At 40.7% G+C, this 57,724-nt stretch overlaps 4 protein-coding genes across 6 annotated transcripts; 1 reads left to right on the top strand and 3 right to left on the bottom strand.

Moving 5' to 3' along the window:
* Positions 1–1,354: 1,354 nt before the first annotated feature.
* lhfpl5a (LHFPL tetraspan subfamily member 5a) lies at positions 1,355–6,406 on the top strand. Its single transcript, XM_068720316.1, has 3 exons — positions 1,355–1,842; positions 5,140–5,376; positions 5,970–6,406. Exons 1-3 carry the CDS (start codon positions 1,440–1,442, stop codon positions 5,978–5,980), a joined length of 651 nt encoding a protein of 216 aa, XP_068576417.1. The 5' UTR covers positions 1,355–1,439; the 3' UTR covers positions 5,981–6,406.
* A 184-nt stretch (positions 6,407–6,590) lies between these two features.
* Positions 6,591–24,831, bottom strand: srpk1b (SRSF protein kinase 1b). 2 transcript variants are annotated; one of them, XM_068720137.1, is made up of 16 exons: positions 24,770–24,831; positions 24,019–24,073; positions 15,676–15,803; positions 15,308–15,416; positions 12,834–12,921; positions 12,654–12,741; positions 11,780–11,886; positions 11,362–11,527; positions 10,885–10,910; positions 10,558–10,780; positions 10,053–10,469; positions 9,625–9,719; positions 9,345–9,452; positions 8,666–8,735; positions 8,351–8,443; positions 6,591–8,027 (listed from the first exon to the last, which is right to left on the bottom strand). In XM_068720137.1, the coding sequence occupies exons 1-16, from the start codon at positions 24,780–24,782 to the stop codon at positions 7,843–7,845; spliced, it is 1,971 nt and encodes a 656-aa protein (XP_068576238.1). In that variant the 5' UTR covers positions 24,783–24,831; the 3' UTR covers positions 6,591–7,842. The 2 variants fall into 2 exon arrangements, with proteins under 2 accessions (XP_068576238.1, XP_068576239.1); XM_068720138.1 differs by lacking the exons at positions 24,019–24,073; positions 24,770–24,831 and adding an exon at positions 19,479–19,794.
* A 4,834-nt stretch (positions 24,832–29,665) lies between these two features.
* On the bottom strand, positions 29,666–49,351 carry mapk14b (mitogen-activated protein kinase 14b). 2 transcript variants are annotated; one of them, XM_068720415.1, is made up of 12 exons: positions 48,900–49,351; positions 42,023–42,152; positions 38,947–39,005; positions 37,790–37,901; positions 37,022–37,051; positions 36,740–36,787; positions 36,530–36,644; positions 35,678–35,749; positions 33,851–33,930; positions 32,388–32,466; positions 31,984–32,157; positions 29,666–31,845 (listed from the first exon to the last, which is right to left on the bottom strand). In XM_068720415.1, the coding sequence occupies exons 1-12, from the start codon at positions 49,016–49,018 to the stop codon at positions 31,778–31,780; spliced, it is 1,086 nt and encodes a 361-aa protein (XP_068576516.1). In that variant the 5' UTR covers positions 49,019–49,351; the 3' UTR covers positions 29,666–31,777. The 2 variants fall into 2 exon arrangements, with proteins under 2 accessions (XP_068576516.1, XP_068576515.1); XM_068720414.1 differs by lacking the exon at positions 33,851–33,930 and adding an exon at positions 33,290–33,369 and having other exon boundaries at positions 48,900–49,350.
* Positions 49,352–51,137: 1,786 nt separating this feature from the next.
* On the bottom strand, positions 51,138–54,576 carry tmem167b (transmembrane protein 167B). The gene is made up of 3 exons (XM_068720417.1): positions 54,451–54,576; positions 53,352–53,483; positions 51,138–52,860 (listed from the first exon to the last, which is right to left on the bottom strand). The coding sequence occupies exons 1-3, from the start codon at positions 54,458–54,460 to the stop codon at positions 52,778–52,780; spliced, it is 225 nt and encodes a 74-aa protein (XP_068576518.1). The 5' UTR covers positions 54,461–54,576; the 3' UTR covers positions 51,138–52,777.
* Positions 54,577–57,724: the final 3,148 nt, after the last annotated feature.

Genomic DNA, 57,724 nt, shown 5'->3' with positions numbered 1-57,724 from the left:
TCACGTGTTGTCACAGCGCAGCAGTTTGTGGGCCAACACTGAAAAAAATGGACAAAAACACTGTGACAATGGGATGTGTTACATTACAGCTATAGCAACACAACTTCACTTTAGTTGTGTGTGAAATGCATTGTAGAAATATCTGCGTCTCACTGTAACAAAGCAACACAAACATGTCTTTACACATTGCTTTATCTGACATAATAATTTAATGTTACTGGAATAAATGCAGCAGATGTGGGATATCATTTTGAACAGGTCACCACACACATGCAAACAATAGGTGACACACCATCAGGAGAAGAGTAAGAAAATATGACTTCCTCTTACACCAGTTTATGGGTTTATAGGCCACTCAATTTCAGACGATCAGCAATAATAGTAATCCAGTAATTTATTATATATACGTTGTACATACAGAATATATGCAGTTTGAAAAACCTAATTTGTAGGCTACTTTTACTTTTGGCATTAACTTTCACTGATTCATTATTTTCTCTTAACTACATTTTTCATCCAGGATGTTGTAGGCTAATTTGTTTATGGTTTGGTATTGCAATTTAACATACAGATGGAAAAAATGATGTTATTTCCATCACTGAACTACTGACATTTGACAAGCTCAACACCACCACCACCACCACCACTCAATCAAAATTCCTGTGGTGTTTAACACGTCTGGCCTGTTAAATAAAGATACAAAGTTCAAATCCTGTCAATTTCCTTTGGAGTTTGGAACATGTGGTTACACTGAAGTTCTGTAGCTCCATCTGGTGTTAGACTGTAGTACATTCAAGTTTTTCAGACCTTCACAGGCTCTATCACTGGCTCAGTCTTTACTTTTGACAGAAAGATATAGGCTCTATGGGCCCCTCAGTGGTCCTTCAGTCAGAGGATCGTCGATGTGTTCTTGGGCAAGACACTTGACCCCAAATTACAAAAGGCTGTGCCTGCGGTGTATGAACAGGTATGTTAGATAGTCCTGATGTACAAGTGGCACTTTGCATGGTAAACCCCTGTGAATGGCTGGTATTTGAATCCATTTAAGGACCATTGCAAAGGTTTGTCTAGGTCCTTAAAGCCATTGATTCTGTGGATCTTATAACCATTAATCATTCATTAGGCTACCTGACGACCGCAGCCCCAGAGGAAATACTGTGCCAGCTGATACCCAATGGAGAAACAACCATCCACACATTAAACACACTGGAGAAAGTCCTTGCTGCTACTGCAAGTCGGTTTATGGAGACTTACTACTTCTACTTACTTACTACAAAGACAGATTTTTGACCATCTAACGTCATATTTGATCCAGGAAACTAAAGGACATTTCCTGTTCACTCTTTAAGCCATTTACAGAAGAAGGAAAATCCAAGAAAAGGAGTTTCGCTCTTTTTCAGACCATCTTAAGAGACATTTGAGAAGCCCTCCCTGTCGCCATGCTCCCGGCTCAAGAGGCCGCCAAAATCTACCACACCAACTACGTGCGTAACGCCCGGGCCGTGGGCGTGCTGTGGACGGTTTTCACCATCACCTTCTCCATCATCACCGTGGTGGTGTTCATCCAGCCCTACTGGATCGGGGACAGTGTCAATACGCCACAGGCCGGATACTTCGGCCTCTTCCACTACTGCATCGGGAACGCGCTCACCTCGGAGCTCACCTGCAAAGGGAGCGCGCTGGACTTCGGCTCCATCCCGTCCGGCGCCTTTAAGACGGCCATGTTCTTCGTGGGGATCTCCATGCTGCTGGTGGTTGGCAGCATCGTGTGCTTCAGCCTCTTCTTCTTCTGCAACGCGGGGAGCGTCTACAAGATCTGCGCCTGGATGCAGTTGGCCTCCAGTGAGCACCAGGTTTTCACCCAAAGTTTGTAGCTGATTAGAGAAGTTTACAAAAAAGGGCCTGACAGTTTATATGATTCAAATAAAAATATGTAAACTCGAATATAGCCTCTTAAATTGCATTATGAAAAGACAATCAGCATTTTAATCCCATATATTTTGTAACTATTCAAAACAAAATGCAGTTAAAAAACGATACAAAAATACATGCACTTTGTATTGTTTCAATGTAGTCTTTCAAAGTATGGGTTGCATCTGTGACTTGGTATCTCTTTGTTTCTTTTCATGCCTACACACCCAGCATACTTCTATTACCACACTAGTGAGGACCTTCTCATGTCACATTAGTTTACTGAACACTTAACCTTTGCCATTGTGCCTAATTTTACCCCCAAAGCAAGGACCTACACATATTTAAGTTTCTGAATTTAACATTAATTATTTATTCAGCTCTTTATCATTCAAACAAGTCTTGAATTACTTCACTAACACATAAAGAAATAGACAGGAAACCCCTACTTGGGCTAACTAATAAATAAGCAAGCAATGGATGTGCAGGGCAGACTGTCAGACCCTGTTTCAGTAAAAAAAAAAATGTAAGGAACTAATTTTGTCCACAGAGACAACCAAAATCAACCCAAAATAAAAGTTCCTCATAGTAGCTTTAAGTAGTTATTCCTTAACAATGTCATTTTAAAACTCATAGGTTTAAAATTCCCATCCGAAAAGTAAAATGTAATTTGAGCTGCCAGTTAATGTTGTGTCGTAGAAAGTACAATATTTGACTTTGGAATGTGGTGGAGTATAAAGCAGCATGAAATAGAAGTACTTGTGTCGTTGTACTTAGTTACTTTCCAGCCCAAAGGCACAACATTCAACAAAACCAAATCTCAGAACACCTGCCACCACTAACTGTAGGCCCTTTGGTTAAACAGAAAAAAACGATGAGTAGGTTCAGGCATAGAAAAAAAAGAAAACTCTGAAAGAAATTGAAATTGTAAGACTATTTCCAGTTACATTCCAGTAGTTCTCTTTAACAGTCACAGAAGGGAAACATGATCCTGTGTTTGAAACATGAAGCAGCTTGTGAACAGATGTAGCTGCGAGTGAAAGGACGAGCCTGTAATGAAACTAATGAGATTAACCTGGAGGCGTGCAGTTACACTTTCTCCTCTCCCTCTTCATGCCTCTCACACCTGCCGCTCAGTGTGCATGAGTGCGCTCCAATAAATGCCAGACTTTTTATGTCTGTATATTACACACACATGCATAATATGCCTATCTTTAGTAATCTATTCAAGCCTTTAATTAAACATGTTTGTTTATTGCACACACAGAATGCATCCTAGCATCTTAGTTAGTCTGAAAAGTTTACTTTGGGGTTGGATTGCTGAACTTTAGTAAATTTATTTGTTTTTAAAGATACTATGGCTCAGAAAAAATCTAAACGTCCCATATTTTTTTGTTGTATTTTGTAAAGGGAACTTCATCTCCTTTCATAATGTGTTGAAAGGTAAACAGTCAATTTAAATTAAAAGTAAATCTTGAGGTATGCGCTTAATAAAATATGTTAATTAGCTTAAGTGAAAGGATATTTCTCAATAGTACTCAGTGGCCAGCTCGGTGGGTCCAGAGGCATGCTCTCCCCAGTGAAAAATGATCACCCGAAAAGCCCAAATTTGGCCTCTATTCCACACTGATATTAATTATTTCATATTTAATGAGTTTGCCTGTACCGGATAGTAAACATGTAGTGAATCATTGTAATGAAGAATTAGGCTTCTTGTGGCTTTTAGCCCACACACTTTGTAAATAGCTATTAATAATTTTGGGTAGCATCTTTCCTCTCCCTTCTTCTTCTTTATTGATACACACCTAACCACTCTCTCCCAGTCGCATCACTGGTCTCATAGCTCTGAAACAGCAGTGCCAATCACAGTTAATCATGATAATGGCAGCTCAACAAGAAAAGCGATGTCATCGCTGTCAGATCCCTACAAATCTGCAGACAAAGACAGATGGAATATAATTTTCCATCAGATAATTACTGATAGAAAAATAAAGATATTAATATGGTATGATTATATCGGAATATTCGGACCGACACTATTTGACATTAATTCTAATATATCTCACCACATACTGTACGTGGTCACACAGTTTAGTGAATCCTAAAGTTTCCGAAATGTTTGCGGGGCTTTTTTTTCCCTAACGTTCAAGTTTGATCATGCATGTACATAAGGTAATACAATAATTGAGTCCTAATTGTTTCAGGTGGTGTCAACATTTAACTTGATGTGTTACTAGCTGATGAAAATTTGCAGTTTAATGATTATCGATATTGAAATTAGGGAAGGGACTTGAGAAAGTGAGCACGAGAGCTTTGAGAGGGTGAAAGCGTGTGTGAGACTCAGCAAGTGAAAGTGTGTTCTAACGTTTCACCTTGTCACCAGATAGTTCACATGGCTCCTCGTGCTTAGGTGGGACGGCACCAGGGCGAGAGTTAATAATGGATGAAGAAGTTCATCTTTCTGGAGTTGAGATACTCTGGAGTTGCTAGGCAACTCAACTGTGTGTGTGTGTGTGTGTGTGTGTGTGTGTGTGTGTGTGTGTGTGTGTGTGTGTGTGTGTGTGTGTGTGTGTACCTGTGTACCTGAATAAGTGGAGTGTATATTTAATTTCTCCGGCGGCTTCTCTGTCTTGTTTGTTGTTTCAGCGTTGGAGGTGGAGACGGTGGTTGTGGTAACAGCAGCAAGATGCGTTTTTACCAGTTAGCATGTACAGTATCTAAAAGTCAAACACTATCAGTTGAGGAGGAAGTATTGAGATCCTTTACTCAAGTACAATTATTAATACCACCCTGAGAAATTACCCCATTACAAATCCTGGGTTGAAAATATTACTGAAGTAAATGTATTACTATCATTATGATTCATTATGTATTGATGTGTAAGCAGTAAGTTGGTGGAGGAGAAGCTGGCTTTTAACTATTTTATATACTGCAACTAATGACTATTTCTCTTATCTGCTGTTTATTTTATCTGTTATTTGGTTTGTAAAAATGAAAAACTAGTGACAAAAGTCCATCACAATTACCCAGAGCCTAAAGTGATGCCAACAAACAGTACCAACCTCAAAATTATTAAAAATACAAATAAATATTTAAAGGAAGAGCAGTAAATTCCACCAAAATCCTTTAAAGTTTGAGCATTTGAATACATGCACAAACTTTCAACAGCTAAGAGTGAGTGCTGATGTCGAAGTACCCGATTTTAAACCAAAATTCCCTCTTTCTCAGGCACCTGCATGGTGATTGGCTGTATGATCTACCCCGACGGCTGGGACTCAGAAGAGGTGAAGCGCATGTGTGGCCAGCGGACCGACAAATACACCCTGGGCAACTGCACGGTGCGCTGGGCCTACATCCTGGCCATCATCAGCATCATGGACTCGCTCATCCTCTCCTTCCTGGCCTTCAGCCTGGGCAGTCGGCAGGACAAGCTGCTGCCAGAGGACTTCCAGGTGGAGGGGAAAGGTATCCGAGTGAAGGGGGGGTAAAATAGTGGGGTGATAGAGGAAGACAAAGGCTGGATGAGGATATTTAGCTGGAGAGAAGAAAATGTAAGAGGAAGAAAAAGGCTGGAGGACAGGGAGTTAGCAAGAAGAACGTGAAAGCTCTCAGAGGGTTTGGTGTAAGGGCTAAGTCCTGGAGGGACAATGGAAAGAGGTGAAGCAGAGGCTCTCTCTATAAATGATCACTCATTGCCATCCATATTTACCAGATGATTAACTATGATACTTCAGATCCCCTGAACTTTCATCTAGGACCATCAGCTCAAAATTATCATTTGTCCAACACTGTCAGCCTCAGCTGTACTTTGTATTAGTGCTATTAAGCAAATGTTAGCATGCCACCATGCTAAACTAAGATGGTAAACATCATACCTGCTAAACATCAACATGCTAGATGTATCATTGTGAGCATGCTGATGTGAGCATCAGCTCAAAGCTGCTTGAGAACAGCCTCACAGAGCCACTAGCAGGGCTGTAGACTCTTGGTGGTTTAAATTCAGCTGAGCTACTGACACAAATCTGTCTGTGTTTGTAATGTTTTTCTCCCAATTACAGATAATGCCTAGGCCCTGTGTGGACAACGGAGGGAAGAGATGGACAAGGCTTTATGAGGAGCACAACCGACTCGAGGGATTCAAATGTATTCATGGACTTCAGGACAGTTAATTACAATCTAAAAATAACTTAAATGAAGTTCATCCTTACTTTGAAAACATAGGAAGAGTCACTGTCCACCTCCAGCTCAGACCATACACCGTTGGATCAGTGGAGTGCTCCAGCATTTTGCACTAAAACAAGTGAATTTGCTTGGACTTGGTTGACCGGAGCAGATCCTCGTTACTACGGAGAGAATTGTCATAAATACTGAGCAGGCGCTTCTACATGTCAGCATTAAAATGTAAGTTCATCAGTTGACAGGAACTAATAATTGTCATGTGTTCAAGGAGCATTTCGTAGTGATTTTGGTTCGACATCCTAATAAAATATGCTCCAAACAATTCTCAAAATAAATGTGGATCATGGATGGGTTAGTACTCAGTGAAAAAAAAATGTGACTGTCTGCCCTCTGGATGTCCTGATGATGCATTATGTTAATAACAGAAACTTTGGGGATTTATATCCCTGCATATTTATGTGCGTCAGGATGGAAACACTGCAATGGCAAATATGATCTAGTTAAATTTTGAAAAATGTTTATTTTTATTACCTACAGATTAAGAGCGGAGACATGGACAGAGGGAGAAGAGACTTTGTAGAAAAAAACAAAACAAGCAAAATGGTTTTAAGAAGAGTCAAAGAATGATTACAGCATTTGTTTTTAGTACAATCTATTTCCAAATCCAACACTTCCGTGTAAAGTGGAAACACTCGACACAGCTTCAGTTTCACTGGATATCACCTGAACATTCCTCAAGGCATTGCCAAAAAGTGTTTAAAAAAATGCCCAAACCTTGTGCCTTCAACATATAGAGCAGAGAGGGAGGCCAACTCTTTGGTGCACACTGGACGTGGATCCACATGAAGTTTGATTTGACTGTTAATGTGGGATACGTTATATGATCCTGGTATGAAACATCGGAATCTTTTTCACATAATTTTCTGTATTTAAGTGCTTTTTAAAAGAACACATAAGGTGATGCTGAAACTAGCAGTAACACTAGAAAATGAGATTACAGTTTGGTTTTCCTGAAAAAATAGTGTGCGATTCATGACCTTAACATTTATGCTTTCCAATCGTGTAGTTCTGCCAGTATACAAATGTACAAAAGCTTTTGAGGATAAAGCTAACTTAATAGAGCTAAGAATGTTACTAGTCTCTCATCAGGGCTGTTAGCGTTACACACTTATTATTGAGCACTTTGCACACATGACAGTCAAAGGCATAAAAAGCTGGCACGGCTAACAAGACGACTGGCAAACAATGACAGATTTGGCTTATTAATAACCTTAAATGATAACAGTATGTAGTTTTGATGTTTGTTATAATCCTGCCCTTTTCTGCATTTGTAGACAAGTGCAACCTCCTTTTAAATCTGACCATCAGTCCATTATCTATAGCTAAAAATACAGAAAAAAATGTGCTGCACAGAAAGAGCTCAGAAAAAAAAAAAGAAAAAAAAGAAAAGAGGGCAACGTCAATAAGTCCTATACAGCCAGAAAAAAAGAGCCATAAATATAGGAAGTCACCAGTGTAATCCAAAACAGGGCCGAGACTCGGCAGCAGTCTCTTTTTACTGTGAAAGTGTGTATGTGTGTGTGTGTGTGTGGGAAGCCTCCGAGAGCCACGACGGGAGGATGCAGGCACGATGCAGTCACAGGGTCTTGCAGACATGAACGTGTTTGTTTACTTGGATGTTTTCAAGCCCAGGATCTTCAAACCTAACTTATCCCTTTACAAGATGAGGGCGGAGGTGTGCACGGCCGGCCTCTAGGATGTGAGCCATGGGTGGGAGAGGCACTGGGCCGCGGTGGCCCTCCTTTCGGGCACCAAGTCCAGCATGGGCAGCAGGAAGGTGCTGAAGGTGTGCGCCTCGTCTTTGGACCACTCGTACTTTTCTACCAACACGTCGAATAAACCCCACGGTTTCAGCTTGGTGATGTGACGCAGATCGCCTGAGAGAAAACGTTACATTTCAATGATTACAATGCTCAATGTTAGCGTATTACCTATTTAAGATGCAAAAATATAGTGATGTATTAATAAAGAGTGTTTTGGTTAGCGTAAACCCACTGCACCCCCTCTATGAACTGGAAACAGCTGCACTATATTTCATTTGGAAGTCCTGCCCTCATAACTGAGCAGATGGCTGTTCCCTTGAGCCTTCTTGGTGCGCCGCCTGCAAAAGTAACTTTTGCACCAAATACCTGAGCGTCTTTTAAAGGATGAACTGGATCTAGCTGCAGCAGACAGCTGCTGGTAGGGCGGGTGTGTTTACCTTTCTTGGTGAAAAACTCCTTGGAGTATTTGCCTGCCAGGATCAGCTTCCGGGGAACTTTACCTAGCAGCTCGATGATTAGCGCTATGTGATCTACAAGGAGGCAGAGAGACGAGCAAACACAGCTGATGAAGCACCGAGGGAAACACAACGCTTTCAAATGAAGGTCTGAAGAAGTGGAGTCTGTAGAATTTACATCACAAAGTCTACGACTCCCCATGTTAACCGGGCATTCACACTCATGTCAGCGTATCTTGGTTATTGGAATAACTCTCGAGTTAAAAAAAGGATGTCTCAGGGGAAGCAGACACTGACCTTCATCTCTGGAGTAGTCTTCTCCAGAGTGGGGTTCAAACAGATAATCTCCGGTGGCGAGCTCGAAGGCCTGAGGATTAAAAAACATACACGCATGAACTTAATAACCGTCAGATGTATAGGTTTAATCAAATAAGTGCATTAGTGTGGTCAATGAGGTCAAGATGTGGATTCCCTGACTTCTGTATATCTTAAAGCAAGCTAGTTTGTGTCGACGTGGTCCCAACCCTTCACATTTTGAGGTTTGGGATGTATTCTGAGTTTCAGAAACCTTCTCCTGTGTTCACTGATACTGGCTTATCTTACAATACGTGTGTATACATGCACACAGCCATGTGTGTGGGCGCACAAGTGTAAGCTGTCCTGTTAAGAAAAGGGTTACAGGAGCTTTTGACTAATATTGTGATGATCAGAATCCCAGACTGTCTGTATCTTATATCCTAATGTCCTATGGGCTCATGCATATGCACACGATACACATTTCAGCCGAGAATACACGCAATGTGTTTTGATGACAAATGAACTTAACAAAACTGAGCTTGGTATTGATAGAAACTCCACAGGCTCAAAGCTTTTAAATAACTTTACAGTTGATCTTTCCGATCAGCGTTAAAGATTTCATTTAGTGGTAATTCCTTCGTAGTTGTGCAGGTGCGCTGGGTGTTTGTGACTGTGCTACCATGCAGGCTGTGCTCCAGATGTCTGCCGGTGTGCTGTAGCCGGTTCCTGTCAGCACCTCAAGAGAACGATACTGCCGCGTCTGGATGTCATCTGTGAAATGTTTGTTCTGCAGGAAGAAGAGCAAGAAATCCTGACTGCTGAGGCACAAAGAAATAACTGAGCAGGTGTTTACGAAAGATTAAAAGCTCAGGTAATCTTCACTGTCAATAAATCTTTCAAGGGCGCAACGAGAGCGATTCATTGAAAAATTAAAAGTGCTAATGTAAATTTGCACTCACCACCCAGCAGGCGTTGCCGAGGTCAGCGATCTTAACCTGCAGCTTGTCAGCGTTAAAAGGCTCCAGGGGGTTCACTAACATATTGCCTGATGCTCCTGTTAAAGAGAGTAGAGGGAGACAGGGACAGAGAAGGGTGAGATGGAGAAGCAGGCAAAAAATGGCCAACAAATATAGAAACACGGGAGTCGACCGAGAAAGTCTAAACTGGCAGAATGCTCATAAGTACACTGGGTCATTCCAACAATTAGGAATAAAAATCCAAGGATTATATTTAAATTTTTACAAGCAAATGTCTGGGATGGCATTGTGTAGACGCCAACCTCTTTTCTGATGCAGTGTGTTCACCCCCAGCTCTTACTAAAAACTGTCCAGGCCACTCTTACATCATAGAGTATATACTGTATCACCCTACATTTGGTTTAACTAACCCTCTTGGCTGTCTTCTTCTTCTTCCTCTCCTCTTTTGGTCTCCCCTTGAGTGTCCATCTCCTCCCCCTTCTTGTCCTCCTCGTCTCCCTCCTTCAGCTCTACAGTGACAGAGTCTGGGCTGAGCGAGGCCGGGAGCTGCTGCAGGTCGGCGTCCCCGGGTGTACCGTTACAGATCTGATGCTCTTCTTTGTTACTTAACGTGTCCTGGGTCTCTGTGTTACTGTCTGGCTGGTTTGCGTTCTGTTGGTCTTCCTGCTCCTCTGTCGACTGCTTGGTCCCTTGTACCTCTAGACTGGTGTCGTCCTCTGGTGTGGAAGCGTGACCGTTGCATTTCACCTCCGTCCCGTTCTCGGCCGCATTCTCTGTCCGTTCACTGACCTCTGGTGTCTGCTGGGGCTGCTCATCGGGAGTCGGGTCTGTGGTAAAATACAGAGCTTTTAGAACGATAAATTAATACAAACATTTGGACTTTAACAGTTATGCGCTGTCCTCCATCTCATTCACCTGTGACAGTATGGTTAGCGATGTCCTGCAGCGTGGCAGACATAGAGAGGGTGGCTGATGAAGTCGTATCTTCGGTGGCCTCTGTTGTCGTCTCCTCGTCATCCTCCTCTTCTCCTTCATTAGCTTCTCCCTCCATCTCCTGGATCCTCTTCTCCAGCATCTCTGCCTGCTTCTTCTGCTTCTTCTTCATCTTCTTCTTTTTGTTCTTTGACATTTTGGCCATCTTGGAAAAGAGAATCAAGTGGAGAGGAAAAACATCTCAGCTTGTGTTCTGACTTAACTTGTATTCAAGTCACTCGAATAAGTAAAAAACTAAACATAACTTACTGGTTTGGGTGCTGGGGCTGTACTCACTGTAGGAGACAGAAAACAAATCAAAAGGGATTACATTTATGAGCAACATATGTGGCAAATCCTTTGCCTCTCTATAATTAGTATTCTGTTCGGGTGGCTGGGATGATTCACACTGAGCTGTAGTAATAGACCGTCTCTGCAGCGGCACCCGGCTCAGCAGGAGTGACACAGTCCAGTGGTGACTCATACTGATAGACAGCTAAGCGTCATTCTTTTATTAGAAACTTCCACATGCTTTAAAGTGTCTCAAAGCTTACATCTCACACACACAAGACACTATGATTATAGTTGTGTTAATGGCAATACTTGAGGATAATTGCTCATAATTATTGTAAGTAAAATGTCAGTCAAACAGTGAAAAGCATTGGACCTGCTGACAGCAAACCTCTTCGATGTCAGCAACATGCCGATCAAACCACAAAAGCTGCTGAGGAGGAGAAAGGTTGTAACCTGCAGAACCCGAGGGAGGCGCAGCACCAGTCTTCTGCCACTGAGTAGCTTCAGCGGCCATTTTCTTGATGTAGGGCTCGTTGACGGTCAGCAGAATGTTCTCTGGCTTGATGTCTGTGTGGATGATCTTACACTTGGTGTGGAGGTAGTCTAAACCCTGCAGAACCTGCAATGCAGAAAGGTCAGGAGTGTCAAAACGACGGATGTTTCGGAGTTCAATACATACATTTTCAACCCATCAAGTTTTCTGTGATCTTACACCTGAATGAACCAAATATTTCTGATGCGTCTACTGCTTCATGAAAAAGCTCACAAAAGAGACAGTTTATGAATAATGCAATCCAGAGTCCAAAAAAAGAAATGACAATTTTTTCCTAAGTGATATTTTATAGATAGTTTGGGTGCAGCTGTACAGTACCTGTTGTATGATGCTTTTAACACAGGGGAGGGGCAGGCCTTGATAATTCGACTTGATGATCCACTTCAGTAGGTGGTAGCCCAGCACCTCAAATACCATGCACACATCTGAAGAAATGCACGGTCAAGGAATAATACAATGCCACTCCTCATAGATTTCTACAGTGGTTGAGTTATGTCTGGGCGAGTTGCCTGAGACGGGGATGGAGCGAGTGTTGATATATCGGGGGACTGGGACACTTAAAGACGTGCCAAGGCACACAGCTAGCCGAACGTCAGATGAACATCTGTGAACCACTAACAGCCGGGCGGAGCGTGAATCTGTCATAAAAACGCAGGAGAGTATAGACTGCAAATGACTGGCACTCAAATGGTAATTCTGGCAGAACTCTCGCTCAGATATGCTTACCTTTTAAAAGTAATACAGACAAATGTGGCCCTCAAGCACAATATCAAGGATGAGCTAAATGAATGCCTGGCCTGAGGAGATGCAGTCGTACCCTTGGATTGTTCAACATTAAACTGGCTATTTGGCCTGGAATGAGTGTAATCAGTACGTCCAAACCATCACATGTAAGTTCCTGTTGTTGCACTGTTCCCTTCCTTTGCAGAATGACAGCCCCCAGAAAACCCTCTACAATGTTAACTATTGGTTGACAAAGCCAGAAAATAATTAGTATGCGCCATTTCAAAAAGGACACAGTTCAGCTTATCAAGAAGAAATTGCTTGATAAAACGTGACATTAAAAGTGGACAATAATATTGAATGTATCGCTGTATCAATCATTCACACTCTAATTAGATGTGTGAGCATATAAAAGGAATTGAAAAGGGAATTTCTGGATTTTAGGATCACATGAACAGCACAAGGATACGAGTGCCATTCATTCCAGAGATTTTGAAGTCGTCTAGAAGCTGCACCACTTTCTCTCTGCTGGGGTCACTAGGATCTGTGTTTCTCACCTGGAAAACACGCAGAGGGTTGTGAAAGTAGTGGACACTGGAATCACTGGACTGTGTGAAAACATTCATGTTGTGGTGAATGTGTGCCTTACAGATTTGAGCAGCTTGATCTCATCCAGAGCCGTCTCTGTGTAATGCTCAGCACTTTTCACAACCTTCATGGCCACAAAGCGCTTCTCCCTAAAAAAAAACACAAGGATTTAACTCAACCACATGGACTTGTTGTAATTGTAACATGATACTCAATACATACAGTTGTGGTCAAAAGTTTACATACACTTGTAAAGAACATAATGTCATGGCTCTCTTGAGTTTCCCCGTTATTTCTACAACTCTGATTTTTCTCTGATAGAGTGATTGGAACAGATACTTCTTTGTCACAAAAAAACATTCATGAAGTTTGGTTCTTTCATGACTTTATTATGGGTTAACAGAAAAAGTGATCAAATCTGCTGGGTCAAAAATATACATACAGCAGTGCTAATATTTGATTACATGTCCCTTGGCCATTTTCACTTCAATTAGGCGCTTTTGGTAGCCATCCACAAGCTTCTCGTTGAATCTTTGACCACTCCTCTTGACAGAATTGGTGCAGTTCAGTTAAATTTGATGGCTTTCTGACATGGACTTGTTTCTTCAGCATTGTCCACATGTTCTCAATGGGATTTTAAGTCAGGACTTTGGGAAGGCCATTCTAAAACCCTAATTCTAACCTGATTTAGCCATTCCATTACCACTTTTGATGCGTGTTTGGGGTCATTGTCCTGTTGGAACACCCAACTGCGCCCAAGACCCAACCTTCGGGCTGATGATTTTAGGTTATCTTGAAGAATTTGAAGGTAATCCTCCTTCTTCATTATCCCATTTACTCTCTGTAAAGCACCAGTTCCATTGGCAGCAAAACAGCCCCACAGCATAATACTACCACCACCGTGCTTGACGGTAGGCATGGTGTTCTTGGGGTTAAAGGCCTCACCTTTTCTCCTCCAAACATATTGCTGGGCATTGTGGCCAAACAGCTCGATTTTTGTTTCGTCTGACCACAGAACTTTCCTCCAGAAGGTCTTATCTTTGTCCATGTGATCAGCAGCAAACTTCAGTCGAGCCTTAAGGTGCCGCTTTTGGAGCAAGGGCTTCCTTCTTGCACGGCAGCCTCTCAGTCCATGGAGATGCAAAACACGCTTGACTGTGGACACTGACACCTGTGTTCCAGCAGCTTCTAATTCTTGGCAGATCTGCTTTTTGGTGGTTCTCGGTTGACTCTTCACCCTCCTGACCAATTTTCTCTCAGCAGCAGGTGATAGCTTGCGTTTTCTTCCTGATCGTGGCAGTGACAAAACAGTGCCATGCACTTTATACTTACAAACAATTGTTTGCACTGTTGCTCTTGGGACCTGCAGCTGCTTTGAAATGGCTCCAAGTGACTTTCCTGACTTGTTGAAGTCAATGATTCGCTTTTTCAGATCCATGCTGAGCTCCTTTGACTTTCCCATTGTAGCGTTTGTGGGCATTTGTATCCAATGAGCCCTATTTAAATGGCCTCAGAGAAGTCACCAGCTGTAGTCACTCATAATCACTCACAAGAAGTTAAGAGGCCATGCTATGAAGCTCATTTCATTGACACAACTTTCTAAGTCACCAAAATTGCTAATTCATGTTGCTGTATGTATATTTTTGACCCAGCAGATTTTGTCACTTTTTCTGTTAAAACCCATAATAAAGTCATGAAAGAACCAAACTTCATGAATGTTTTTTGTGACAAAGAAGTATCTGTTCCAATCACTCTATCAGAGAAAAATCAGAGTTGTAGAAATAACTGGAAACTCAAGAGAGCCATGACATTATGTTCTTTACAAGTGTATGTAAACTTTTGACCACAACTGTACTATTCAGGTTTAGATAATTCTAGAGCAGGGGTCTTCAATGTTTTTCAGGCCAAGGACCCCCAAACTGATAGAGAGATGGAGCAGGGACCCCCTACTATATATATTGTATAAAATAGTGTTTTGTATTAAACTGGGTCTAGTGCCATGTATAAACATACCTTGTTATTGTGCATTCAATACTAAGCTATTCAAATAATACACAGGTTCATATATTCATGTTATTATTTTAAACATGTGCAAGGTACAGTGAGTAGGGTGGCCGTGCCATTGCCATTTAGAAACATACCTTGTATGATAATCATGCATACAAGCTATTCAAATTGACGTTTATATTTTAAATATAAATGTGGAAACGAATATGAGTGATGGCCTATTAGTGCCACTGCTATGCATAAACATACCCGTTATCTTGCATACAATACTGAACTATTAAAATAATGGACAGATTCATGTTTGGAGAGGAAAAAAAAAATGTAAAAATTTGTCTAATCAACCAAATATTTTGCAAACCCCCTGTAGTACCTCCGCGGACCCCCTAGGGGTGGCGGACCCCATGTTGAAGACCTCTGTACTAGAGTGTATAATCTTTAAATATCTCATTTATAGGCAGCATAGCTAAAATCCGTGGCCCTTCTTATATATCACCGTCTAAATTTCACAAGTTTAGCAGCCAAACTTACTGGATGTCCCAGGCCAGCCACACAGTGGAGAAGTGCCCCCAGCCCAGCTTTCGGATCACATGGTACCTCCCGTGGAACAGATCTCCAATCTTCACATGGTGATATCCACCTGACCCAAGAACAATGCAGATACATTCAAACAACGCTGTTTCATTATTGTATGTTGAGTGTTTGCATACGACAGTGTGTGTATTAACATGAATCAAAGTGGATTTGAGAGAAAATTGTTTTTACACATATTAACATGCCCACAAAAAAACACACATTTAGTTTGTCTTCAAATGAGATATATAGTCATACTTTATCCACAGTAATGTATAAAATCGCTAAAATATATGACAATACTAGGATATATACACAACTCCTACCCCTGCAGTAATCGTTGGGGTCCTCCTGCTCATCGTCATCAGAGCCCAGGATCTCCTCGTCCTGCTCTGGGAGCGGAGAGTCTGCTTGGCCCGGCTGAGAGCGTTCCCCACGACCATGAGGCTCTGGTCTGAGTGGGGAATACAGGGAGAGGGGCGGTAATGGAGAGAAGAAATCAAAAAGACAAGACAGGAACATAAAATGACAGCGAGGAAGGATGGAAGTGCAAAAGGGAGGGAGGGTGACAGCTGGGGGGAAAGGGTGAAAGACGACCGATTGCCTCAGAGAATAACAGAAATCATACGACACAGAGGAAAGAGGAACTGTTGTTTCAGAGGCAAAGAGTTCTATGAAAGAAAACTTACAGAATGGTAGCGATATAGTGGATGGATGAATAAATTGGTGTATCAACAAAAGTACAAGCAAGCAAAAGTCAAGAGCCTGCCTATTTCGGTAATAACAGCCACGTAAGCACGAAGAGACAGGAGAAAGTGAGAACAAAAACGACTTTTTTCCAAGATGGTCAAACAGAAAAGATGCTTTTAATGCGACGGGGAGTGACACCTGAGATCAGGGCACCAAGCTATTAAAACTGAAGATCAATAAAGTGTCTTTCACTGATATAGGACTATATACCAGCACTTAATAACACCTTATTCATTAGTACTTTGTTCATTGTTGTGTCATCATGTTTAGACATTTGAAGCAACTTCAAGAACATAACTACAGAAAACCTTTAAACAATTTAAAATACCAGAAAATGTCAGTCCCTATATTTTCTCTTTGAAGCCTGGTACAAAAACACTGGTCACCCGTGAAAGTTCACTGAAACACGGAGTTTTAATTCACTGAAAAACAGAGTGGATGAGAAAAACTTCTGCTTTAAAGCTCATGAATCGGTGTCAGTCGGCTACACAATGAGCACCAATGGATGGGTAGGAAGTACGTAGTTTGGTTTTTTCAAAACCAAACTAGGAAAGCTGCAGCATCATCACAGAACTAAATGGTATTGAACAATAAGCCTCGTTCAAATGAGACCTAATACCATTAAACATTAACGGTATTGTTGAATAACTGATGGTGATTGCACGGTGTTTAAGCGAGCATGTCGCGTTGTGTGAATCTGAACAAAGTGGAATTCATTATTTAGTTACAGGACAAGCTCATTGGAGAGCAACAGAGACCGTGTTTGTTTCTATAAAAGAAAGGACACACAGGATTCAAGCTACAAATCAAACAAGTAAAACAAGAGGCTCCTGCAGCATGTAACTACAACCAGATTCTCCTGAGGAGAGAATCCAGCCAGCAGATACTATGAACTAGGATCACTACATAAGCTACCCGAGTCAGTTATTAAGTCTAATTATTGTCATAGATCATCATCTGGTCCTAAGTAAATGACTTGTTTCTGGACAAACTGAATAGCTTAAGGTTTGTTATACCAACTATCTTCTTGGTGCTGTCCATGGTGCTGAAAGAAGTCACCGTCTCTCCCACTGATCCAAACCACAATCAGTTACAATCATCATATATCACCAATTAATAAACTGTATGACACCCTTCAACCAATCAGTAACAGCCAAAGAAACTCGTCAGCGTCCCCTGTAAGCCAATCAATGTTTACTTCACTATATTGCGGTCTTGCATGCAAAATCTCTTATTTTCCTAATGGGATTCATTTACGGTGCACATCAGGCCTGTGTGCTACATTTGGACTTGGTGTTTGGGTTTAAAATACCAAGTCAAACAGTAAACACCGCACGGTGCTGTGGAGGATTTGGAGCTAATTAAAGCAAGTCACATTATCTCTTAAGCTATGAGAGGGTCTGAGCAGCTGACATACCCTCAGAAGAAAACAGTTCACTCGGAAATGGGTTTATTGCCATTTCTTCTAAAATGTGACACTGGAAATAGAAAAAAGAAATCAGTTTGATTGCTTTGGCTAATGGTACTTTGTTGGGATGTGCTTGCAAACAGAGTTAAATGTCATTAGGATTAGCATGTCTAGTTAATCAGTTCATCGGCTTACGTCTAAGCAACAGAAGACGAAGGAACATTTTTGGATGAATCCCTTCCTGCTTACAATGCTGTGTCACGTTCAGAACTGCAGAACTCAGCGGTTTGTTACCGTTCCTCAGGAACAAGGTTAGTATTTTACAGATTTGACAAGAAAGGGCTCAGAGTTCAAGTAAGTCAAATTAAGGATTTAGAGTTGTTAACGCTGACACCAATATCAACATTACAGAATAAATATGTATAAAATACAGCAAACAAAACATGTACTGCAACCTCTGTTTGGATATCTGCCAACATGAATTTATAAGCTGTAAGTGGTATGTCTGCAATAATACAGATACCAACCAATCATACTGGCCTGCTGATATATCTGACTGTGTAGGAGGAATCTTCCTCGGAGAAAAAGCTGAGACAAGAAAGATTAAAATTATTCATTCTGTGATTATGCTTCTACATATTCACCCATCTGCTGTGAGATTTTTCTCTCAAAAGAAAAAGGTGTGACTGCAGTGTGCACACATTGGGTTTTATATTTGCTCAGAATGTTTTCAACTAAAAATAATGTTTGGGGCTCCGTGTGTTTCGACAGCACCATTGTAGAGACGAGACACAAAAACTGCTTCAGTGATTTTAGGTTTTGTGTTCTCATTAACTAATATTACTTAAAGACACGTGTGTGGCCTCCAGTCTTTCTCTGGGCCTCATTGAGATTGTGGCTGAAGCAATTTCAGCAAGAACTTTGTCAGCCCACACACGGTGTGGGAAAAGTGAAAACAATAACTACATTTATTCATTTACTCGCATGCACAGTGTGCAAACATATCAGAACACTGTGAGGTCAGTCTCCTGACTGACTGAATTGTTATTGATACAAAACATATGAAATAAAAGTGATAAGATAACCATTGACATGTATTGAAAAAGCATTTTTACAAAGAATCAGGTTGATCTAGGTCATTGAATGTTGGTCATTGAAAACCTCTCTGCAGCACCTGCTGCATTGAAGGAACAGACTAGATACTGAATATATATTGTAGATTTTTGTGGTCCGGCTAATGTCAGGTGATGATGGCTATGAAAAGGTTCAAATACTTTGTCTTGAATAAAACAAGACCAAACTGTTCACAATGTTTACATTTGACTCATATATTGAGGAACAAAAGACTCAAATCTAAAGTGTTTTCCTAAACTCTAAAAAAATGTTTATGGTTGTTGATAACTATACACCAAAATGTTACATTTTTGTTGGCTAAAATCTCTTAAAAAATATAAAGGATTAAGCTTAAAAAGTGACAAATTTGATCCCAGGACAACTACTACTATTTTTAGTAATTAGAGAGCAAAAAATAGATGGAGGGACAGAATGGTGGAGGTTAGGGATGTTGATAAGATTAAAAAAAAAAGGAAAAATACTGACATGACTTTTACAAACTACAAATTGAAACAAACATGAGCATTCTCACATTTAATGCCAAAAGACAGCAGGGCCCTTCAAGATTGTGCATTCAAGTTTTTTCCTCACTGCGGTACATCGACAGTCAGACGGTTCAATGCCCTCTGATGGCCAGACAACGTGAACTTGAGCAAAAAGCCGGACAATTCACGGACTTCTTCAACACTCTGAACACCCGGAGCCTTAAAACAAACCTCTAACTGATTGTGATGCCTGCCTAAACTCTCTCTCACACACACACACACACACACACACACACACACACACACACACACACACACACACACACACACACACACACACACACACACACACACACACACACCCTGTTCCTACCTGGCAGATGCACGGATGCCCATGGGACGTGATGGAGATGGAGAGCAGGACAGGAGAGAGTGGAGATGTCAAAAAACCTTCTCACTCCATCCGCCGGGACAGAGAAAAAAAAAAAAAAAAAAAGGACCAAAAGAAGGTAAAGGAGGATGGGAGGTGAAAAGTAGAGTGGAGGAGGAGAGCACAATCAGTGCTGACAAGTGAAAAGCAGAGATTTGCAGAGGAAAGGGGGAGCAGACAGAATGAGAAGAGGCGAAAGAGGGTGGAAAAGAGTGGTGGGAAGACTGGTGCAGAGAGGAGAGGAAGAAGAGGAGGAATGTGGGGGCTCTGCTGCAGGCTGAACACTGAGACGGAGTCCTGGAGCTCTCTCTCTCTCTCTCTCTCTCTCTCTCTCTCTCTCTCTCTCTCTCTCTCTCTCTCTCTCTCTCTCTCTCTCTCTCTCTCTCTCTCTCTCTCTCTCTGACCGAGAACTCTCCTTGGCTGTCGTCAGCCATTGGGCCGGCCCCCTTCACTGACAGCTGGGACATGATTGGCTGATGCAGCCCAGCACTGCATTGCAGGTGAGGGACGACATCAGCCCCCTCCCTTCCTCCTCGTCTGACCAAAACAACACCATTCCTGCTTGTTGTACACGCGTTACGTTGCTCCTCATGTTATCACAACCAAGACGATCTGTACCACTAGATGTAGGAGAGGAATCAGAAGGGAATCCATAATATAAATCCATGCTTGAGGCAATGAAACATACGGTTTGTTTTTGTTTTTCAATTGGTACACAAGCCCCCGCTGCACAGAGGACAACCCCCCTACAACCAGAGGCATGTCCCAAATGTATGACCACCCTCTCAAAGGAATCACTGTCATGGCTCCATTTCAATTTTCAATAGTGAATATTAAATTCATACTTATGTTTGTGCTTTAAAAAGGTTGGTGAAGAGCTGCAGATTTGAATAAACGCTTCATTCAGAGTCAATGTTAAGGCCCACCAAGTGCTTCATTATGTGGATCAAGTACCAATCTGTTGGTGTTAGTCATTCATGCTTTTGTCAGTAATAATAGTGTAATGGACCACTGTTGATCAGTCATCGGTACGGATCCCCTCTCGTAGATTAATTACACAGTGTAACGTTAACCAGCACAGTGTGAAACTAAGTTTTACTGATATTATGTAAAATATGCGATCAGGACATCTGCATTTATGGTTTTCTGGTCCCCGATCTCTGATAATGTTACATTGTAAACAACCAGTCTGTGTTTAAATCAGCAGGAGAGAGAAGGTTCAGGCTCTGTTCAGTGAAAATTATAATTATTATAACGTTATTATGATGTGCTCACGTGTAATCTCGGAAAATGTAGTGTTGGTGAGAAACTTGAATAAATCCAGATGTTTGAAGGAGATGTTTTCACAACAGCATAGATATTAAAAAGGGAATTATAACCACATTATAATACCTCTAGCAGTTTATAATGCATTATTAAAACTACTAATGACCAGATGTGTTTTAATCCATAACAATGCAATCTTTTATTTCCTTATCATTTGAATGGTGTGCTATTACAAGGAAAAACAAACTAACGGGTGACTATAACAAAGTATAACATTTAAAATGTTTGATGGTTTACAGACTTCAGAGCGGTTGAAAGTTTTTTTTTTTAAAAGAATAGTCTAAAGCACTTGTAGACCGGCTGCGATAATCAAACAACAATATGGATCAGCAATCGAGGTCTCCTTCTCTCCAAAATAAACGGACCAGGTGAATAAAACCGGTAAAAAGCAGTTTCACAATAAAACTTAACCGAAGCTGTTCGGTGGACATTCTGGAGAGGCTGCAAGCTGAGCTGCCGCTTGTGTTCCATTTGGACTGTTGCATATTATACCTTAAACAGAATGTAGATTAGTTACACCTGTGCTTTTCTTCATATTACACATAAAAGTGTATTTTAGAAGCTGGAAGGGAGCCCCCCCCCTCCCCCTCAGCGGACTGTTAGCACTGAGAACAATTTCTATAGTAACACAATGTTCCATGACACTTACAAAAAGGAGAGACCTTTTTCAAAAAGATTAACTACAGCCTCACTTAGTCCAACAACAACAACAATCCCACTGCATATCTTGTCAAACTTTTACATCTCTTTAAACCACTCTTCATAAGCTGATGCTGACACTGTCTTTCACACAAAGGGCCTATTAAATGGTCCGTTTAACTGCAGCCTGGGCCAATGAAGGCTGAAAGGTAATACAGAGCCACAACCACTTGACATCTCCATCACTGCAGTGCACACATCTGACATGACAGTGTGTGTCAGTGTCTCCTGGCTGTATTGTTTCCACCCATCCAGCCCCATCACATCTCTGGAGCAAAACAAACAAGGGCACAGAGGAGGAAAGAGCTCTTGGGGGATGGAATGTGGCCAAAAAGTTAACGTCCTCCTCCTCCCCTCCCTCCAGATAAAATCAATGACAAGTGCCTGAGCAGCAGAATGAAACGGCAGCACGAGGTAACTGTACTGAGGGTGCAATGCACACAAAGTGAAAGCGAGTGTGCTGCAGCACCTTCGCTTCAGCAACTGCATGGTGAGGACGACGGGCAAGAGAGAGAAGTGGAGGGACACAGAGCTTTAGTGGGCCACAGATGATAAAAGATTTGATGGGTTATGTAATGAACTGCGGCTATGGAGGGAAAGATAAAAGCACAAAACAATTGAGTGCAACTGCGCTGGTAAATACTCTACAGTGCTGGCTATTCCTGTTCAGTCTCCTGAGTGCACATGTGATCCAAAAACTACATCTGAGGCAGAGAAAGTTAGTGGAAAAAAAACAAGTGGTTTCATGTCTGAAGTGATGCATACAAATATATTGTAATGCAGAAATAAAAGTGAAAAAATAGTTAAGCTCTTTCAAAAGCTGGCAGCACAAATCCACCGGGGACATCAGTCCTCACACACTGAGCAAAACACATGAGCGGGTAGTCAGGTACCTCACAGAGCAGCAACTGCTCCTTAATGAAAAATGGATCAGCCAATCAAGTCAGTCAAACTCTCTCTAAACTGACATCTGCATGGGACACTTTGTCTTCCTTCAATCTCGCTTCCACTCTCTCATACACTAAACATGAGACTTATTATTACACTACTTACTTGCACGTGAGACCGCTGGCTAACTTCACCACAGCTGTATTGATGGAGAAGATCCAGTCCAGGAGCCACATGACACGGAGGACACTTAGCTGAAGCTATTCTTACACAAGTCTGTACTAAACAAAAAAGTGAAAGCGAGTGGCGCTTTAAAGCTTGGTGCGGTTGTGGGACCGGGTCTGCTCTCCTCTTCCCTGGGTCTATTCAAGTGAGCGGTGGCTGCTGCGTCCTAAAGCAGCCACAACAAAGCGACCAACACGAGAGCGAGGGAGGGAAGGAGCGTAATCGGCGCAAGGGAAAGAGAGAAAGAGAGAGAGAGAGAGAGAGAGAGAGAGAGAGAGAGAGAGAGAGAGAGAGAGAGAGAGAGAGAGAGAGAGAGAGAGAGAGAGAGAGAGAGAGGGGGGGGGGGGGGGATGCTCGCCTCTTGCTTGATGGTTATTGACAGAAATGATGCATTTCAGCTAGGGACAATGATACAGGTGCATGCTGGTGTCCTAAACACAACAGGAAGTCAGTGATGGTAGTTTGGCCTGATTATGAGTCAATTTTATCAACACCATCAGAAGTCAGAGCAACAGCAGTGGCACACAGCACATGGAGGCAATTAAGGCATTTTAAAACCCTAAGCTAAATGTTCATAGATAAACTTAAAAGTTCTAGAAAACAGATGCTCCTTGAAACTCCAGAACATGCCTGTCAAACATCACATATTTGTGTTTTATAGGTGTCAAAGTAATCCAGTGACAGTCGTCTGTACCTCCATTGTTAGGGAGTTGATGACAGACTTTGAAAAAACCCCGGCTCTAAGTCAACCCTGGAATTAACTTCAAATGACTTTATCACAACAAGTACGAGAAAACTGTAGCTTACTAACAGCTGGAAAGATTAGTCCTCCAGCTTCGACTATACATTTAGGATACGATGAAACTGCTGCATCAAGACATGCAGTTATTCAAAAACAAAAGAAAGAAAGAAAAGGATGACAATCTTTGGCTAAGAGATTAATTATGTGATCCCTTAAATTAAAGTGTCGAGATTGTTGAGGAACTTGAAAAAAAGAGGTAGTAGGGCTGGCGTGAAGGTAGTGAGATGGTTGAGACTGATGAGAGGGATCAAAGCATGGGGGTGTGTATGTATGTGTATATATATATATATATATATATATATATATACACACACACTTATGTATGTGTGTGTATATACACACGCATACATAAGTGTGTGTGTGTGTGTGTGTGTGTGTGTGTGTGTGTGTCTTGCTCCTGAAGCACAGACAGGTGGAGGTTTAGTCTCATTAGAGGAGTTATTGAGTGAGTCATGTAAGAAAATGCAGCTGAGCAGCTCATGAGTGAACCTTCTACTTTGAGAGTGTCACCTGTGATATAACAAGGATGTTTTTCCAACTTACTTCTTTCCAGGTTTCCTTGGCCTTGTCCTCTTCTTCCTTGCTTGCATTGCGAGTACTAAAATAATAGGGGGAAAAAACAGTTATAACGCAAATACTCATATCTAAAACTCACTGTTTTTTATCCTCTTAACACGACACTCTTTGTTTCTCAAAGCTATTAGTTAACGGGGTATTTCGTGATTTTAGAGAGAATAGTACCCGGTGTGTTCGAGGCTGCAGGTGTATGGAACTCGTAGTTATCGGTTACATTAGTAACACTGCGTAGAGCTAGCAGGTTACTTAGCTTTGAGTCAACGCCTCTCCAGAAGCTAACGTTAAGTGAACCGGCCTTGGCGGTGTTTGAAGAGGTGCTTTAAGTTAGCTGCTAACAGTAACGTGGTGCGTTTCAGCGTGTATATCGAACATGCTTTTGTCCATTATCAGGCCGGGTCCTGGTATACGTGTTAATGGGGGACACTGTGGCTTATTATTTTACTCTAACCCGGGTGGACGTTTTGACGCATACTTGTCCACGATCAGATGCTAACGTTAGTCTGATAGCTACAGCTAGCATGCTGTTAACACACATACACACACAGCAGAGCGCATGGTCCACTTTTACTTTTCATCGAGCTGTTACGCTGTTTGTTACAGCGGTTGAACCCGTTATGAGAATAAATCGCCAGCGAATTGTCTTGAAGAAACGTGTGTGTGTGTTTCAAGTACTAGCTATGTGTGAAACGCATTTAGGAGTAAGTTACAACAACGTTACCTTTTCTTTCCATGGTGCTAACTAAGCAGGAGATAAGCTGCGTTCAAGGACCGTTGGAAATGTCGGAACTCTAAAGTGCGCGAAAAGGAACGACCCAACAGAGTTGAGCTGTAGGGGGCGGAGTGTGAAGAAACTGTCAACAGCTAATAATAACAAAAACTGTGCTTTACAATAAAAACATGATTTAAAAAAATAAATAAAGATCAAGATAAAATCATTTAAATAGATACAACAATTTACCACCAGTTACAAAAAATTCATTAGATAAAAGCAAGTATGAAGAAGAGATTTAGAGTAAGATACTAAGTTTACCTGCCTGAGATCCACATGAATTTTGCATTTGTGATGTTTACCGTATCTTTTAACGAATAAATTATGAAATGTAAACAAGCACAGCAAATACCTGAGGCATTCTCTTTCTAAAAAGGAGTCCAGGGATTGCCATATGCAGATTTACCTGTCAAGGGGCCCCAGGGCAAAATAAATACTGTTGGGAGTTTACTGACCCTCCTTCCATCGCAGTCTGTGAAGGATGTATGTACCCTGCTGCCTTCCCATTAAATCCGGTGCAACCAGTATACTCTTGTGGTATGAAAATAATGTTGTGGTTTGTGGTACTTTGATTAAACACACTTGTATTGGAAATATGCGTCATGTGAGCTCATAGTGAACTAACATATTGACGATACACAGTCTTACAAGAGCTTTACACTGCATTTTGACACAGGGCCACAACATTTGCTAATAGCATTGCAACACACATTACATTAGTTGAATTTTGCACTTTAGTGATGGAAATTCCCAAACAAATATGCAATCAATCAAATTAAACTGTCATGTTGCTCATCCAGTGTTTGGAGATTGTTGGTTATTTACAGCCATGGCTGTTAGAGGAACCCTTTCTCTATTATTTGCATTTCAAACTAAAGTACTGATACATTTTGGTCCATAGATAGCAATGTAAAGGGGAAAATGTAACGGTAGAAGAAAGAGTCATAAAGTCAACAAACTGACTCAGTATTGTCAGTTACAGAGGAACATGTTGATGATAAAGTTGGCTAATATTAGCAACAAAAGACCCTTGGTCCTACCTTACCAAGTAAAGCTTTTGTCAGAGGAAGAATGTGTTATATCATTTAAAAGTCACATAGTCTTGCTTTAAGTCATCATTTTTACACATCATTTTGAAACACTCACTGTCTATTTAATTCAGTATCTATCTTTTTTATTTTCCATGACTATTTTTTAATTTTCATTCCTAACTTTTTATCAATTTTGTTTCATTTGGGCATCCATAATAAAAAGCATGAAATCAGCCATCAAGCTGTGAAGAAAATTGAGTTGTGTAGGTCTCCATCTAATTTCTCAGAACACAGACATATTTTTCATGTAAAGCTGGTCAAACGTAGTGAGGACACAAATTTACCTCAGTTTTCTTATTTGTTTACCCTTTCACTGGCTGGGCAAACATTCAACCCACTTCTACCTGGCAACTAGTTACCTTGAATCAGTTATTGTTGTATTAATTAGGGCCCGAGCAACCGACAACGTCGGGCCGCAAAGGCCCTATTGAAATTCGAATACACATAGTACATCGGGCGCATATTTGGGGGACTTGCCATACTCGAAAACTCACCAAATTTTGCACACTTGTCAGGCCTGGTGTATATAGCCATCTGATAAAGGTTGCATATTTGTGTGTAAATAAATGGTTCTCTAGCGCCCCCTAGAATTTGGACCCGCGACGCCCCTAAGCCAGTATGTCCAATTTACTTGAAATTCAACACACGTCCACCTCCGATAGATCTACAAAGAAGCCTCTCAGATCCTTAAACCCCGCCTATTTAGATTTTCCGCCAGTTTGAATTTTGTGAAAAACACATTTTTGCAAACTTCTCCTCCACGCTGATTTCGATTGATACCAAATTTGCTCTGAATCATTATTGGATCTACATCATCAAAAATTATCAAAAGCTTTTTGATATCTCTTTGCGTTTACAAGATATGGACCAATAAACTTCTTAGGGGTGTGGCTTATATATCGAAATACACAACTTCTCAACCATTTGTCCTAAAATCACCAAATTTCCAGCATATGTGCACATCGCATCATGTAACATACCCTGACATTTTTTATTTCATTCAACCACTAGGGGGCGCTATAGTAAACCCACCATGTTGTGCTTTTTTGTCACTTTACGCAGTTTTCAGCTTTTGTACTTTAACAAACTCCTCCTACAGAATTCATGGGATCAACCTCAAATTTGGTCAGGATGCTCTTCAGGCCTTTGTGATGAAAACTTATCAAATTGGTGAGTTTTCATGGAAGAACCTTGACGTGGCGTGGCGGCCATTTTTCCTTTTTTCCTCATTCGGCATGAACAATAAAGTAGGTTGATTATTCAATCTGCATATGCATGATGCTAATTCAAGAATGAGCACAAATGTTCAATAACTCATAGCGCCACCTACTGGCAAAAGGAAATGTCACATTTTCTACTTTTATTTACTCCTCCTAGCCAGTTGACCAGATCAATCTCAAATTTAGTAAGGAAAGCCTTATGACATTGAAGACGCTTCATCATGAATATTAAAAATTATTAAGATACATTTATTTCCAGTTTCGGGTTCACAGCAAGGACACACAGTTGTTTATGCATGTTTTTACCATTACATTCCACTCTAAGAGATTATTCATTAATCACACGATATTGCAAAAATATGCAATAACATCAGAAGTATCATACATAATGTTACACAAGCGCCATCAGAGCGGCGGAACGGATTCCATGGTTGATTTCGATCCGGCATGATGAGAGAGAGTGCTAACAGCCAACCAGTTTGTATGGAATTCACCCGAGCAACATTCACGTAGATCCCTCGGTGGTGACTGTATTACTTGTCGCACCCGCGTTGGTGACCGCACGTCACGTAGATCCCTCGGTGGTGACTGTATCATTTGTCGCACCCGCGTGCGTTGGTGACTGCACGTCACGTAGAGCCATTTGCATCTCTCTTTGGTTCTGCTCAGTGATTTTGTTCAGTGATCTCTCCATCGCTACTCTCAAATATTTATGCGGACAAAAACGTCAAGTAGGTATTAATATAGACTCTTCAAAAGGCAAACTTAAAACGCTTTGCCATGGGACTCCACCATGGAATGACATGGAAGGACTCGTTGCTATGAACACCAGATTTAATGTTTTTGTTTATGTTTGAATACAATGATTTATGATCCATAAAATATGGAAAAGAATAAAATAGTAATAGTAGAAAAAAACTGGTAATCAGATGATAAAGTCCCATAGAAACAAGCTCAGATAGGATTTAGGCTCTCAAAATGATGCCAAACTGTTGTATTTGGATAGATTGAACACTATTAGTGATAAAATAAGTGAAATATATAATTATATAGTATATACAATTACAATGGAACAGCTGGAACAAAATTACATTTTGGCTGACCTTGTCTGACGTCTCTACTAAAACCTCTAACTTTTGAATGCTTCACTTTATCAGTAAAAAAATGAAGTAAAAATTTACAGAGAGACTCTTAACATATTGTGCTATGATCTGGGAGAGGTTTAAAGCTTGCAGCTACATCATTTGTAAAAGAAAATCCTGAAATTGCTTTTTTTTTTTAGGTGAAAATGAAAATTTTAAATTTGTGCTGTGTGCCATCTAAATTTAGTCTTAGCCAGTAACATATATACTGATAATTACACATCTGAACAAATCTCACAAGTGTTCCCTTTATTTTACTAAAAAAACTATTAAAATAGCCCTTGCAGTTGCAAAACTATGCTCATTTTAGTATGGCTATGCGAGCAGAGGCCTAAAAATAAGCCCAGGGTCCAAGAGGTACCAACGTTTGAAGAAGACTCCAGGAAAACAATCCCTACATGGCCGTCAAGTAAATCAGAAGTTTGGCCAGTGTGGTTGAAACTTGCATTACCTTCATTCATGAAAAGTCTCTTGGGACCATGCTCTAAACCATACCAGAAGTCAGCAATTTAGATTTTTATGTCATTTTTTGATAGATTTTTGTCAATTTTTAGTCGCTATACTTTAACAAACTCCTCCTAGGGAATTTGTCTGATCCTCTTCAAATTTGGTCAGTAGCCTACAATCTGAGAACCTTTGTGATGAAAAATGGTTAAAAGCTTTACGTTTGGTTGAATGGCTTAGCCGCAGCGGGTGGCTACTTTACGTGATTCCCCATCAAAAAAGCTGATGTAACTTGTTCCAAACGGTCCTAAACTTTCCATGCTTGATAACACTCATGGCCTGAGGATGTCTACAAGCTAATTTTCACAAATACTCACAGTGCCACCTGCTGGCGAAAGGAAATCTGCGTTTTATGACAAACGGCATCCGATTTACATGACTTTTACAAGATGTGGGTTACACTTGATATAGAGCAACATAATGCATGTTTGCGCGTGTTCTGTATCGCCACACAGCGAATACAGGACGCGGTGGACTATTTGCGAAGCATCATTTCCGGCGACAGGCAGTCCACGCGGGAAAAAATGTCCGACTCGTGGGCGCGCTGTCCAACGGTTGCGGACGTATATGGCCTCGCCGGCCAGAGTCCCTGCCGGCGCCCCCGACGTGCGGGAGGATGCGAGGGCCCGTTCATCGCCGCTCGCAGCTTTATTATATTAACATTGAGTTTTGGTATTATGTGTGCAATGCAAGTACCCATACTTGTGTGTCGAGTGTTTCATTTATATTCTCGCTTAAAGTATTATTTAGATTATTATACTTGTTTATTTCCGTCTTATTTTGCCTTCTTTTCCATCAGGTTCGGACACCCTACTACTACGTGCTGTGCTGCCGCCCTGTGGTGGCATATTGACAGCTGAAACTTACCACACAATATACTGAACACTGTTACAGGTTTGAAAAATAGTAGCCTTTATTTTCTAATGGTGGTATTTACAAGCGGTGTGGCGTTCGGTCTTGATACATTTTAAAATGTAAAAACATATGAACACATCTCGGGCAAAGAAAGCCTAAACTAATTACCAAATTAAGTAATTATATTTGGATATGTAAAAACATAACTATTCTTTTTAATGTAGGCAGTTGTTTTAAAACGACAGAGAACGAGGCTTCAGCATTGCCCTTCAGCATCCAGTGAGTAAACGTACACTCTTTCCCACAAACATGTGCCCTGCTAAATTATTCAAATGAATGGCAAATATATTTCTAGCATTACTCAAAAAACAGTCAATATTACAAGAATCACAGAATAATAGCAAATCTTGATTTAACACACAAAGAATAAAATACATTAGAAAAAGCACTATATAAAAACAGGCTGTTGCAAATGAAATTGTGAAGACACTGATGTTTGGTTGACATTAGCCAGAGCATCTGTGGATGTAGCTTGTATGTCACAAGGTAATCTGACCCCTAAAATAGTTTACATAGAAAAACATTTTGTCAACAAATGTTTGTAGTACACTTCAGAACTAGGAGTCTACTGTTTTAGTGGTTTGTATGTCAATAAAAAAAAATATGTAGTTGAAATACATATCTTCCTTTGATGTTTTTAATAAAATGTATCTTTAAAAATGTGATTCTTTTGGAGGGCAGTACCTCAGTGAACAAAATAACTTATATGAAACCACTCTGAAATGAACAGTTGATCAAAACGACTTAAAAATATATGGTTGTCCGCAAAATCTTAACAATATTGTTGTTTCCGATAAACAAGCTGAACTGCAGTCCCCACGGCTTAACTGACGTTTTAGATTATTGACAATACATTTGGTTTCTGATACAGTAAGCTTTCCATAAATAATAAAAAGAAACTTGAATTTTGACAAATAATATTCTCTTTTACATCGATATACAAACAACATAACAAAAGATCATAAATACAGGGCAGACTGGTGCCCCCAACATTCAATAAACATTAATAGTACTGTATTCTATAAATGCATTATGATAAAAGTACATTGTCAGTTGTGGTGGGAAACATCACATTCCAATAAACGAATAAGCCGAATCTGGCTTTATCATGCAAAGGTGTAGGTCGTGATAATCGGGACGGTAACATTCTTCTGAAACAACAGGACTGAAGTGGTGATATGGATAAAAGAGTAGAAACAAAACAAATGTTAAGTACGTGAAATAGATACAAAAGCCAAGTCTCCATACTCTCCAAACTCATATTTTGGTGTAAAAAAGGAAACTGTAAACCTTCAAATCCAACAATGAGAGCTATGAAGCCTTGAATTTACCATGTAGAGATAAATATTTGAGATTTTAGCCTATCCTATACATACTTGTGTTAAATTACATACTGTATCTTTTTATATACCATTTTAGGCTAAACTCTAGTAATAAAATTCATACTGTCAAAAGGGGTCGGCTGAGATGTGACTCAGTAATTATGACTATTACACAAATACGCTGACTGTTTGACTGAAGTACTTATGTACAAATACTGTTTGTTATATTTACACAGTTCTATGCAACGATAGAAATAACATTTTATTTTAATGCGTGGAGGAAAGATACACAAAGACACACCGCAGTGTGAAACGTTTCTATCAAACTTTTTCCCCAATAATTTTAATTACTGCTAAGTGGTACATTTTTATAAAATACGTATAAGGAGTTACATTTCTCCAAGATACTGACATATAGTTTCTAGTTTTCTGAATCAAAGAGGGGTTCAATACAAACAAATGTTTGAGGTAAAAACTTACTAAAAATATAAAAGGAGAATTTAAAGTCCGCCTCAGCGCCTTGGGATGCAGAATAACAAAAACAGCAATGTTTGGGGACAGAAGGAACAGGGTGTCAAGTTTTATCCCCGATTAAACAACGTCCCCTGGAGATGAATGATGGCAGGCACTTGAATGTTGTGTGTGTGTGTGTGTGTGTGTGTGTGTGTGTTTGTGAAGAAAGTGGTGGATAGTCACAAGAGACTGATAGTCCTTTAAGTTTCTTGGAAAACTAAAAGATGGAAGAAAAGGTGCCTCGTCCTCTTCAGGATTCCATCTCGTCTCCATCGAAAGACGGCGGCTCAAAACTAAGTACCTCCTCATAGGTTAACCCTGAGAAACGATAAATAATGCATGAGGTTACTTACAAATTATTTCTGAAGCAATCTGTTGGATGCACAACTTGCATCTACCTATTTTTCCCCCAGCAATTGAGGTTATACCCCAGACATCCACAATGTGCCAACTTACTCTTCCATTCCTCAATTTCCAGCTCGCGGCTTTCGAAGCTCTGGTCGTAAGGCTCCGCTTCGGGCTCGTCGTCTGGGTCGTGGTACTGGGCAAAGTACGGGTGGGCCAGAGCCTCAGACGCTGTGATCCGTTTGTCTGTGTCCAGCACCAGCATTTTCTCCAGCAAGTCCACCGCTTGAACACAGCAACAAGAGAACAGTGATGAACATGTGAAGATGCAAGACAAAAATCACATTGCTGTGGTCAGTATTTTTCATAGTGGATTATTTAAATAAGACAAACATGAAATTGAGAAAATCCCTGACCAAACAACAACAAAAAGGTTGACTTTATGATACCACTAGAGGGACTCACTGAGCCAGGAGTAAAGTCAGCCACGGCATGATGCGGAAAAGAGAACTTACCAAGAGGGTTGGCACCAATAAACACATCAGCAAAGTTCCTCTTGGGCATGTGGGGAAGTGAGTTAATGTAGTTCCTCGCCTGTGACAAACGATTAAAAAAACAGTAAAACATAACACTGGGGCAAGTGGTTGCACTTTGTGGTGCTACAGCTCAAAATGGACAACTCACCCAAACATAAAAAATACATGTTTTTTCTCTTACCTGTAGTGATATTTATCAATCTAGATTGTTTTGGTTTTAGTTGCCTAGTTTTGGAGATATCGGCCTTTGAGATGTCTGCCTTCTTATGAATATAATTGGACTATATGGCACTCGGCTTGTGGTGATCAAAGAGCAAAATTACATTTGTCTCTTTCCAGAAATCATGACTCAAGATAATCCACAGACCTTGTTGTAAGCAGTTTGATCCCAAACTAGGCAACTCACACCAAAACAATCCAGAAGGATAAACAGCTCTACAGTTAAGAGGAAAAATATGTATTTTTTGGGATGAACTATCCCTTTAAATTTTTAATTTTTTTAAAATTTTTAGATTGATACTTAATTTGCCAGGTGCAAAAATTATCATTACTGTACATCCTTCCAGTAAGGCATGCCCTAAGCACTTTAACTACCACCCAAACCACAAACATTATGCCCTAATTTTCAGGACCAATGTGTGTGACCAATGCCACGGATAGCTCATCAGAATACACTGGCAAAGCACTCTGGGAAGCCTTGCTGAGACAAGCACATTGAGTCAGAGAAGAAACAGGAAGTAAGTTGAGTGAGAGCAAAGGCTAAAACGCAGATGCAAACAGTAAGAAACTTAAAAACTACACAAAGTCTCGGCTGTGTGTGTGTGGGGGGGGGGGGGGGGGGGAGCCAGTGCTCATGGGAAGGTGGAGGGCACGTGTCTCACCTCATGGCTGGGCATCCTGCTTATGAGCGAGGCTGGGGGCGTCCCCGTCAGGCGCATTATCTGCTGCAGCTGGTTTATATCTATAGCTTCCGAGTCAAGGGGCATCATAACATGACGGTCAGCATGTCAAAGAGCATGGGTGGTTAGGATGGGTTGTGTATGGAGGGGTGGAAAGGGGGAAAACATAAACACGCAGGGTGAGGATGAAGACACTTTCTGAGCTTTGCTAGACAGCAACCTTACCCTGACTATAACCTATATATATATCCATGTATTTACAGAGATTTATGGATGCTGTAACCCAGCGCTACACTACAGGCCTCTTACTTTGTCATATGGAAATAGTGCATGCTAGAAAGAAGTGGGAAATAAAGCCTTAAGCTAAAGTGCAAGTAGAGCACAATTTTAAAACAGAATTTTAGGGCAAAACAGGAGCAGCGCAGAAGTAGTAGTAGCAATACAAAGTAGTAAAGTAGAGTGTCGAACTCTTGCCAAGGCAACACAAACACAGGCAGGAGGGGAAGCCCACCAGGATGGGGCGGGACGGTGCTCGACACTCACAGACTCTGAAGAGCTTTTCATCAAGAGCTCAGGCCCTGGGGTTCCGACGAGCATCATTATAAGCTTCAACTGATCAATGTCTACCACACTCGCATGAAGGAAAACAGGGATGTAGGGTGTTTGATAAGGAAAGAGGGGTGAGAGGTACAACAGTCAAAGCTGTCATCGGCGAAGAAAATATTCTTTCATTCAATCAAAAGTAAAAAAAAGGGAAACCAAAAGTCAACAAATGAATGTGTACTGCTACTGGTTACAACATTTGGATGCTAAATGAAGATTGATAACAAAAATCATGCCGTGCAATCTTAGGTCATTTTGTAAGTTTTCAGGCAAAAAAGGTCAAGATTCAAACCTCAAAGTCAAAATTCAAGCAACTAGGGCTGCAACTAATTATTGTGTTCATCATTGATCAGCAGATTGTCATCAATTATTTGGACAATGAAATGTCGACAAATAGTGAAAAATGTGTACTTCAAAGCAAAACATTTTCAATCTACACATTATATAAAACAGAGAAAAGCAGTAAGTCCTTTCATTAGAGAAGTTGGAACGTGAGAATGTTTTGCTTCTATAACACCTAAACCGATTGGCTAATGCATTAATCCGATAACCTCATCCTTGTCGGTTTCACAAAGCAAGACGACCCACAAACGTCAGCAAACTTTTGCTGACAAAGTGCATTTCTAAAGTCATTTAAATGTCAGCAATCATTAGAAAATAAGGATGATTTACACACTTGATTATATTTAGATGCAGCTCCTGCACACTGTATGTTAAAATGTGTAGGAGGTGCTTTGCTTGTAGCACCGATACTCATGTAAAGATCACCTTTTACTGAGACAAATAAAGTAGGAAAGACCAGACAGATTACTGTACTCTGTATATTCGACAATGCTTTAGGTGGGTAGCTCCACAAAGTGATTTTGATTTAGTGTGAGGACACACACACACACACACACACACACACACACACACACACACACACACACACACACACACACACACACACACACACACACACACACACACACTGCAGTGAAGGAGTGAATGGTTTGATTGATCATTCAGAGCAGGAATCACAAACACAAGAAACACCAAAAAGCTTGTGTTTTTGATCTTGAAGAGAACAAAGACCTCAGTAAAGTGGGCCAACGTCTGTATTTGGTGTGGTATGGTGTGTGTGCTAACACAGTGTCTTCCTGTGTGTTACTGTACTAAACATAGTTATGTGTTCTGCTGCTGCATGGGAAGCTTTGTGGGAGGGGAAAACAGGAAGGTGTGCTGTATCTCGGAGAAGCAGTAAAGACAACAGTGGGCAGCGCTGAGTCATAGACTGCAGGGGACTCTTAACTCCCATCACATGAATACTCACTCACTCACTCACTCACTCACTCACTCACACACTCACTCACTCACTCACTCACTCACTCACTCACTCACTCACTCACTCACTCACTCACTCACTCACTCACTCACTCACTCACTCACTCACTCACTCACTCACACACACACACACACACACACACACACACACACACACACACACACACACACACACACACACACACACACACACACACACACACACACACACACACACACACACACACACACACACACACAGCATTGCTTTTGAGTCAGCTTGAAGTAAGTACAACTGTGTGTGTGTGTGTGTTTGAAACACTGTGGCGTTAACAGAGTACATACACAGTAGAAAAGTATGCATCCATCTACTACCTCTTCCAGATCCAGCAAAGACCTACAGAACAGGGTGACTCCAAGGAGCCATTCTATGTTTGCATGGCAATGACAGCAGTGGAAGGATACGGTCTGTGCCAGGGAAGAGCGTCTGTCCAGTAAGTAGTTCAGCCATGATGCAGCCCACCGACCAGATATCAACTATCACATGTTATAAAGAAAAATATGCAGCACAGTGAATACTTAAAAATATGAAACCACTTGTCTCAAGCTAAAGTTTTTCAAAAGCAGAGTGCAGACCAATAAGGCTGCCCATGAGACTCATATAGGGATTTCACAATCATTTCATATCAGCTCTTACATATTTGTGGCAAATTCAACAAGCATAATTTTTTGTTGTTGTTGAATATTTTAGAAGTGTTGTCATCATTGAGCAGTACATCCGCTGCGAATCCACTCTAAAAAGATTGAGCTGAACTCTTTGTTTTATTCAAAATTGTTTGCATTTGAATTTTGTGTTCAGGATAAAAAATAAAAATAATAATTTAAAAATAATTTAAAAAAGCATGTTGTTTGGAAATATTATATTCTAAAACAGGAGCTCTATCAACAGTGCCTGTTGGCACAGCTAAAAGGCAATTTCTTTTTACATCTATTTGACCATTTATACCAACACCACAAAGCCATGTAAGACAACTGCTTTGGCTGGTGTTGCACCTTGACATCATGTTGATTAGAAAAATTGAAAAGCTCGCCTAGTTTCTCTATAATCGCCCAATCATGTCTTATCTAAAAAAGAACAAGTGACACTACAGAAGAAAAAGCTACATACATCTATATTTCCACATCTATATATAGCAACGTATCCTGCAGAAAACAAAAACTTCCATTATTCCATTATCAAATTGTGTGAAATTGCAAATTATGTACTTTTACATTCAGTTGTTGCTCAAAACCTTATGATTACATAATTGTGTGTACCTGTCATGTTGTAGTGCATCCAATTGAGCATGATCTCGGGGGCGCGGTACCACCGGGTGGCTACGTAGCCCGTCATCTCATCGTCTGTGTGCCGCGCCAAACCAAAGTCCAGGATCTTAGGGACAAAGTGATTTCATGAAGATTTTCTACTCCACGTGATCATCTAAAATCATATACCGTGAACCTTGTTTCAGGAGGACCATTTCTCACCTTGAGCTCACAGTCTTCATTCACGGCCAGATTACTGGGCTTCAAGTCCTGAAGAGAAACGGGGACAAGAAGGAAAAGTCAAGACTGCATAGAGAAGTAATGGAGAAGTATCCTGCCGCTCTCCGCCTGTCCATGTTTATGTCAACCAAACATCATACAGATGTGGTATTCATTGTTTTGGCTTTTGTCAGGAGGTTTGATCAGCATTAAGACATGTAATCTCTGAACAAGACAATCTATCAGGACTGAAGTGTATTAAAAGGCATTAAACGGTCAACTTACTCTATGGATGATATCTGCAGAATGGATGTACTGTTGGGAAAAAAAAGAGAGAAGGAGATTACATTTATATTATACTCTCATTTTATAGAACACAGTACAGGATATTTAATTAGCTATTTTTGTACCTACATCATAGTTTACTGTGTTTGTGATCACGTTGGATACAACCACCAAAATACTGTAAATTCTGGCAACCATTTCCCTACTACTCTCTTCTTTTTAAATCCACAGTGGCTGAACACCAAGTAACGGGATATTGAAATGTCTCTTAAAGAATACAACAGTTTGTTGTAGATGCCATTTTTTTTTTACACATATTGCAGAGTATGACAATAAAAGGCTTCATATAGCAATAAAAACGATCAACAACAGAAACAGAAATAGAGTTAAACAATCACAAAGAGGTTTCAACAAGTCAAGCAAGCGTGGTGACGAGCATCAAGCATTTTGTGCCATCAGAAATAGTGATTTACAGTAACTTCTGTCTCAGCTTTGTCCTTCTTACTTTGGGGTTACTGTGTCAGATGTCAAAGTTCAGTTGTCAATTAAGAGCTTATTACCGGCACCATAACTACAAAAGGTTACAGAAAAAAATGATTTGTAGGGCCATCAGATAGACTAAGAGACAACAGTTTCTTTACTAAATCTCAAGTATGTTTTGGTTAGGTGAAGTTAGTAGCTTCAGTTGAGCGTAGTAAAACAGCCTACTGATCCACAGGGAGTAAGTGTTGAGCCGAGTTCTCCTGTTATGCTGGATACTTCACTGACCTTTAAGCCTCTGAGGATCTGGTAGATGAGGAACTGGACGTGGTCATCTGTCAGCTTTTGACACTTGACGATATTGTTGAGGTCTGCACCCATTAGATGGGTCACCAGGTACCTGCGAATCATACAGTACAGCCGATGAAATGTGGTCTCCAAATGTCTGTCTTTGTCTTCTGCAGCCGTCTTTAATTCATTGTATTTTGTTCTAGAAATAATTATTGTGTTATAGTTTATGAAGTGCTTTGTAACTTTATTGTGACAAATTATATTAAATCTCTGTATTACCATCAGCATCATGACTTTATGAATCATTGAATTAATTTATAACTTGTTCAGTATTCTGTGCAACTTTGCTAACGTTAAAGGAAAGCCAGTGGTTCAGGCATAATTTATACACTTTAAGAAAGGGAAAGAAACTGGCATGAAGAGTAGGAAAAGGAAACGGTTTAATTGTTTCACTTATATTTTCTTGATAGTGGAATGTTTACTCAGCCAATAGATCATTAGAAGAAGACCAAATAAAATACAAGTGTATATGTCCAGATTCTGCCTGGTACATCTGCTCGATCCGACTGCAGGACACCAGTTGTCGGCCGCCCTGTAAACATGTGCGTGCATCTGCTTCTCTTGCAGTGCGATAGAAGGATTGGTTGCACAATTGATTTTATTATATCTTCATTGTGCAACTTCAGTGCCAGGTGTCTGTTGTTTTGCTTCATCTCACATTTCAACAAATGTGCTACATGCTGATGACGCCACACCACGCTGAGAATTCAAGGACACTAACTGAATATTCTGTGTACACACACACACACACACACACACACACACACACACACACACACACACACACACACACACACACACACACACACACACACACACACACACACACACACACACACACAGCCAGATGGCTGTTACCATGGAGACTAGCCGTGATGTGCACAAGTTCAGCACACGATCACGTTGGTAAAACCTGCCAGTTGCTGGACTCGCATGAAGTTCAGAGCTGCAGGGTTATGATGCGTCTGTAACTCTACCAGTACCATCGTGTTCATCTTGTTCATCGTCTGCTGATGTGAAGACTTTCATTGTGTGAGGATGAGGGAAACTAAAGAGAGCTTAAGACAGAAGGAAAAAGTAAAAGTGTGACTTACACATCGTTGAACTCCTCTAAGCTTGTTGCTGGTGTGAAAACGTCTAATAGACCGATCACCTGATGCAAAAAGAGAGATCAAAAGGTCAGAAAACATTGTGACAGAGATTACATTAAATTAACAAAAACACAGTTTTCATTGAGTGTTTAATAAACAACCATTTGATACATTTTAATATCAGCATATGTGTTTTAAATGCAAAAGCAACAATGACAGTAAACAACTGTGTGACATTTCGACCATTTATATAAAAAGTATCCTATTGTCGTTATGTCTGAAGTTGAATTATATTTAGTCAAACAGGCAGACAAGCTTTCCTTGTTACACCACTCCGTTTTCAAGGACTCATGCTAGCTCTTGTGACGTACTCTAGGTTATCCTCAAGCTGTTTTGGGTAACAGTAAATTTAGTCACATTAATGGAGCTGATAACAACCACAACAGATATGATTTCAGAGGAAGCGGCGAACATTATCTGGTAAAGTTTGGGCATCATAGTGACAAGACAGGAACCAGTGGTGTTATATGAAGTGTGAACAAAGGACAATATACCTTTAAGACATGGATTACATTTAACTGGTTTCACATGCTTGTTCAAACAAAGCCAAGTTCTTTCTAACAACATCTTAAATTTGACTGCTTTGGGAATTAGATACGTTAAAAGTGCTTTTTAGTTGGTCAACATGCCATTTGCAAGATCTCTTTACTACAGATAACTAGGTTTGTGACGACATGACAGGCAAAACAAAAATAACATGTCAATGTGACAAAGTATGATAGCGCTAAGATAATTATGTGCACATAACAGACTTGTTTTTCTGTTTGAACAGAGCAGAAAAAAAGAGAAAGAGGACAAAGACCGGAAGCACATTAGAGGAATATCATGTGTGTATGTTTGTGGGTATACAGTACATGTATATGCACACATTCATGCATGTATGTATGTGTGCATACTAGCACACTGGCAGAGAGCAGCCCTGAGTGGCAATCCTGCCCCTGGCCTCTGGAGAGAGACAGAGGAGGCTAGGTCTTGTAATAACACAGGCGCAGCCCGCCCACACAAGGCACAAAACCACAGCTGATTGGTGGGCTGGAGCCACAACAATCCAGCTGATTGGTCCACACAGGCCTTCCAAAATCAAAACCCAGGGAGTCTCCTGGCAACAGCATGAGCACAACACAGAATCCCTCTCTGGTTAAAGCATAGGTAGGTATTAAAATGCTTTGATGATTTAAGAACAAAAAGCACAGCTTTATGCAATACTCCCTGTTAGGATGAAACAGAAACTGGCAACAGGCTCACTAATGACCACAAATATCAATATAACCTCTTAAATAAGCTGCTTGCACCCACCTCCACACCATGATTTTGCTGTAAACGTCTGTTTTTTAGTGACATTTTTATACGACATCGGCATCTTGTATTTGGCACAGTGATATAGGCACCGACTCTGTATCATCTTAAATAATCCTAGTAAACCCATGTAAACCCAAATGAATGCACTGAGATATTTTACCAGTAGCAAAATAAAATAGGATTACGGACGTTGTATAAAAGTGATGCAAAATGTTTAAATTAAATTAAATGTACTTCCTTAAGATGGGCTTTCATTTCCACATGGGATCTGCTGTACTGTTGGCCTTCAAATGCTGCTGGTGGGTTTGCCCCCCTTTGAGACTTCCCATACTTCTCTGAGCTGCAGCTTCTTTTTTCCCTCTGTGTGTGTGTGTGTGTGTGTGAGAGTGTGTGTGTGTGAGTGTGAGTGTGTGTGTGTTATCTAAAACTGCTGTGCTTCACAGCGCCTGCAGGTTGATGATACTAGAGAAAGCACTAGCGCACCATGTCACTCACCAGTGAGCTCTCATAACAAGCTATTTCTACCTATTACAATGGCCAAAAGCAAACTATTGAGGGAACTCTTTTACATTGCAAAATGCAACCTTTTTCAACCCCACAAAGACCACAGCACAAACAGAGACTTCTAGTTTTTTACACACACACACACACACACACACACACACACACACACACACACACACACACACACACACACACACACACACACACACACACACACACACACACACCTTGAGAAATCATAACCACTGCTGTTACATAACATAAGAGGCTGCACACTGGTTGGTCAACGTGTTATCTGAATTTACCAACAACAACACACAGCAGGAGCTGTGCTTGTGTTTTGTATGTGGGCAAGTGTCTGCAGGCGCGGCACCTTGTACTTACACATAAACACAGAATACTAAAACACAAGCAGAGATTGTAGAAGGGGAACTTAAGCCACTGCCCTAACACATTGAAGTAAAATGGCATGAGCCAAAATTGCTGCAGCAACAAAATGACAACAGGAACTGGCACCAGAGAATGTGATGGGAATGCAGTTGTAAACCCGTTTAGTGACTCACTGCATGTTGTGCAGCACTGCTCACCAAGCACTGCTGCACAACATGTTATTTTTGCAGTCAGCTGAATGAGGCGTAAGGCCGCACGACCAACTGCGGTCTATAGTTTACAGAGTGGATGTCTGTTTATTGATGTATGCGTGTACATGTGGACGAATAAATTACCTGAGTGACTGTGTGTCAAATGCACGCAGAGTGTGTACATGGCACTAAGTGCCTGCAAAATGGAGTTGTGTTTATCTTCTTCACAAAAAGGAGTGTATGTGAACGGATGAACTGGAACTTTTCTGGTGGCCCAAAGTTCCATTTCACACTTAGAATTAGACAAGTTTCTAGTTTTAGCTCAGTATCAATTCTTATGTTACATGGGTCTCCATTCACATAGCTCCAATCCTGAGGGCAGACCTAAATGAGCTCCAGCAATCATTACAAGCTACAAGTCAACAAGGATACAGACAGTCTGACAATGTAACTAATGGTGAATAGTGCCTGCTTCTGCACATTACTACTTGCTGTGCAAACCTCATGTGCAACATCATGTGCACACATATGCAATTTTTGCTTAAGAGCTAAGCTACAGAACAATGCACACGCGCACACACAAGTCGGGGCCCGGGCGGTGGAGGTGAGGGCGGGTTGGCTGTTAGCCGACTTACATTCTCGTGCTTCATGTGTTTGAGCAGTCGCAGCTCTCTGTAGGTTCTCTTTGCGTGGATGATGGACTGGAAGGGTCTTGACAACTTCTTCACTGCAATCTTCAGGCCGGTCTTCACATCATACACCGAACTGAAAGACAGTGTTTGAAACCAGTTAGACCGTGGTTGTAAAAAGTAAAAGCATTCAGGCTAATAATACTAATTGTCATATCAAAACCATAAACATTTCCCTTTATTCAATTGAGAATGACACGTTTCACTGGACTGCTTAGGTGGCCTTAACCCAGTAAACAAAGCAAATAATTGCATAACTCTTGGTTTAGGTTTGCTTCTTATTACACTCTGCAGCCTAAGACTGTATGGGGGAACATGACTGAACATGAAAACATTGTGTACAACAACAAATGAGTGTGAAAACCCACCCATCTAATTCTTGACTTTGTTTAAAGAATGGTGGGTAGGAAATAAAAAGCACATGATGTCCATGACCACTTGACACGTGCCATTAAAGTCTATGATTACAGCTCCATTTGTTAATGTTTTGTTCTTAATTCATTCAAGAAATGACCTAGTGGCTACAACATGTCTGTTTGTTGAACCAATCCCTCAAAGCATTATTATAAGAATGTTTACAGTATTTCAATAACAAGAACGTAACAATTAGGTATTACAAATTATTTTAATAAACAGGAACAAAAAGTAAGTAACTGTTAACGTTGCAAACGCAGAAGCTGATTTTTGCATATCCACGTTGACTCAGCACCTGCCATTCTGCTGGAGCTGTCCATGTAAGTGTGCATGGCTGCTTGTTTTAGTCCTCATTCATTATCTTACTCATTTCATTGTAACTACCATCACCATTGTCACTGTGGAGGCAGTGTGAAAGAAAAAAGAAGAAAAAGGAAAAACAGGTGTGGCAAAAAGAACATAGACAACAGAAGTGTAACATGAAGCTGAGAGTGAAATGTGCTCTCTATTGATGCAAATTGAGCAATAAGCAAGGGCTGTTACTAAAATTGGTACAATATGTTCCAAGATGGAACCAGTAAAAAATCAACACACTTGTCCACTGACAGACAGACTGACAGAGAGAGAGAGAGAGACAGACATTGTGAGGGTGGTGGAAAGAGAGGCAGATGGGCTTTGCCTCCCCAAGAAGCGTGACATTGCTGTATTTCCTGTGTGAGGGAACACAACCCACTTACAATAAACCACATTCCTTCCAGGTCAATCACTTAAGCTGCATCACAAATGGATGATTTCAAAATAACACAAAAGAAAGAAATCTATGCTCAGTGCGCCAAAAAGTATTGTTTCCTCTTCTTGTGGTCTGACCATGTGGGGGTGGGGGAATGTCAATGGGTGTTTTTCATCAAAATGCTTTTCCAAACTACAGAATAAACACAAATCCAGCGGACCTGCAGTGATTGGTTAAAACTCATATTAGTGCAAGCCACTAAAACCACCTGAACTACTGACCCAGTATCAGCTGCACTGTGGCCCTTTCAGTTAAGAGTTTAAGGCCATGTCAACACTGCGTGTTACGGGAGGAGATGAGAGTCATTTCCCTGGAACATATTGCACAAACCGGTGATTTGAACTGTCGACCTTTCCCTGCACATGACAGGGAAATCAGCATACCTGTGCTACAGTGCACAGCACCACCAAAAGCATTAAAGCATTAAAAATAAGTCTGCCTTGGTGCACAAAGTTATGGTCCAGATTGCCACACGTCCATAATGATAACATTAAGATAAGCAGTGTGTGTTTTTGCCAGTAAGTCGGAGATAATCTCCCACACCCACTGCACTCTATGTTCCAGGCTTGCAGAATAACTGGTATATGTGTCACATGTGAGGTAAAACCCCTACTTAGTAAACGCTAAGAGTATACCAAATGCTATAAAAGAGTATACGCTAAATGACAAAAGAAAAAGACACGCGCACAAATAACTGATGCTGATCTGCAGGACAAACAAGACGGCTCTAAGCATACACCATCCAATTAGTCTGTAATAAATGGAAGTGCAATAACAAATCACCATAAAAATGTGGGCTGTAAAAAGGAGCAGCCTCATGAGACCAGGATCACAGGGAAGGAGCGATCGTCAGCGGTGCGTTGTTGACTAACAGACGACAGAGTGAGCAGACGGGCAAATGTGCACTTTAAGTGACTGGTGGAAATGTCTGTAGTAAGCGTCATGTCCTTCCTCTTGCCATCAACTCACTTTACTTCAGAAATTAGACTCACCAGAGATTTGAGAGACGGAGGATAAAGGCTTTCACATTTCTCACCCTTGGCGAAAACAACCCTCCACAACAGTCAGTGTAACAGAAATGCATTTCTTGCGCAGCTTAAATTAACCGGTGCATTCATGGCGTTTCTCTCAGGCGTGTATGCATAAGATTGCTTATCAGAGTTTTGACATGTGGGTGCACTCTTGCTGACAAACATGGCTGGCACTAGAACATATTGGCGCATGCACGTTAAGAGCCTCGTGGCTTCATTTTGAGTGATTATAATTAACATAAGTGTTACGGGAAGCGCAGACATTTCAACATGCTGTGTATTTCATCTAGGATGTTATATGTCGTCTGTAAAATTACAAGCATCTGGAAACATTTCTATTTTGAATACTTTCAGCATTAAATCCGATGTCAAAGGCAGCATCACATCAGAAGCACATGATGAAGAGAAAATATCACCAAAACATCCCTGTGCACATTAAAATGACCAACAGTAGTGAGATTAATAAAAAAGACAACCCGTTTCACAAGCATTTACCTTCTGAGACACATCATCCATACAACATTTAAACAGGAACGCCTAACCCCATGAGTGGGCATAATAGTCAAATGTGTACTTCCCCATCTATGAATGAAAGAATACACAAGAATACCAGAGAAGTTATTGAAGTATTCCTTCAGAAACTTAAAAATCAATCTGTCCTTACGAATCCTCTCAGTCCTCATGGAAAGTACACCATCAGGTATATGGGCCTGTGGTTATTAAGAATAGTTTTAATCGGTTTATGGTTATGACAGGAACTAACAAGCGTGCGATGACAGTCAGGTAGAACATCGTGGACTCAAAGGCAACATATCAAGATGGGAGAAGGGGAACACGTTTTGATCGAGCATGTTTTTAGATCATCAGATCTCACTCTCGTGATGCACCTTAAACTTCAACAGTAAGCACTTTGTTATGCACATTATGACCTAAGGCACAGAAATGCTTCCAGTACAACTCAACTTCACCTGTTCACCGCTCGCACGGTATTATAAAAAAGGGCAAACGGGTTTCAATGCTGACCTTTTATCAACAAACGCATGGCAAGCATAATGATTTATTAATCTGGCTGTGTTTAAAAGAAGCATGCTTGCTGTGATTATGGCCTTGGTAGATGTAAGATAACATGGTTCAGGTGTTTACACAGCAGTAGCAATAACGTCAGTATTTACAGCTCTAACTTAATAATCACATACACACACTCATTTTCCAATCTGCTCTGCTAACAGTGCTACTAATGAAAGCAAACCTTAATACTTAATGAAGAATGAGTCTCCTAGTGTATCCACCTCACGTGTGTTGTTTGTGGAATTTGTATAACTCAATTGCAAAAAGTTGTATCTTTTTGCATCTCAGCACCCAATGGTGTCTGCATACCAAGATGTTTTGGGGCTCTAAAGCCTGATCCATCATTTTATACCAAAATTAATGGTTTTACTCTTCTGACATCACAGTAATACAGTCATGAGTCTCACATGACTGAATGGAGTTATTTAAATTGCTGGTTTTAAGCGTAAGCTTTCTGTTTGTTTGGAAAGCTGACAAGTCAGTGCACGCATCTCTGTGGTCAAAACCAAGCGTGTCAGCCAAACTCGCCACAATTTGCACCTTCTCACCAAATTGACATCATAGAGCTGGGCAATACAGCAACATCATGTTGGTTTCATGATACGAGACTAAATATGAGCTTAGATTTTGGATATTGTGATATGGCATAAGTGTTGTCTTTTCCTGGTTGTTTGTGGGACATAAGTGGAAGACATTTAAGGACGCAGAGGCAATAAGCAAAGCACACGTTTTTTTTTTTAATGGAGTGCCTTGAGCTGGGCCTGTGCACAGAAACATTTTTGTTCCATAAAATAAGTAAATCAATAGCAGTTTAAATGTGAATGTGTTTTGAGAATGAGGGAAACATCCAAAGAGCAATTATATGACTGTCTGAAGGAAAGCAGGAAAACTTAAAAGCTTCTACACAACTTCCATGTTATGATGAGCAATAACTGCGTTTGATGATTTCTGCAACGCTTGTGAAGATAACTGCTCTGTTGTAGAGCCATGATGTGAATATTTCCAAAGAATCTTTTACTGGACCGTCTGTGTATATGCTATTAGTTAACAGTTGGGAAATGACAATTATGATTACATCAAAACCAAAAAGACTTAGATATTGTTTTATTTTTAGCCATGATTCATTCCCCTGCACTGAGCTAAAAATGAGAAGTTGATTTAATATGCACACATGTCCCGTGAGCCTGTGAGTACATGGCTTGTTTTTTTTGTGCTTTTCTTCTCAGCTGTGAAGCTTAGACCGGACAACACGAGGCACTCAACACACTGTCCATATTGTAATCCCAGCCAGCAGCATTCAGTGCGAGCACTTTCTTACCACACTAGCCCTGGATCCCCTCCAAGTCTGACATTTAGAAAATAGAACAAAGGTCAGAAATAAGGAGAAAGTGGTCGTGTTGTTTTCTTAGAAGACTGGTGAAAATGATTTACGACCCCAGTCGCAGTACATGCTTTCAATATTTAAAAATTCAAGGCTAGAGCCGGAGGAACGTCATGGCAGCAACAACAAAGACTAGTCCAGCTGACCAACAGCCGGGACATGCTGGAGTAGGTGCTGTGAGGTTATTTATACATTTCAGATACCTTCTAAAGGGTTTTAAGGACACCCTGCTGTTTGGACCACTCTGCCTGCTTAATTGATTCTATTGAGTTAGTGTTCAAAAGACTGTGTGATCATAGGATGTTTCCAAGCTGACAACTCCTTTGCCCTGGTTTTGGATCTAGTCAAATACAGAAGAAAACAATGAGGAATTTCCTCAAATGCAACGATAAAGGAGCTGCAGCAGGTGACACAGAGGATGGGAATATTTGGGAATCCTACGATTCAGCTAGGTAGTTGAGCTAACTGGTCATGATGAGGGTCACTTTCTGGCCGGAAGCTTAAGTCTTTTGTGTGTCTAACAATAATGAAATGAACATGTAATTTACTGACCAACATCACTTGTTAAATGTTTTTCCTATAATTGTTCTAATAATATTCACTGATGAAATTATTCATAAAACTGGAAAATCACACTAGAAATTGAACTTATGACAAAGATAACAAGTCCTCTATGTCAAACAGCTAGTAACGACTTCTAAATTAATTTGACTCTAAAAAATGAGCCAACAATCAATGCCCCTGGGTATTCTAAAAATCTAACTATTTTGACGTAAAAACATACTTCTATACTGCACTGTGTGCTCTTGGGCTGAGTTCTGTTTTTTTGTTTTCGTTAACTTAACTGTATCAGCAACATACAAAAACTTGATTTTTGGCATTTGTTAATTGTGCTCTGTAATAATCAGGATTCTTATGTGAATCCATAATTTCCCCACACCTCTACTGTTTTGTGCAAACTGTGGAGCACCAAGGCAGGACATCACCACGTTACTAATCAAAGAGAATTGAATGGGAAGATGAACACACCTTTTTTCCATTATCAGCACTCTCTTGGTCATGATAGAGGTGGATGTTATTTATACACATCACATTTAGCCTCAAGTAGATTTCTGTGATGACACATGTACATTAACAGATGTATGCCCAGTGATTGTTGTGAGTACAATACAATAAGGTCATGGTTAACCCTTCATTCACTACTAATAACTGCAAAAAACACATTCACATCACTTCAACAGTTGAAGATGTGGAAGATAAATTACACTACGACCCCATCTATGACTTTGTGATGACTAGAAGGCGTCACAGCTGAGGCCACTACCTAACCTCGGGACTGTGAGTCATGGGTGTACCACAACGGGGGAAAAAAGGGGGTGACATCATTCTAGAGTCATCACTGTCGTCGAATGGGCTTCTGTAGAAAGCTCTCACTGTGCACGAGGGGGGCCTACTTTCCGAAAACCACGTGACCTTCTGGTACTCTGCAGGCTGCACCCAACTAGAATGCGTAATGCACGCGATGTGCGGATGTGTAAAGTACCAGGTTGTACATGCAGGACTACAATACTGTTGTAGTGGATGGCGATTATTTCGCTAGGTGTTGGTTAACCCTCACTGTATCTAATGGGTAAGGCACTTATTTTGCAGATGATGAAAGCATGGACATGCCACTGATCAGCCTTCTTTAAAAAAAAGAAAAGCCTGATAAACATTTAATGAGCAGTCCGTCTGCATGTTTAACACTGGGGATCTAGTGCAACTTGATCACGGAGCTGTCGGCAAGCGTACTAGATATTAATGGTAACGTTACATACATGTGTTTACCGGACAAGAGTGAGCAAGACAGCAGAGCAAAAAAAATGTGCACAAAACAAATACAATCCCCACCCGCCGAAAAAATGCAAACCACCCCGAAGCGTGCACGATGTCTAGTCGGTTGACAACAGCCAGAGTAAAAAATGTAAACAAAAGGCACCACTGATATTCCCCCTTCCTTCCACTGCTACCCTTCACAGGTTGACAAGCAGCCCGTGGGGAGGTAACTCTCACGGGCCTCTGTGGGTGGTGGGAACCCGTTCGGCCGTTGTGCAACCGTGCCGTGTGCTCTCGATGGTACTCTCTGCAACAACTGCTTACCATACGGATCCGTAAGCACCGGAGCCGACGGGAGATAAGTTCTGGTAGCGCTCCGGGACCTCCCACACGGTTTTGTTGAGCTCCTGACGATAGAAAGTGGGTCTCTCCTTCTGCGACATTCGTGCGGATTTAAGAGCCGCGTATAGCGACAAAACAAGCCAGCGGAAACTTCTGCCCTCTCTCCTCTCCACCCCGTGTGGCACGACGTGGAGTGGTGCTGCTCCCTAAGAAACTAACAACTGAGACGGTGCTCAATCGCATAAAACTTCCGCCGCCCAGTCGTGCAAATTCGGTGCAGTTGTGCAAAACAAAAAAATCTCCACCTCTCCGTGTACGTCGGGGCGCTTGGAGACAACTTCCTCTACTAAACGCGCTCGGGTCAGGAAGCAGCCTGGACTAGCTTTCGCTGAATTTTTTCGCACTATTCTCTCGCTTTGCTGGGCTCGCGGAGAACGTGACTGCGCACGTCCCTTCGTCAGTGAACGCTCCCGTCAATAATTATCTTCTCGCGAGAACTGGGTCGTCTTTGAGGAGATTGACAACCAGGGGATACCCCCAAATCCCGCTCCAACTCATATCATGAGTGGGAATCTCCCTGTCAGTCAGTTAACAGTTATACCTGTTTAAACGTATCTCAGATATAATGACGTAATCTAATACATTCTCAAAAGTGTTTAGAGAAAGATATCTGACTCATGACTGAACATTACAGCATTATTATATAAATTCTAATTATGATTTTTTTTTTTAAATACAGATCAACCATTAAGACCCTTTTATACCAAAAAAATAAATACAAATAAAATAAAATATATATAACATTGATTGCACAACTACCAGTAGTCATCAATTTATTATGGCACACACCTGAATATGGTAAAGGAACATAAGTTGTTTTTATTAACTGCAAAAGTTGAATGTGTAATCAAGGTGTGGCAGGACTGATGACAAGGGAAGGTCCAACAGCTGATTAGGCAATTTGAAAAACTACATCATTATGGACAAAGGATATTACAAATAGGCCTTTTTTATGGGGAAAAAAGTGATATAGCGGTAGAAAAGTTCCATTTGGCTGCATTGGTTTTAAGGTCCTAGTACTGTGCTTACCGGGACAGATTGTTTATGTTATCAATGACACCTGTGATTTTTCTTATGTGATGAGTCAAAATGTCTGCTGCGAAAAAGGTCTATTTACCCTATACACTGACATATAAAGTACCAGTCCAAAGCAATGGAGTACAGAGTACAGTAAGTTAAACCATAAATTATGAAAACATGGCACTGTTATAAATCTGCTGGGAACAGGTGTCGTGAAAACGAAAGCATTTGTGGTCAGGGCACTACCGGCAGATGCCACCCAGAGGATTAGGTGTCTTGCAAGTTAAACGGATGTACAGGGTTCATTGGGGGAGATGGGAGACACTGCATATAGATAGTTACCTGCCTGCGTCTTTAGTCACAGTTTGTTAGAAAAGAACTTGTGGGAGAATGAAAAAAAAGGTGTAAGAAAGTTGTATGGCCTAATGGGACCAAAATAATATTTTTGACTTTTGCATGCTGTGTTTGGTGAAAGTTCAACTTGTTACAATAGCATAAAAAATATATATATATATAGAGAGAGAGAGAGAGAGAGAGAGAGAGAGAGAGAGAGAAAAAGACTTATGCTGTGGGGCTGTCTATGTGGTTTCTCTGTTGCAGAAATAGAGATATCTTTGAAGAAAACTTAAAATGAGATTATTTTACAGTAAGACAATAAAACATAAAGTCCAAAAAAAAAAAAAAAAAAGTCAAAACCCCAAACATGAAGTCAACACTGCACATGGATGGCTTTAAAAACTACATTAGGAATGAATGACTCGGTCCTAATGTGACTCGACAGAGTCTAAAATGGGTTTAAAAAAAAAATGGGTCTAAAAACAAAGTGCAAATCTGATGCAGATGTATACGCACACATATGATAGAGGCTGTAACTGCTGTCAAAGCTGCCTCAACTAAATATTAAATTCATGTAGGTGAATATGAATACATTCAATTATTTCAGATTTGTACATCTTTTGAATTGATTTGGAGGATTGTTTCCCTTTTTGTTAAAAAAAAAAAACCCGCAATTGCACCCAATGTGATTCAAATCAATAAAACATGAAAAACCTCCAAACGGACTGGTGCAATACATTGAATAAGGGATGAATGCCACTGGATTTTTTTTTTTTTTTTTTTTAAAGACCACAAACACAGAAATTGTCTGAATAATGTTTTATTCAAAATTGCATTGCATCTTCTCTCAGAACAATTTATTACTTTAAAAATTTAAAATAAAGTGGCAGAATTAAACTCTGAATAACAGTATGTAATTAAGATGGGATAAGAAGCACCATCACTATTTGGCATTGCATTTAAATGTTTTAAATGTTTAGGCAAGTCGGATATAGATATCCAATTTTGACAGTATGTTGAGATAAGCTTCTTTCAAAGTTATTCTTCTCTCTGCGATACTCTACAGTTGCGGTAGAACTTGGTCTCCTACGTGTATTACAATTCACGTTTTTGTGACATTTAAAACATGTTATAGAATTAGATGTCAAAGTAAATACAACATACAGCTGTGCGACATCTGTATTCCAAACCTAAAACAGCTTAAAGGAGCTATATACCACATTCATAACATAAATAGAGTGGCGCAATGGCATCCTGAGCAGAGAATGTAGCCGCACTCCCCGTTTGTGTTGTAATCGGAGCTTCTTTGTTCTTCGTTTTGGTAGCTGGGCCGGCTGCGTGTGCATGTTAGAGCATGTGGGTCCGGCTAGTCTTTAAAACTGTTGGTCCTCCCCGTTTCTTCCCCTGCCTCCCTTTGTGTTCCTGTCCCACTGCTAATCGCCACTGCTCTTCAGTGTGCACTACCCAGGCTGGGCATGCATGGGAGAGCAGTGTTCATATGGTGGTTAACACTGACTCTGCTGTCCCAACCCAGCAAAAAAAAAAAAAAAAAAAAAAAGCACGGTGGTGTGACGTCGTTCTCACGGAAGCTAGGTCGCCCTCGGTGAGTGTCAGCACCGTTGCCATTGTTAGTGCTGTTAGCATTGTTAACACAGCTAGCACTGCTAGCCACCGCCATGTCGGCTCAACCTCTTCCATGTTTTGCTTGTGATGTCAGAGGTGAGAGCCGCGTGCAGGCGATCCCCGGCCCAGACTCTGAATTTTGTTTATAGCTCCTTTAAGAGATGTCAAACAGCACTGTTGAGAAAAGGTAAGAGTTCTAAAAAAAACATAAAATATAGTGTACACAAGAACATCTTTATATATTAGTTTTGTTTATCTTCCCCTACACCCTTGACACAAGAAGTGATACAGAAAGAAAAAAACAGCATAGCTGGGAGCAAGCAGAATTGATCATTTTCAGTTTGATCACACATAACCCCTGGCAAATCTCTACTGGTCATATCTTTTTTCCAAATATATATAGCTAGGCTAATTTTAGGTTGTGTACAGGTATAATGCACACACTGCCCTTCAATGTTCTGCATCCTTCAATATAAATATTTATGGGGTGTGGATGGAGACAACAAACAGTGTTACCCTACAATAGAATGATCCCATGTGACCCAACCGTCCATCTCCTTTGTAATAACTGCGGAGAAGACTCCGGATGCCCTTTAATGTCTGTAGTGCATACAAATCATCAAGGGAAGAGTTATGTACCCAATCACCAGAGGGGGGCAGCACTGGCTAGTCTTTCTCACAGCACCACAGGGCCAATGGGGTTTCATTGGTCAGGTAATCCAAGAGGTTTCCCCCCACAACAAGGATTAGCACATGACCACGATGATAAGTCCATCTCTAGCCTGCACCCGTCCAGTGTCCTTTCCAGCCCAGCCTGACTATCATTTTAAGAAGACAACGTAGAAAGCCGTGGCCAAACAGGAAATTGCCACGGCAATGTGAAGCCGTGTCCCAATCACTGCAGCTGAGAAGAGAGATGGAGGATAACAAGGGTGAGTGAGGAAAATTGCTGGTCAAACACAAACATACAGAACAAGGAGAATATTGTTTACCATGTAAACAGATGTGTTATCAGTGAGGTGAGTGTTACATCACAGTGTGGTCTGTAAATGTTTGGGCAGTGCCACTTTGTTGTTTTGACTATATACGACAGAACAATACATTTTAATTGAAACAATGACAGAGTTCTGACTTTGAGTTTTTACACGCGTTTATCTCTACATACATAGGCCCTTTTTCACATTGGACATTGTTGCTTCTTTTAGCTTGGAGAGCACAGGTGGAACTAACATTAAAAATGTTTGTTTTTTTCCATTAAAGTATTCAAAGCTCTTCCCAGAAAGATACACAAAAGATGGCAAAGACTATTGACATGTTTCTCCATTTCAGAATTAAAGTTGATGAAACGTTTTAAGTGTTTTATAGAAATTACAGAGGTGTGTTGAAAATATCTACCTTTGTAGAAGACGCCCCACACTCCTTTCTTCTCTGACAGCAGCCAGCTGTTGAGGCGAGGCACCTTCTTGAGGTATGCACAGGTGCAGATGAACAGCAGCCCAAAAACCAGGATGCCATCGAGAGAGTACACTAAGGACGGAGGGGAAGATAATATCACACGGTCTGCCTTACCTGCCAAGGAGCTTGAGTGCATTACTCATTCAGCCTACTTCCACAGTACAAAAACAAGTTTTCATGTAACTTAAGACAGTTGTGAGATAATCCACTCATTATAGCTAAGGTACTGCACAGGTTTGTCTTAATTGAGGATGTCATGTTGGGACAAATACTACACTACATGAGCAGTAAAACAATGGAGCAACTGTTTTAAAACAAAACACTAATGATTGATGTTATGGTGTTTTTTTTGCGTGTAAAATCCCAAACAACCATCTTTGATGTGTGTACTAATGTCCATCTTTGTGGTAAATATGTTGATGTTTCTGCTGCTTTATGTCTGATAGTGTCTCCACAATTTGAAGTTACGTTAAGTCAAACACTAACATATAAACCCAGTTTTGTGGTGGATTTTCCCTTTAAAATACATGTTACACGTTGTGCTGTTGACTGATAAATCCAGAGTTTCTTGCAGTTGCAGCAGCAACTTTAATAATCTCGTGTACCAAAATCAGCGGTGGACGAGAAAAGAAAAAGCTAAGTTAAGAACTAACTAACCTCAGTTAGCTTCCATGATAAGTACGCTTTCTTGCATTCATAGATTGTTGTTGTGGTCTAACTATCTGGATGTTTTTTAGCATTAGCCACAGACACACTAGCGTTAGTCAAAGCTAGTTAGCACGAAACCTTGTAATGTTAGCCTGAGACAAAACACGCTGTTACCCACATTAATGGTTTGAAGAAACGTTTCACTAAGAATAGAAAAACTGTGAAATAAATCTGCAACTGTAACAAACGAGTGGTATGTTAAAATTCGTACAGAGGGCCACGTCTACAGCTACTCTAACGTTAGCTTCCTCGTTAGCCGAGCTAGCCGAGCTTACAGATCCTGTTCTGCTGCTGACACTTCTAAGCTTGTTGAATAACACAACACACTTACCATTTGTCATGTTCGCGGTTTGCTTTTTGACGACGTATAATGACTGTTTCCTAGATTAGCAGTCCATCATGTAACATAAGGTGGAGATGCAGCGGTCTACTTCGCTTCGCAGTCACTCGGTTGACATTTCCGGTTTCAGTGCTTTACAGTTTTCTCTCTTATGCTTTATGTTTCCAGCATTACTGCCATCTTCTGGAATTTATGAGTTACAGCTCCCTGTCGTCTATAAGGCCCATATGTCTCTAGGGAATTAATGACCATGGTCACCATCTACAACGAGGAAATTTTAATTCTGCAGTTGTTTGGAGAATGTATTGCCATACAAGACTGGACACAAATAGACATATGGCACATGAAAAGGCAGAAAAAGCACACTGAACTCTTCCATTTATGACATGGATGCAGCACACTAGCCTACAAGGATGACATATGCAGGATTAACAAAGTTGTAAAACAAATTCTGGCTCTGCTACAGCTCTATATCTGGACACACCTTGTGCGGTGCAGAGGGACAGATAAGGATTAAATTGAGCTTCCGCCCACAATACAATGAGCTGACACTACAGTCACCTCCACCTCAATCCCAGAGGTCCACCATGGAGCAAATTGTGCTGACAGTCATCATTTCTGTCCAAATAACCTCAGTCTCAACCAGTCAAGAGGGTTCTGAATCAGGGTACCTGCACTGCCTGTAAGACCCACTCAAACCACCTTTTGTCACTTTACAATTTGTCCCAGACTAACCCATATAGTGCCTGTACAATGTATAGAATATAGAAACAGTTTATCTGTTATACTGTGCATGTGCTCCTTTCTACCACCATTGTTTCAAACCCACTGGATAAACGGCATCATGGTCAGGCTGAAACAAATGTACAATATGATACTTGCATGTACAAATGCATCCTCATACACTTTGTCACACTGAGTTGTGTAATGCATATATAATGCCTAAGCAAATGCCTCAACCTACTTTTTGTAATTATGTTTTTTTGCACATCAGTATCTATTATGTATCGATTAGTCTCAATTTATTTATTTTTTTTCCACTTGTTTATTAGTGTGCATACTTTGCATCACAGCACATCACTCTATTTGGAACATCCTCTTAACATTATTATCTGTATATACTTAATCCATTCTTCTCTATTTAATATGTTGTTGCAGAACATTGAATCTTTATCTTTACCCCAGCACACAGGTAGGACTGGTTTTATCATTATTTCCGCGGTATAGTAGTATTTGTTTTAACCTGAGAGAGAAAACATTGCCTATTTGCATATTTGAGTTTGGCAGTGTTTGTTCTGGGCTCAGGTTTTCAAATAAAAAATACTTGATGAAGCCGAAATTAAAATAATTTCCAAAACTGGAAGCTCAGAGTACAATACATCCTTTGTATGTAAGGCTGAATATAGTCACAAACCATGTTGACTTTATTTTTGCACAATTTCTTGCTGTAGATAAGAGTAGTAGAGTTACTATTCTCCTCCTCCATTTGATTCATTAAACACATCAAATAGAGCTCTATTGTTTTTGAAAATATTTTCATCATTGGTCATATCTCACAATGCAATGCACAACTCCCTCCAGCAACAAACTACTGTGCTCTTGCAATGATTACTTTTCTTCTTTGTGTGGATGAGAGCGTGTCTAGATGTGTTGATTCCTGTTTTTCAAAGAGTTAAATGGGATAGTTACAATTGCTGATGGGTGGGTGGCAGAATAGTTGGCGTGGATTTGCATCTTGCATCTTGCATTTGCATCTTGCGTTTGCATTATTTCAGTTTTCAAAAGGCATTTTGCAAATGGAATTTACTTACTTGCCTGCTGTTCTTCATTCAGGTATCATTAAAAATGGGTCTTCGAAATAGAAGAGGTAAGATGAAATCAAACAATAGTCATTTTAGTCCTTCACTTTAAACGTCACTCGTATGATAACAGATTTAACTTCATAATATCAAAAAAAGATTATTTACATTTAGCTACCAACAGAAGCTCTTCCCATATTGTCCGTACAGGAGTGCCCTTGATAAAACACTGCAATATGTGACTGCGTGTGCTGGCTTGTATTCATGTGTTTCAGACAGACATCACTGCTATGATGGTCCCACCTCATCAGGTGAGGAGGGTGGTGACCTCATCCAACCCGTCCTGTTTTCTCACCAACACAAAGTCCTTCACCAAGAGCTATTATTCTGCCCCAGAAGGTGAGAAAACACTGAGCTCTGTACCTGCTGTCAATCCTGTCACGTATGTATAGGCAGCAGTAGTCACAGAATATTTACCGGAGAGTTTTATACCTTGAATCCATGTTTATGAGAAGGATTCATTTTTCCATGTGTCATTTTTCAAGACCTGTGAGTAATAAAGAGAGCAGTTATCCAGATCAGCATTATATTCGTCTCTTTCCTCAGACAGAGGATCCTCTTAGGCTTCCTCTGTCCAGCTGACTGGTGCTGTGGCCAGGGATAAGCAACATGTTTAGGTTGTGTTTAACACTGATCAGTCAAAAGTACAACACCTTTGACCAGGATCACTGCTAATCTCAGTGCACTCACTCTCGTGTCGGATGAAGCAAAAATAATGTAGATCACTATGAAATCAACAGAATTGTTTGTGGTTCTTGATGCAGTAAAAAAAAAAAGGAGGAATTATATTATCATTAAGCTTCATTGAGAAGTATACACCCACCCACCTACCTGCTGTGTATCTTTGTTCTTAAAACTATCTACATTGGTGTATAGGGAAAACGTTTATTGGGTCGCCTATATCTCCATCTAGTGATCCATCTTGTCATCAGTAGTTTTATCCTATATCTCTATCTAGTGATCCATCTTATCATCAGTAGTTTTATCCATGTGTCATCAGAGGTCCATTGCCCAGAAAAAAGCCAGAGCTGCAGCGTGTGGAACACAGACCGAGAGAGCAACTCAAGCAGAGGGAGCTGGCTCTCTGTCCTCCCTTCGACATGGAGGTAAAACCATGCAGCCGGGGGAATACAGCATTTGTCATAATCTATTTGCTTTTGGACACAGTGTGGGCAAGCCTGCAGATATTGGCAAATCTTATTGAGGAGGATGACCAAACACAGATGTTTCCTGTCTTGCAGTACAAGCTGGAGAAGAATAAAAGAAGTGAGAGCCTGCAAAATATACCAGAATTTGTTCATGTAAGAGGAACCCTGATACGTACCCAAACCTTTTCCTAGTGACGACCAGAGCTAATACACAAATAAAGACGGTTAACGTGGAGTCCAGACAAGTTCCTACTGTAT

This window comes from Cebidichthys violaceus, unplaced genomic scaffold (assembly GCF_023349555.1).
Source record: "Cebidichthys violaceus isolate CVI_PGR_0920_01 unplaced genomic scaffold, fCebVio1.0.p SCAF_25, whole genome shotgun sequence".
NCBI lineage: Eukaryota > Metazoa > Chordata > Actinopteri > Perciformes > Stichaeidae > Cebidichthys > Cebidichthys violaceus.
This window is presented reverse-complemented; position numbering and strand designations above follow the sequence as displayed.

Bases quoted from the DNA above. Each gene is read 5' to 3' on its own strand.
- lhfpl5a (XM_068720316.1), top strand. From the start codon at position 1,440: ATGCTCCCGGCTCAAGAGGCCGCCAAAATCTACCACACCAACTACGTG. The intron at 1,843-5,139 runs GTGAGCACCAGG...CCTCTTTCTCAG, and splicing joins CTGGATGCAGTTGGCCTCCA to GCACCTGCATGGTGATTGGC.
- srpk1b (XM_068720137.1), bottom strand. The intron at 9,453-9,624 runs GTGAGTGCAAAT...TTCTTCCTGCAG, and splicing joins TCGGCAACGCCTGCTGGGTG to AACAAACATTTCACAGATGA. The intron at 8,444-8,665 runs GTCAGTGTCTGC...GCCTCCTTGTAG, and splicing joins AGACTACTCCAGAGATGAAG to ATCACATAGCGCTAATCATC.
- mapk14b (XM_068720415.1), bottom strand. From the start codon at position 49,018: ATGTCGCAGAAGGAGAGACCCACTTTCTATCGTCAGGAGCTCAACAAA. The intron at 37,052-37,789 runs GTCAGTGAAGTA...TTTTCCCAACAG, and splicing joins AGATCCTCAGAGGCTTAAAG to TACATCCATTCTGCAGATAT. The intron at 33,931-35,677 runs GTATCCTTCCAC...CGAGTGTGGTAG, and splicing joins GCTCTTCCCTGGCACAGACC to ACATTGATCAGTTGAAGCTT.
- tmem167b (XM_068720417.1), bottom strand. The intron at 52,861-53,351 runs GTAGATATTTTC...CTCTCTTCTCAG, and splicing joins GTGGGGCGTCTTCTACAAAG to CTGCAGTGATTGGGACACGG.